The following is a 72089-nucleotide window of genomic DNA, read 5'->3' as shown; positions in this document are numbered from 1 at the left end:
GATTTGGTCTATGGGAAGAAGGCTCTGCTCTCCATTTAATTTGAGTACAACACATTAAGAATGGCAGTGCAAATGGATTTGGATGTTACAAGGGAACAAAAAGAGGGTCTTCCCTAGCTCAATGGATTAGATGAATTCAGGATGCAGGCCCTCCTGCACACAGAGGTGACTCAACTACAAAGAAAGGTTTGGCATGGAAAAAATATCAGAGACAAATTGTTTCAAGAGGGTGATTGGGCTCTAGTGTATGACTCTAGGTTCAAGGATTTCAAAGGAAAGTTGATGACTAAATGGCTAGGCCCATATGTGATAGAAAAGTTCCATGACAATGGGGTTGTTCAGATAAGAACCAGTGATGAAGAAGGTATCCCCTTTCTTGTCAATGGATATAGATTGAAAGCCTACAAAAATCCTCTGTCAAAGGACGAGTTTGTCAGTAGTATTAGTAGGGAAGTAAAGGTGATTGAAGGAGTCTCGACTTACACCTCATCAAGTTCTTGAAGATTGTTGAATTTTTGAAAAAAAATGGAAAGAAAAAAAATAATAAGGGACCTAGGTGAAAACCTCAATGAGGCAGCCCAAGAGTGAAAAAAATAAAAGAAAAATAAAAGATCCCTGGGTGAAAATCTCCCTTGAGGCACCTAAGGCAGGAAAACAAGTTGGAAATATCCTTGGAGGTGACCTAGTTGTCTTTCAAAAAAAAAAGAGAAATAAAAACACAAAAATTTAATTGCAGGGAGCTCAAACCTGCCCACTCATAACAGTTTCTGGTTTTTGCAGGTTTTCAAGAAAATAATGGGCACCAAGTTTAGAGTGCAGCAATCCATGCAAAATCCCATTATTCCTTTATTCATTTCATATCTTCCATGACCTCCATGCCTCATGCATCCATACTCATCTCCAACCATCAAAAACCCAATTTTCAGGAACTTTTCTGACTTCAACAATATTTCCTATTGTTACTACAGGAGTTTCCGATAGTACCACAAGAAGTGTTGAGAATCTACAAGAATGAAATCTTGGTTGATAAATCATAATGCAAGCATGTTTTGGGTTGAAAATAAGGCCATTGAACTCACAACATCTCAACCAACACCATTTCATGACCATGACACCCTATGTATAAATCCACTTAGAAAAAGGGTAAAATAAAGAAAAATATAAAAACAAAGGAGAAAAAAATAGAGGAAAGAAAAGAACATTCCAAGGGCCATCCCATCAGTAGCCTACCTCAACTACCACTCCATCTCCCCATTTTCAACCCTTCCACTCCTACTTCAACACCTATTCATCCTCCAAGCAAAAGATAGACAATTTTTTTTGAAAGAGGCAGCTACAGGATTTCCTGTAGTACTATAGGAAACCTTGTAGCAGCCTATATTGTAACAACTAAAGTCTCCAGGTTCATCCTTCAACACCCATGCAAAGGAAGAATAGTAGCACACCTACATGCACTATGGCACCTATCCAAAGCTTAGCAGCAACAAAAGAGGCCAGTACCTACACATCAGAATAAGAAGACAACCTATCAGAAGAATAAAATCAACCAAACAAGAGTAGAAGAGAAGATGTACCTGAACTCGAATCAGCATAGCAGAGCCACCCTCCAGAATGCATCAACAAAGAAAAGGAAGCCACATGTATGGAAGCTCATCTACACTCTCTCCTAAGTGTGAATATGATAAAAAATGTAGGTATATGAAAAAGCTGGTTTTATAAGCTGAAGGTAGCCAGTTAACTTGGCCATCCTCAACCTGATAACAAAAATTTAAGTTCTAGTCAACTAAACACATGGCAAGGTCACATCAGAGGAAATAAACCAGAAAAGTGGTCGAGTTACATTGTATAGGACTGGGTTATGATTATGAGAAGGGGTTGCATGATCACTAATAGTGGGCCAATGGTCCAAAAGGAGAAATTACGTACCCATCCAACTAGCACATTACTCAAAAGAATCGACCATAAATAGAAATATTCCCTAACTTTCATTCAATACATCGTTCATTTTGATATTTTGAGAGATGGGACCACCTGGGGGAGCCATCAAAGGAGAAAGATAGTCTTGGCCATCCTACAGTGAGAACCTACAATAAACATAGGAAAACTACAGGAAACAGTGATAATTGTCAAAAATTCTATGAGGGGGTGCCTAGGGCCCAACTATTCAAGAATTATCCTCAATCAAGGCATTACAGTGAAAGGTAGGTGACCCATATCCTCTGCATTTTCATTTTTAAAGAGGAAAGTAAAAGGAATTTCCATTTCTTTCTAGTAATTGCAGTGTGCATAGAGATAGATAGAATTGTGTGGAGGACTTGTGTGGAGATAAAGGGATAATTGTAGTCATCACCCTCCTAACTCTAAACCCTTAGTCACCTGGGAAATATCTTAAGCTAAAGTCACCACACTTCATACAATCAGATTGACATAGAGAGAAGATGACAAGAGGTTTCAATAGAAGAGAGCCCACTAGAACAACTAGAATACATCTCCATCCACTTGTGGTAGAGATATTTAGAAGGTATCAATGGTTGGAATTATTCAAGCTACTTAGAGGATATGATGGTGATATAGTTAGGGAATTTGTAATGTCACTCACACCTCAAGCTAGATTCATTTCCACTATTGTAGTGAGATGATTGTAAGTAACAATTATCCATGAAAGCATTAGCAGAATCACCACACTTCCTCTAGGTTTACAATGGAGAAAAGAGGATAAAGCTAGCAACACTTATGCCAAGAAGAAATTTTTCTTGGAAGATGAGGAACCAATTGAGGACAAAAATGGGATTAGAAGTGAGGGCATTCCATATCCTTGGGATGAAGTAAGATATCGCATTCTCAAGTATAGTTCATGTGATAGAAGGCTCAGTATAGTCTATGGTTACCAGTTAGACTCCTCCATGAGTTGGGATTTGGAGAAGAGTTACCTCCTCATGGAAGACTTAGTGTGCCCTACTTTTTGTTGCAACCAATGGTAGACATGAGCATCAAGGAATAGGAAGGAAAGCATCAGTAGTAGGCACTTCATGGACTGATCAAGATAATATTGGAAGATGCCCTAAGCCAATTAAGAATCACTATTATGTGGTCCACATTTGTAGACATGGATAGAGAATATGTAATTCAAGTAGTTGAGTATGAAATAGACCTAACCTATAGTAGTGAGGAAGAGGAAGAAGAACCAGAATAAGAGGAGGAAGAGACTGAAGAAGAGGAAGAAGATCTTGAAGAAGAGGAAGAAGAACCTGAGGAAGGAGAAGAGGAACATAGAGAAGAAGAAGAAGAACCAGAGGAAGAGGAGGAGGCAAAGATAAATGAAATAGAGGAAGAGAAGGACAGTAGGGAAGAAGCACAAAAGGATGAGTCAAGCCCTAAAATGCATAGCAAGGAAGGGGAGGAATCCGCAAGAGTGCCTCATGAACCCACAGAGAAGGAGGCAGTTGTTTCCTTGACTGCCCTAAGAATACCTCTAAATTCCACATGTAAAAGGTAGAGGTAGACTCTCCTATACTTCAAAACAAGGAGGAGCAAAAGGATAAAACAAGGCAGCCCACAAAAACATACCGAGACTCCTATCATCATTGAAGACTCATTAAGCGGATAAGAAAAGCTAGTCTCCCCAGGAATGGAAGGTGAAGAGGGCACATCAAAACAGGCTTCCCAAGGTCACCAATCACCTATGTTAGGAGGCTTGTCACCAGGTCAACCTCAGTAAAGAAAATTAAAGAACCTTTGACCCCCTTTGAAAAAGGGAAAATCCTCCTACAGGAAACACAGACAGTCCTATAGGAAACACAGACAATCCTACAAGAAACTCTGTCAGCACTACAAGAAACATAGAAAAAGGAGAAGGAAAGACAGTAGGGACAAAGGAAAAGAAAGGAAGAAGAAACACCAGTGTATGGGGAGACAGATACTTTAAAAAAAGTAAAAGGAGAATCCCAAGAGCTGCAGGAACCTAGCCCACAACCCAATCTCAGTTCCTATTATAGATTCATTGAGGGAGGCAAAGTCATACCACAAAATTTTTTCATCCCTCTATTCTTTGAACTTGAAAATGAGAGAGAAAGGACACATCATTGCATGAAAATTGCTAAATCAAAGAGTGTATAGGATGTGGACCATATGGAAGAGAAGCTGCTAAAGATGGGCAGAGAGTTGAGTGAGATAAGAGACAGGGAAAGAGTGATGAAATCTCAACTAGAGGTTGAGAACACATGGCTGAGGAGGAAAATATAGGAAAAAGAGAGCCAATTGGCCACTATTGAAACTCTCTCTATGGAGGCACTCTAGTGTAGGATGTGAGAAAAATCATATGCTTTATACCACAAAGAACAATGGTTGCAGTTTTAGATAAAGACCCTAGCACAATGAGGGACTATGCCTTTCCAAGAATATAGGAAATTCATTGATCTATGTGACCAAAGCACCCTAGAGGACAAGGCCAAGATATTTGAATTCTACTTACATAACTTGGCCTTAACAAACTTGAATGTGTGGGACCCCAATCCAAAGTTGGGAGACTTACAACTGATGGCCTTGGTGTCATGGATGAGTCATGAGGAGGCCAGGGCTAAGGAAGTAAAAAGAGTGTTGGAAAGAGAAGAAACAAAGCCCCTTTACATCAGAGCAGAATAGATGAATTTCATGGCTATCATTAGCACCCACAACCTCATCGTCGATGACCCCCATCTTGCACCAATATACCTAGCTACATAAGAGCAAGAAGTCACTCATTTTGAGGAAACTTTGGGATTTCTAGGGGATGAAAGCCAATAAGCATGCCAAAGGAGATGGGGTACCTTACCATAAAACCTAAAGATTGGGGAGTATCATTCCCATGAAAGAATGAGGGATGCACTAGAGAGGACCCCACTATATAAGAAGCCACTGCAAAGACTCAAAATCAACTTGATTGGCTTGAAAATTGATCCATCATTGCTCTTGGGTATGATAGAAGGAAGAAAGGAAGAAGAAGAAAGAAAGCAGCGAGAGGAAATATAGCAGCACGAAGGATTTTATCCATAAGAGGAGGATACAACAGTAGAAACCTGGAATGTTATAGAAGCGACCAGAGCAATGAAATACATGTACATAGATTGAGTTTCTCAGAGGATTAGAAACACTTTCAGTAGGGGGTGATGATGAGGCTCGTCAATGGGTAAATTATATGGACCTTAATGCCACTCTCCAGCTTATTAAAATCAACTTTTCTTCCATTTCTTTAGATGTTTTTTTATATTTTTCATAGTGAGAAGGGTAAAGATGAGATGTTATGCCTTGTGGTATAATGTACATTAATTGAAGGATTTGGAGAAATTTTGGCTAATTAAAGTGCAGGAAGTCAAAGTAGACAAGAAAGAGGTATTTTAGGAGGTTCCATCTCCCTCCTTAACTCCTCACTCACTCGAAGATTCCTCCACTAGATCTCATCAGCTCGGAGTTACAAGCAGCCAATCCATTGAGGTCATTAGCAGCTAAGCTAGTGATAGTTGAAGACAACTTGATCTTGAGTTGGGAACCAAGCCTCCCTAAATTGAACGAAGTTGTTTATAGCTTCAGTTGTATAAATAAGAAGGCTTAGAGCCTCATTAGGATTCAACTTCTTTTTGTTGTAGCCAAGAGGCATTTTCGAGCTAAGACATTGTGAATAATGACACTTATGTATTTTTTATATTTTAATGAAATGAGAAGCTTTCCCTTGATCCAGCATTGAGTTGACTCAGAGGGCTGAAGCTCTTGGGTTAGGGCCCAACCCTAGTAGCATAGGTTCCTCTTTTTGTAATTGTATGCTTAGATTACATTCATAGTTAGTTATTGAAGTGATTTTGGTTTTGTTAATCCGCGAGTATTTGGATGATTAATTAGTTTGCTTCCATTTGTGGATAGATAGATCAGTGGTATCATAGTGACAGTAAACACTTTAGAAAATCTTGTGATAGTGCCTTTCACCTCATCTCCCTTATGGGATCATGATTTGAGGGTTCCATTCACACAACCCAAAAATATATTTCTTGTTTGATTACTGCATAATCTAGGGTTTCTTGTTGAATAGATCACTGTCTCTAAATTTCTTATAAGTATTTGCAATTTTCATTTTGATCTCTTGAGTTTGCTATGGTTTAAAAGCATTTCCATTCATAAACATGGCCATTAGCTATTAATAACTATGTTTTCCTCCATTCAACTCATCTCTTCCATGTATAGATGAATTTGTGCATAAATGAAGAAAAGAGTGTATGTTGTTGCAGGATCTTCTAATTTGCAGGGATACCTCATCTCATTCGCCTCATCCAAGTCTTCTCCAATTATTCTGCCAAGGTCCACCAAACCCTAATCTGAATTCTTGTTTTGTAAGAAAAGTGGTCACTTCCATTGAGAAAATCCAACCATATCGAAGCATTTGATTAAGCCTTGGATAGTGTGCACCTCCTCCATGCCTTATTTCCCCATCAAACATCTTTCCCACACTTAATTATACCTTTCCTACCATCTTCTAATCTTTCGTCATGTTGTTGGAAATAATACTGAGAGGGGGGGTGAATCAGTATTATCAGATCAATAATTTAATTTTCAAAATTGATTTGTATATGCTACTTCAGTTCAGTGAACTAGCATGTATACGTGACTGTACTTAATGCAACCAGTGTATATGCAGAGATATTTTGATTTACCCAAATTATCATGTATTGAACTTTAATCAGTATATCAGGAATTCATTAGATAGTGTAGTAAAAACATATTAAAGCATCACACATAAGAAACACACATGAACACCGAGATATAAGGTGGAAACCCAATGTGGGTGAAAACCACCTGCAGCAATTGTCTTTGTCTTCTTTTAATAAGAAAATTCTATTTACAGTTTTTGTACTAGTGCAGTATTATACCAGTACATAGGCTTCTACCTGCAGAAGGCTACAACCTTCTCTCATTCTCTAGCTTCTACTGGAAGGGAGCTACAACCCCCTAGCTCTTCTACTAGCCAATGTGTTTACTAGTACGCTGGCGCTGACCTACAGAAGGCTATGACCTTCTCCTTTTTCTTCTAGGGACCACGTTTCATAAATTTTTAGACTGGATCCATCAACAACATCATATCAAATATATCTGCATCAATCAATCACCTTTTGAACCAACTGCAACTGAATCATTCAATCACGTTGACAACCCATCAATCTGATCATTCAGAATACTATCACTAGACTATAGTAACCAGAACCCAAGCCAGAACCCAGAACACTACAACCAGCAAACAGAAGCAACTAAAACATATGTTATAAGGTAGACACTACTTCCATGTGTTAAACCTGCGTGCATACGTGCTTTCCTCAAAGTGAACCAGCATACAGATATGAAAATCAAATTTATGATGTATACACTGCTTTGATATGCAAAACCAGCATGTATATGCTTCTTTTCTAAAACGAACTTGCGTACAGATCTATAAATGATGATTTAAACATTACAACTATTCTAGACTTTAGTCATACCTAGATCATCATATTTATAGGCTATAACATGCACTAGTTATTCAAATATATGATCAAATCACATAAACATAATTCACTTCAAGCCTTGAGATCTTGATACATCATTAGATCTTATCTTTTATCAAATGCTAAGGTTCCTCCTTGGTTCAGATCTAGCAATGCACCATAACCCAATAACCTGCATACTAGACCTCACACTTCATCAGATATTCAATGCTTATGTATTTTGGCCTAATGATCTTCTCCTCCTTTTATAGTTTTATGCCTTTCTCAATACCATGGACCAAAACCACTTAGGACCAATACCTTGGACCAAATACCTAGGGTCAATACCTCGAACCTGATTCCTTGAAGTTGCCTTGATTTTCATCACATCTGGAAACTCTACTGTCATGCAGTCTGTCACATCTGATATCTCTTCTGTAGATTCATCTAGTTACCATATACAAGTGAGATGTTCTGCTATGAGTGGGTTGCCATCAAGTACAACACATACATCATAATGCCAACAATCTCCCCCTTTGGACTTGATGACAACAACAACCACACCAAGTCACTCTCCCCCTTTGACATCAAGGGAAAAGGGTCATGCTCCCCCTAAGTGCATGTTGAAATCGCTAATATGCCGAAGTGTGTTGATTGAGCTCCCATGATCGAGTCCATGCTCCCCCTGAGCATAAGCAAAGTCTACAAAAAGATGTTCTAAAAGAAGAACATGACTCTATACATACATCACAAATGACCTTCCTATCACCAATGACTCATACATACATCCATCTCCCAACCAAGTGGGGATATACCAAATTTGACTCATCCACCCAACCAAGTGGGGATATACAATTGTTTATACATGTCAAAACACAAACATTACATCATCCATCCCATGCATATTGGGGTTACAAATTAGGTCTTTTCATGACCTTTACATTAAAAGATGTACATGACTTATATAACAGAGACCAAATATCTTAAACAAGACCATGATAGTCATCAGCAACTATCATATGATCTGCACCATCAGCATCATCTATCAATCAATATCCAGACCAACAACATATATATGTCCATCATTAGTTCCCAAACTATCATCATCCATGTTCTCCCTCTGAACCTATTTCACCTATTCACTGTTAGATCTGATCATTGCATATGTCAGTAAGAGATATCAAAGCATCATCATCACTCATATATACATCAAGTTATCAACAACTTTATGAGAACCAATATAATTCCACATGTGATCAACAGAGTGAAACCATCATCAAACAGAGCAGATAACTGACAGAACTATGGTAGACCCCCTTTTTCTTTTGTCTGGCCCACTTCTTTCCTTCAAACCAACATATATGTGACTATGCCCACAGAAACCCACGTATGTACGCAACTACGCTTTACGAAACTCGCATACAACCACCTTTCTTTGAAGAAAATAGGATTTAACAATAGGATGATGCAGCAACTACTCCGAGCTTTTGTTTGAGATATTCAAATGTCTCTTTGGGTAGTGGTTTAGTAAATATATTAGGAACCTATTCTTTGGAGGGAACATACTCCAGTTTGACCTTTTGTTCAAGCACTTGTTCACGTAGAAAATTATATTTGATAGGTAGTGTGCTTGGTCTTGGAGTGCATGTCTGGATTCTTTGAAATACTGATGGCACTTGTATTATCACATAGAATGGAGATGGGTGGAGTACATGTGATCTGAATGTCTTGCTAGGTTTGCATAATCTAAAGTAGTTGTGTATAGCAAGATGCAGCAACCACGTATTTTGCTTTAGCTGTAGATAATGCAATTGAACTTTGTTTCTTGTTGAACTAAGACACTAACCTGGAACCCATATAGAATGCACCACCACTAGTGCTTTTTCTGTCATCAACACTTCCTACCTAATCAGCATCTGTATATGCATGAAGTGTAAGATTTGTATCTCTAGGATACCATAAACCAAATTTCTGTGTTCCTTGAAGATATATGAAAATCCTTTTGACTGCCTGAAGATGTGTTTCCTAAGGTTTTGCTTGGAATCTTCCAACTATTCCCATTGCATGAATGATGTCCGGTCAAGTACCTATTAGATAAAGTAGACTGCCAATCATGGATCTATAAATTGGTTGATGTACTACTGCTAATTCATCATTTGAGCTAATACTGTATCCTGTTACCATTAGGGTACATATTGGTTTAGAATCTTCCATGTCGTACTTTTTCAGGATCTGTTTGAGATATTTGGTTTGTGAGAGAAAAACACCATCTTTATTCTGATAAAATTGTAGATCAAGAAAGTAGGTGAGCTCACCAAGCAAGGACATTTCAAATTCTTGCTACATTACTGAGGCAAAATTTTGACTCATGGATTCTTCATTGCTACCAAAAATGAAATCATCAACATACACAACAATTATTAACAATTTAGCAATTTCCATCTTTGTATATGGATTGCTATCTGTTGACCCCTTTGAAAAACCTTGTTAGTGGAGATATTTGTTAAGACAGTAATACCATGCTCTTGGAGCCTGTTTCAGACCATATAGAGATTTTCTGAGTTTGCATACAAGTTTTGCATCTTTTCCAAGAATGAATCCTTCTGGTTGTTCAATATAGAATTCTTCTTCTAAGTCTCCATTAAGAAAGGTAGATTTTACATCCATTTGGTATACTTTGAATTTTTGAAAACTAGAAAGAGCAAGAAACATTCTTATGGCTTCCAGTCTAGCAACAGGAGCAAAATTTTCTTCAAAATCTATACCTTCTTATTGAGCATATCCATTGCAAACAAGTCTGGCCTTGTTTCTAATAACTTCTCCATTTTCGTTCAGCTTTTTTAGAATATCCATTTAGTTCCTATGATATTCTTATGATGAGGTCTAGGAACTAATTCCCAAGTATTATTCTTTTCAATTTGCTCAAGTTATTCATTCATGGCCTTGACCCAACATTCATCTCTACATGATTCATTCACATTTTGAGGTTTAGTGGAAGATAGTGATGCTAGATAGCTTGAGGTTTCGGCAATAGTTCTTCTTGTTTGCACACCTGTCCCTTTTCCCTCCAAATTTTGATTTTCTGGATGATTTTTCTGAACATACTTGGATGGAGTCTTTTCTTCTATCCTTATCTCTTCTTCTAGTGCTGCATTGGTTTCTTCTTCAGAATCAGTGTGATTTGATGTGGGAAAATGATCCTCATCTTCCTCATTGTCATGATCTTTAGTTTTTATCTGTTTTGGATTTTTTCATGCTTCATCAACTACAACATCAATACTTTCAATCCTTTTCCCAAGTATTTTGTTATCACATTTATATCCTTTACTTCGGGAAGAGTAGCCAAGAAGAATACCTTTATCTGCTCTAGGTACAAACTTATCAAGTTTTTCATCAGTCCTTTTGATGTAACATTTGCTTCCTAAAACTTTGAAGTATTTTACCGTAGGAGTTTTACCATAGCAAATTTCATGCAGATTTTGAGTGTTGTTTACCCGAACATTTGCTTGGTTGAGAATAGTGACGACAGTGAATGCAACTTCACCCCAGAAGGTTGCAGGAGTTCCAGATTCATCTAGCATAGCATGAGCCATTTGTTGAATAGTTCTATTCATCCTTTCTACCACTCCATCTTTCTGAGGAGTCCTTGCGGTGGAGAACTACCTTTTTATTCCATGTTGTTCACAAAAGTCAAAAAATTGATCTGAGGTAAATTCCCCTCGTCGATCAGATTTGAGGCATTTGATTTTTCAATCTGATTCATTTTCAACCAAATCTTTGAAGGCTTTGAACTTTTCAAATGCTTAATCTTTATGCTTTATAATACCTATCCAACACATTCTGGAAAAATCATCAATGAACAATATAAAGTATTCTTCTCCACAAGGCAACTTTTTCATTGGTGGTCCACATAAATCAGTATGAACAAGTTCAAGAACCTTACTAGCTGATCCTTCCTTTTCGATGAATTGACATTTGGTTTTCTTACCAAATTGACATGATTTGCATATAGTATTTGCAGGAATGTTGATATCTGGAAGATCTCGAACAACCTAGAATCTGCATGCTTTTCTTATTTGAGAAAAGCTTAGATGTCCCAATCTTCTATGCCATAGTTAGTTTTCATCATTTTTGCTTAGATAACATTGTTGTTGTCCTACCTGAAGTATGTATAGGTTGTTTGGAGTTCTTGTTCCTTTAATCACGGTTTCTCCTGTATCAAGCTCATGAAAAACACATCCATTTGATTGAAACACTACATTTCGTTGATCACATATTTGACTCACACTCAACAGGTTATGTTTTAAGCCATCAACATATATAACACTTCCAGCTTTAAATTTTCTTTCAAGAAAATAGAGCCTTTACCTTTTATGACAGTAGGAGTGTCGTTTCCAAATGAGACACTCTTTTCCTTTTCTAAGGCATTATATGAGTGTAGTTTTTCTCTATCACATGTCATATGTTTTGAGCATCCACTATCGACGTACCACTAGTTTTCTTGTCCTTCTGCATACAGGGCTATACCACATATTTCTGTTTGTGGTTCTTTATTTCTCCATATTTTGGGTTTTAATGGAGTTTTCTCCTTTTGAGATATTTGTCAAAATTTTCTCCTGCATTTAGATTCTTCATGGCCAAAGTTGTTATAGATTGAGCATTCTATTTCATTTTCAAGCAGAGAAAAATTATTATAGGAACATTTCTTGATCCCTGTCACATTTCTTTGATTTCGTGCTTCCCTAGTCATGATGGTTTTGTAAGAAACACATTGAGTAGCTTTCTGTCCAAAATTATGACATGAGAAACATTGACCATTAAAGAAGTTCCTGCGATTATCGAATCTACTGACCTAGTTATTGTAGTTTCTATTGATATTCTTCTGTGAAGCAAATTGAGTACGATTTACCTGAGGTTGGTTGTGGCTTTTGTTCATCCTTGAAGTAAATTGTGACTAGTTTACCTGGTGATTTTCTTTGTGCCTTTGTTGACGATTGTTAAACTATTCACTGCTCTTTGTTGCATCAGGATAGATTTTAGTGGAGGTTGATGGCTTCTGTGATTGAGATGCTTCTTCAGTATATCCATGACCTATCTTTATCAGAGGAGAACGATGCACTTTGATAATTTCATTTAAGGTTTTTGTTCCTTTAGCAAATCTAAGATTGAGAGCTTTTGTTTTCTCAAGATCCTTTCTTAGACCCACAATTTCAAATTCTAGTTTTTCATTGTGTTTTTCTCTTTCAGCAAGTTGGTATGTCAAGGTATCTAAAATCATATTCTTTTCTTCTAAAGATTTAAAGTTTATACATTTCATCATAAAGGTCATCTTCATCATTATTTGATAAACCATGAATATCTTCATGAGTATAGTAGCTCTTTTTACTTACACTTTGTTTTCTATTCCATTTTTTAGATTCCTTCCCTTTATCATATTTATCTTTATGAGGACATTTGGTAGCATAATAACTGACTCTACCATAGGAAAAACATTTGAAAGGTAGTTTACCTCTGAATCTTTCGGAACCCCGTTGAAGGTTCTTGACAAATTTTGCTTCTTCTTATTCTTCTGAAATATGTCCTGATTAATTGAGTTCTTCTTTTCCTTTAGTGAAGTTTTAAATGCGGCTTCTCTCATATCCGATGGACCTCCTTTTCTCATCTCAAAGGTAGTTAAGATTCCGTGAAGCTGTGTCATAGTAATAGTTTGTAGATCCTGCTTTTCTTCTATGGCACATACTTTTGATTCAAATTTAGCAGACAAGGATCTTAAAAAAATTTCAACCAAGGTAACTTCCTTTATCTCTTCACCTAGATTATTCATGCAATTAACAACCTCATCTATATGTAAGAAGTAACTAACTATAATTTCATCATTGTGCATCTTGAGAGTTTCATATTGAATTCTGAGAGTTTGCAGTTTAGCACGTTTTACCTAAGAGTCTCCTTCATAGCTTAGAATGATTTTGTCCCATATTTCTTTGGCAGATTTGAGCTACATAACTTTGACAAACTTTGATTGTGACAAGCTTCCCAATAATGTATTGAAAACCTTGGCATTGGTTTCATATTTCTTTTTACCTGCCATATCTGTAGGAATTTCTGATGGAAATGTATATCCTCCTTCCACGATTTCCCAGACATCTGTTCCAAGTGATTGAAGATAGGTTGTGGTTCTTACCTTCCAATAAAAAAAGTTTCTCCCATCAAATATTGGTGGTCTGATGGATCCCCCGCTTTCTTGATTACTCATGATAATGGATCTTCCTTCAAGAGATCAAGCTTCTTCTGAAGGACCTACTATGATACCAATTGTTGGAAATAATACTGAGAGGGGGGGTGAATCAATATTATCAGATCAATAATTTATTTTTCAAAACTGATTTGTATATGCTACTTCAGTTCAGTGAACTAGTGTGTATACGCAACTGTACTTAATGAAACCAGCGTATATGCAAAGATCTTTTGATTTACCCAAATTATCAAATATTGAACTCTAATCAGTATATCAGGAATTCATTAGACAGTGCAATAAAAACAAATTAAAGCATCACACATAATCAACACACATGAACACTAAGATATAAGGTGGAAACCCAATGTGGGTGAAAACCACCTGCTGCAATCATCTCTGTCTTCTTATAATAAGAGAATTCTGTTTATAGTTTTTGTACTAGTGCAGTCTTGTACCAGTACATAGGCTTCCGCAAAAGGCTAAAACCTTCTCCTTTTCCTTCCAGTGACCACGTTTCATAAATTTTCAGACTGGATCCATCAACAACATCATATCAAATATATCTACATCAATTAATCACCTTTTGAACCAACCGCAACTGAATCATTCAATCACTTTGACAACTCATCAATCTTATCATTCAGAATACTTTCACCAAAATATAGTAAACAAAAACCAAGCCAAAGCCCAGAACACTGCAACAGCAAACAAAAGTAACTAAAACATACTTTATAAGGTATATGCTACTTCCATGTGTCAAACCTACGTGCATATGCGCTTTCCTCAAAGCGAACCAACGTACAGATCTACAAATAAAATTTATGATGTTTACACTGCTTTGATATGCAAAACCAGTGTGTATACAATTTTTTTCTAAAGTGAACCTACGTACAGATCTGTAAATGATGATTTAAACATTACAACTATTCTAGACTTCAGTCATATCTAGATCATCATATTTACATACTACAACATGCACCAGTTATTCAGATACATGATCAAATCACATAAAGATAATTCACTTCAAGCCTTGAGATCCTAATACATCATTAGATATTATCTTTCATCAAATGCTAAGATTCCTCCTTGGTTCGGATCCAACAATGAACCATAACCAAATAACCTACATACTAGATCTCACACTTCATCAGATATTCAATGCTTGTGTATTTTGGCCTAATGATCTTCTCCTCCTTTTATAGTTTTAGTCCTTTCTCAATACCATGGACCAAAACCACTTAGGACCAATACTTTGGACCAAATACCTAGGGTCAATACTTCGGACCAGATACCTTGGACCAATACCATGGATCAAATACTTCGGACCAAAAATTTAGTTTTCCAAGGTATACGCACTTTTCCTTCTGTGAAAGTGCATGTGTACGTATACGCGACTTGTATACAGTGAATCTGCGTGTATACGCAACTTGTCAATGGTGAACCTGTGTATACCTCTCTTTCTTCATTCTGTGAAGACTGATCTGTCATTCTTTGTTGTTTACCTACTATATTGTGATCTTTCATCTGAGTTAGTTGCCTTCTGAACTGATTCCTTGAAGTTTCCTTGCATTTCATCACATTTGTAAACTCTACTATCATGCATTTTTTCACCTCTAATATCTCTTCTGTAGATTCATATCGTTACCATATACAAGTGACATGTTCTACTATAAGTGGTTTTCCATCAAGTACAACACATACATCATAATGCCAACACTTGTTTCCTATAATAAAGAGGGAATCCTGTAGTAGAACTAGGACATCCTATAGTACTATAGGAAACCCTCTAGTAGCTTGTTTTAAGCCCAAATTGAGTAGAAATGGTCATCTGAGCTTAGGTTAGGCCTCTGCTTGGCTTCCATACCCTTGAAACTAGTCCATATCTTTTACTCCATACATGTCTCCCTTGCCAAAGAACAAGTTGGAAATTTACATTTGCATTCATAAAACTAAAACATCAAAAAGGTTTTTTCTACAATTTCTAAGTTAGCCCATGCAAGCAACATCCATAATAGTTCTTAGATAAAATTCAATGCTCAGTTAGTCTAGGTCACTAAATGTTATAAACAACGTTAAGTTAGGTTCATTTTGCAAACAAAATGTGCAGATGTTTAGCTAGATGATTTCATGTCACTTTATAGCACCTTCCAATTCAGTCTTTCATTTCGTATAATAGGCAAAATTCCCTTTTTGCATTAAGGATAATTTTCCCTTTTCCATTTTGTTATCTATGATAACCCTAGAAAAAAAAGTTAGTTTGATTGGTCATTATAGATAGGGTTTTTATGTTTAGGTTCATATGAGACCTATCATAAGGTCTATTTAATGTTTGATAGGGTCATCATAAAAAGAAAAGGTCATAATTCCATCTATATTGTTGGGATAAGGTCCCTAGGGTCAATTTTTGATAGTTTTGTAATAAATTTTGTAAAAGAATATAAAGTCTCTGCAAAATGAGGAAGAGGAGCGCAAAGCTAAGTAAGAGTCAAAGGGGCATTAGTCCCTTTATGGGTAGGTGATAGGTTAGTTTTGAGACTCACCCATGGGAAGTGGGCCATGGTATTGTAATGAAAAGGCTATATATAGTTGAGTCATTGTGAGTCTAAGCATTGAATTTTTGATAGAGAACCATTGTAAGGGAAAGGTGCTGAGGCAAGAAAAGTTGGTTCCCTGTACTTATGTAAAAGGGGAAGTCTCCTGTAGTTGCATCTGTGAAGACCTTTGTAAGTCTACAGTTGAGTGCGTGGGCCCCTGTAGCTGCATGTGTAGGGAGGAAAGAGTCTGTAATTGAATGCTAAATCTAATAAAGACTGTTCTGGATCGAATCTATTGCATTTGTGCCTTGTTCTTATTCTTGTTTAATTTTATGCATGTTCGCTCAATGATCTGATTTATATGATTTGATGCTTTATTTTTGCATGAAAAGGATAGATATGTAATGTTTATGCATGATAAGAGTAATTAACTACTTTCATGAAGTATTAGGTAGATATGTAGGATTTAACTGATCAGAAGTGTAGGTCTGCGCGAAGGTAGATCTAAGGTATAAAGGCTACAGAATACCCAGTTTATTGCATGAAAGTTATAAATATATCTCTTTTATGCCTGTTAAGTACAATTGAATACCTTCGTGGAGGTCTAAAGGTTGTCTCAATAGAGTTTCATAAGTTGGCAATTGGAAGGTGTTATCACAAAATCAGTACTAAGGGCTGCAACCAAGCAAGATTTTATGTAACTCTTTCAACCAGACTTTAGACTAAGGATTAGCCTCCTTAGTCAGAGAGGGCTCTCTCACAGAATTTTGATAAGAATCAATCACAACAACATATGGCTAACTCTTCACACTTTTATGAAAATAAAGCTGGTTGGAAACACAAAACAACACTTCTTCCATTGGGCTCATGGAGTCATTCACTTCTGCAGTAAACTATTGATCACTTAATCATAGAAGCCAAGGCATATAACGTTTAACACTCAAAACATTTCTCCAAAAAACTCAACTCATAAATAAGCATAGGAAGTCTGAGCACTAAGTGAATTCAGAGTGATTGCATATTTAGTGAGCTGTAAAATACATAAAAGATAATGACAAAACCACACATGTTCTGAGCCATAAACATATAATGAATCTTGGGAAGAAAAAGTAACTCTTGTATTACTGTCAAAGTCTTCTTACACAAGCTGATAAAAACTCTGTTTTTTTATAAAATCTCCCTTTTTTTACATCAGAGTCATTTCTATATATAGGAAAACCAAAAATACAACTACTTGAGACTCCTCAACAAGCCTGAAGGGAGCTCGAAATCCTATCATTAATTGCCTTATCCATATCTAAACAAACTAATTAATTACAAAGCTATTGCGCTGTGAAAACATAGAGTCCCATTCCCATTGAAACTCTAAGTCTATCTCCTCGTGTGCATTGATGCTTTCTTGAAATTTGACACCTGTATCACTTCAGTAATAGCCAAGACATGCTGGAGGAACATTCACTGAATGAGCAGCTTCGGATACTTGATATGTGGATGACTCATCAACCGATAAGGATCTGTGCCCTATTTTCACGGTCTCTGCCTCCCATTAGTCTTCATGCATTAAAAGACTATGCTCCAAGCCATTTAATTCTTCTAATAACCACGCATAATTCAATATGCCTTATGATCTGGACACTTTGTGAACTGAACAGGTGTACCACTCAAAATTTCGGTAACCCTACCAGAACCCTAATAATTCGGCTATAAAGTAACTTTAGGAAGACTTTAACAAAAGACAAAAATTTCACTTTTTCCTTAAATACTCACACCTGTCACCTTTTGAATATCTGAATAGCTTTGTATAATCTCCATGCTGGCCTCGAGTCATCCCTTTTAAGATTTGCTGACCTCAGCATCAATTTCATTTTTTCACATAAACAGTCATCTACAGCAGTTTCGTAGCGCGCTACGAAACTGCTGTGTAAATTAAAAAAAACACAGTCTTCCTTTCATTCAAACCAAACTCATAATTGTTTGCATTGAAGCATATACGTTTTCAGTGTGATTCTTACTAATGCAAGTAACAACAATGATCCTGACATCTTTGTCTTGGTGCCTTAAAAACTCTGGCTTTACCAACGCACTCATGGATGGAAACACTGCCACATTTGTCAACATTGACATCTTCAAGGATGTTCCCATCCTCAAACTGTGTTAAAGATTTTTCATTGCAAGACAGCTGGTCACCTTTAATTTCACCCATATCATCCGAATGAGGACTGAATCCTTTGTTTTCAATTCTAGTTTGAGATTGAATTATTTAGCTTCAGCTGCTACGAAACTGTTGTTCTGCCTGAAAAATAGCTCTTGGGTCAGAGCTCATAAATTCACACAGAAAACGTATTTGGAAAAACTGAAGGAGGCTTTTGTGAACCATTCCGTGCTGAACAAAAACATCTTTTAGTTTTAAGGAACCTTACTCCAGCTGCCCAGAATCGATCCTTGAAGAAGATGTGTAAAACAGGAAATTAAAAACTGCACCTACAGCAGTTTCGTAGCGCAACCTTTAGTCACTCGTTTCTCCCAGCTCATAATCAATTTGAAGAAACTGAAAGAGGTTTTTCTGGTTCCATATGTTAGGAATAAAAACCTCTTTCATTTTTCTAAAATATTCTTTCAGCTGCTCTAAATACCTCCTGGAAGTTGAATTCTTAAAACAGATAACTATGCCTGTAACAAACATCTCCTACAGCAGTTTCAAAAACACAATCTTCATCAAAAACATGTTCTTCAGATAAAAATGATTAATGGCTTCATTACTGTAGCTACTTGAAGTACATTCTGTGCTAACATTTGTTGGCCTTTCTGGAAAAACATTGCCATGACTACTGGAAGACTTGTTTGCAAATTTCACAAGATCCTTCCCACTGCTCGAAAGAGATGCAGCTGCACCTGAACAGCAACAGGGTTTTTTCCTTGTAGAACGTGTGACATTACTCTCTTCAGCATCCATGTCACCTTTATTCCATGTGATTTCTTCAAAACCTTCACTAGAAATAAGATGAGTTTTAAGAGGATAACTAAAAGCACCTTGAACTAACAGCTGCTTGGAAGAGCTCCCTGTATGAACAGTTTTTTGCCGATGTTCAGTTTATGCATATGCTTCTTGTTGCAAAGAATTAGTTTGTGAAACAGAACATGAATCAGAGATATTTGCAACATTGGGATAACCTATGCTTCCATTAGAATAATCCTTCAAGGTTGTGCTCTCCATCAGAGAATGCATAATGGAATCCTCACACAAGAGGTTTTCTTATTGTGTTTGCCCATTCCCTGTCAATATCTGTGCTTTGAGCGGGGCTGATGATACTTACTTCAGCAAAATCACTACAAAAATTCTCTCTCCAACTCATGCAGCCATTTCCCCCATTTCGTAGCGCAGCCAGTGCAAAATATGAATTATGCGTTACGAAATCACCTAAAACATGCCGCGCTGCGAAACTGTTAAAAAGGCTTTATGTGCATCAAACTAATGTGAGCGATTTTGAACTTTTGGCATTGGAATTTTCAGTGATAACAGTGGCTCCACTTGGGATAGTGTGCCCTTGTGGTACACTAAGAACCTAAAGTTCCAGTGCCTTATCCATTTTTGATGAACAAAAATTATTTGACAAACATTTTCTTCAAGTTTCTTGGGCCTTCACCTCGGGCTTAAACCTGATGATCACTGCAGGAGATAAAAGTCTATATCTACCACTACTAAAAAAAAATTGCTCAGTCAACCTTGAGCTTATTTGCATTTATCTTACCTACCTACCCTATCAGCTGCAAGCTCCACTTGTAGCTCAAGCAACATGATATTTCCAATAAAGCCAATCAATTGTCTTTTCTGATATGGGAGGCTCTTGACTGCATTCAACCTCAACATAACCATGGTAGTGGGATGACCAACTCAATTCATAATATACTTGATCTTCATAATGCAAATGAAAATGAAAGACCGGAGTGCAAAGCTTGTCCATATATTCACTTACAGGGTCCAAGAAGACATGGTTATGTTGATGATCATCATAATATTCCACATCTTTAGACAACTGATTCGCAACCACACAAGGTTCTTTTGATATGCTATCCAACTGCTTTTCTGAATGATTGTCATAAAAAATATAATTTTCCTCACTATTATGATCGTTATTTGAAGTAAGCTGCTGCAAGGAATTACAAAATTGAGCAAGTTTTTCCTCTGCCTGAGGGTCATAGGAAATTTCCTCCAATATTTCTTCTTTCTGGGTGCAATCAATTTCATCTTCATCATGATCTGAAGCCTGACCAATCTGCTGCATCTCTACATCAATATCAAAGGATGAAACATGGGTTTCACAACTAAACCCCTACTGATCTTCATGCTGTGTTTCATGGGATGTTATATCTTCTCCTTGGTGCTGGAATGCATTGTTATGAAGAGCCTCTAAAATTTCTTCATCCATAAATTCATCATCACCATAACAATCCTCCAAGTACTGAATAAGATTTAAAGAATGCCTACAGCAATCTTTGAGCAACAACAAAGAAGGATAACATTCTTTATACATTTCACAGAACACATCATGAAAACTAGCAAGCGAATAGATTGAACCATTTTCCAGACCTTTATACCAAGACCATGCTTTTCCTTCTAAAGTGGCCATAAACATCCTCATGAGACAATCCTCAGGGAAATGAACCTTAAGACTGCGTACATGCATATGAAACCTAACCAAATGAAGAGCAGCATCATCTTTCTTTTCATCTTTGAATATTGGAAGATCCTCTAACCAATCAACCTCCGGCATAGGATTTGGAAAACCAGGGATATGAGACCGATCCATAGGAGCATACCTGGCATTCATTCTTGCAGTAGAATCCATCTTGAAACTTCATCAAGCTTCTGATCTTCTAGCAGTGGAGTCACCTTCTAATTTGTTATTTGATGTGTGGAGTCGCCAAGGTAGTTTGCAGCCTCAAAAAGATGTCTGAGCTCCTGCTACCTTCAGAAGTTCAACCATTGATTTCGGGAATGAATAATCTTCAGACTCCCGGCAGACGCACCAAAATGTTATCACAAAATCAGTACTAAGGGCTGCAACCAAGCAAGATTTTATGTAACTCTTTCAACCAGACTTTAGACTAAGGATTAGCCTCCTTAGTCAGAGAGGGCTCTCTCACAGACTTTTGATAAGAATCAATCACAACAACAGATGGCTAAACCTTCACACTTTTATGAAAATAAAGCTGGTTGGAAACACAAAACAACACTTCTTCCATTGGGCTCATGGAGTCATTCACTTCTGCAGTAAACTATTGATCACTTAATCATAGAAGCCAAGGCATATAACGTTTAACACTCAAAACATTTCTCCAAAAAACTCAACTCATAAATAAGCATAGGAAGTCTGAGCACTAAGTGAATTCAGAGTGATTGCATATTTAGTGAGCTGTAAAATACATAAAAGATAATGACAAAACCACACATGTTCTGAGCCATAAACATATAATGAATCTTAGGAAGAAAAAGTAACTCTTGTATTACTGTCAAAGTCTTCTTACACAAGTTGATAAAAACTCTGTTTTTTTATAAAATCTCCCTTTTTTTACATCAGAGTCATTTCTATATATAGGAAAACCAAAAATACAACTACTTGAGACTCCTCAACAAGCCTGAAGGGAGCTCGAAATCCTATCATTAATTGCCTTATCCATATCTAAACAAACTAATTAATTACAAAGGTATTGCGCTGTGAAAACATAGAGTCCCATTCCCATTGAAACTCTAAGTCTATCTCCTCGTGTGCATTGATGCTTTCTTGAAATTTGACACCTGTATCACTTCAGTAATAGCCAAGACATGCTGGAGGAACATTCACTGAATGAGCAGCTTCGGATACTTGATATGTGGATGACTCATCAACCGATAAGGATCTGTGCCCTATTTTCACGGTCTCTGCCTCCCATTAGTCTTCATGCATTAAAAGACTATGCTCCAAGCCATTTAATTCTTCTAATAACCACGCATAATTCAATATGCCTTATGATCTGGACACTTTGTGAACTGAACAGGTGTACCACTCAAAATTTCGGTAACCCTACCAGAACCCTAATAATTCGGCTATAAAGTAACTTTAGGAAGACTTTAACAAAAGACAAAAATTTCACTTTTTCCTTAAATACTCACACCTGTCACCTTTTGAATATCTGAATAGCTTTGTATAATCTCCATGCTGGCCTCGAGTCATCCCTTTTAAGATTTGCTGACCTCAGCATCAATTTCATTTTTTCACATAAACAGTCATCTACAGCAGTTTCGTAGCGCGCTACGAAACTGCTGTGTAAATTAAAAAAAACACAGTCTTCCTTTCATTCAAACCAAACTCATAATTGTTTGCATTGAAGCATATACATTTTCAGTGTGATTCTTACTAATGCAAGTAACAACAATGATCCTGACATCTTTGTCTTGGTGCCTTAAAAACTCTGGCTTTACCAACGCACTCATGGATGGAAACACTGCCACATTTGTCAACATTGACATCTTCAAGGATGTTCCCATCCTCAAACTGTGTTAAAGATTTTTCATTGCAAGACAGCTGGTCACCTTTAATTTCACCCATATCATCCAAATGAGGACTGAATCCTTTGTTTTCAATTCTAGTTTGAGATTGAATTATTTAGCTTCAGCTGCTACGAAACTGTTGTTCTGCCTGAAAAATAGCTCTTGGGTCAGAGCTCATAACTTCACACAGAAAACGTATTTGGAAAAACTAAAGGAGGCTTTTGTGAACCATTCCGTGATGAACAAAAACCTCTTTTAGTTTTAAGGAACCTTACTCCAGCTGCCCAGAATCGATCCTTGAAGAAGATGTGTAAAACAGGAAATTAAAAACTGCACCTACAGCAGTTTCGTAGCGCAACCTTTAGTCACTCGTTTCTCCCAGCTCATAATCAATTTGAAGAAACTGAAAGAGGTTTTTCTAGTTCAGTATGTTAGGAATAAAAACCTCTTTCAGTTTTCTAAAATATTCTTTCAGCTGCTCTAAATACCTCCTGGAAGTTGAATTCATAAAACAGATAACTATGCCTGTAACAAACATCTCCTACAGCAGTTTCAAAAACACAATCTTCATCAAAAACATGTTCTTCAGATAAAAATGATTAATGGCTTCATTACTGTAGCTACTTGAAGTACATTCTGTGCTAACATTTGTTGGCCTTTCTGGAAAAACATTGCCATGACTGCTGGAAGACTTGTTTGCAAATTTCACAAGATCCTTCCCACTGCTCGAAAGAGATGCAGCTGCACCTGAACAGCAACAGGGTTTTTTCCTTGTAGAACGTGTGACATTACTCTCTTCAGCATCCATGTCACCTTTATTCCATGTGATTTATTCAAAACCTTCACTAGAAATAAGATGATTTTTAAGAGGATAACTAAAAGCACCTTGAACTAACAGCTGCTTGGAAGAGCTCCCTGTATGAACAGTTTTTTGCCGATGTTCAGTTTATGCATATGCTTCTTGTTGCAAAGAATTAGTTTGTGAAACAGAACATGAATCAGAGATATTTGCAACACTGGGATAACCTATGCTTCCATTAGAATAATCCTTCAAGGTTGTGCTCTCCATCGGAGAATGCATAGGGGAATCCTCACACAAGAGGTTTTCTTATTGTGTTTGCCCATTCCCTGTCAATATCTGTGCTTTGAGCGGGGCTGATGATACTTACTTCAGCAAAATCACTACAAAAATTCTCTCTCCAACTCATGCAGCCATTTCCCCCATTTCGTAGCGCAGCCAGTGCAAAATATGAATTATGCGCTACGAAATCACCTAAAACATGCCGCGCTGCGAAACTGTTAAAAAGGCTTTATGTGCATCAAACTAATGTGAGCGATTTTGAACTTTTGGCATTGGAATTTTCAGTGATAACAGAAGGGATAGATTTGCGGAGAGGCAGATCTAAGATATAGATCCTTAGGAAGACCATCACACAGGCCTCTAGATGTAAAGATGTGGTTCTAGCATCCCTCAATACTGCTTTGGGTGAGATTGCAGCCTGCGTTATGCAAGTTGCTACTGAAAAGGCCAACAATTATGGTTTTGTTGGTTGGCGCAAATAACTTTGAACCTGGGTCAGACCCCCATAAGGCAACAAATGGTTATGTTTCTAGGACTGGGATCAATTTGAGGAATGTGTGATGTCTAATAAGTTGTTCCCTACCAAAAAGGAAATTGATAAGTGGCTCTATCACAAGGAACACATGTTTTCACCTCAGGAGAACTGAAATCCACAGTTATCCAAGGAACAGTGGTTGAGTAGATACCTAAACTCAGACGAAAGTGGGAAATTTTTATGTTTCTTCCCTAACGAATTGCACGAGTGGTTGTCTAGATTGGTGGACAGTCAGGGTACATGGAGACTTGATGACCTTATTTTGTGGACTCCAGAGCTAGTGAGGTGCTTGGAAACTTCAGGAAACAACATCACGTGGGTCGTTGAGCACTGGATTGACCGAACACTTGGAGAATTTGTGATTGATTTCATGATTGACACAACTGTCAGTTACAGTGAAGCAAAATGCAATATCTTCAAGGGATCGTGAGCTAAGTACTTACGATCTCTGAAAACTTGGATTAGTATTTTTTTATGTGAAAAATGGATTATTTCATTACCTTGATGTTTGGAACTACATGAAGTGGAAAACCCTTCAGACAGAACGAAGAATCAGGCTCAGAGTATAGTCCATGGATCAGATCCCCATTGAGCGACGAAGAAGGAACAGTCCTAAGTACACCCTGGAGTGTAGTATAGTTGATTAGGTAGGATATCCCACAAATACCTCATCCATCCACTCTGCCTCTACCTCCACCTCCATCACATACACCTTCACCTCCAGCTCCACCTCCACCTCAACCATTCAACATGGCAAACTGAATGAAGATTTCAATTTTTAAAGGGGTGGAAAGCGAAGACCCCGAACAGTTCTAGCTTGTTGCAAGCACTATGTGGACAACACAACAGATTATAGATGATAACATCAAGAAAGAACAGCTGGTCATGTCCTTACAAGACCTAGGATTGACATGGTACATCAAGTAGTACACTGATAACACCAACGCGACATTGGTAGAAACCCAGTAGGCATTGAATAAAGAGTTTAGAAAGCCTAAGTCAGAGGCATATTTGGTAACTAAGTTCAAAGAAATTCGAAAAAATGTAACTGATTCATCCTAGGATTTCAATCAGAGGTTGAAATGCCTGATCAAGCAGGCCACTATGGTGATTACAGATTCCTGGCATTGGGACTGGTATATCACATCGCTCTTACGACACAAGATTTTCACTGTCACAGCAAAAGATAATAATGCAAGAAGAGGTGGTAGAGATCACGATGACATTGGAAGCCTCACCAATATAGGATACAAACATTAGAGTATAATAGATTCACTCGTAGTTGGAAAGCTTGCATTTGGAGTTACAGATCCTGAAGAAGGGAAAGGAATCCCAACCTAAGGTGTGCGCTGAAGTTTGGTTCTTGAAATTCAAGGGCCATGGTTGTGATAAGGACCATTGTCCAATTTATCATAATTATCTTATGGGAGGGGGGCCTGTCCCCGTGAAGCCAGAAAATATCGTTGGGTTGAGTGCAGGAGCATTGCCATGGTGTGATATATGTCAGGTTAAAGGATAGCATGTGATGGACAATTGCCATCTGCTCCAGAAGTTTGTACAAACCCCACAACAGTTGTTTTGTAATTTCTGCAAGTCTGTAGGCCATGATGAGCACCATTGTCAAAGTTATGAACTCATGATGGATAGGACCTGTTAGCGCTTGAAATTTCACCTCAGGCTGAGAAAGGTAAACCTCAAGACTACATCAAACCATTCAGCCTCGTAGCTAGCCCTACGGGGCAGGAGAAGGCTCTCTCCGGTCAATCTCGGTAGATCTTCAATTGATGAGATGACAAAATGGGTAACACTGATATTAGGCTAGTAAACTAATTAGAAAGATTGATTTGGGGTTTTTTGGGTTTTTGGTGGCAAATTGAGGAGCTGCAATTTAGGGTGCGGGGATTGGACACAGCTTCTGCAGGGGGGTCTTTGGGGCGAGGTAGGAGCCTGTATTGATGTCTTTAGCTGAAGTGGATGATTAGGAAAGAAAGATAAGAAGGCTAAAGAGAGCAAACAATGAATTTGAATTCTCTTTAGACAGTAGAAAACATAGAAATTAAACAAATTTAAAAGCAGAGCATGGCAAGCATGAATTCTTACTTTAACACTTCATTTGTTTAATATGCAGCAGTATAGAAAGGAAATGAATCACATAACAAAGCTTACAATAACATGGAGAAACACACCATCAACACATGAGTCCACAAGAATCCCAAAGATGACTGCAAAACCCTGGTCTTCCTTAGCCAAAAATTGCAGAGATACAAGTGAAATAATACAGTGATAGCTTCTCCCTCAAGAGTCCAACCATGAAAATGAGCAAGAAAGTACATAATATAGATTATCTAACCTCTTTCCCTGCCTCTATGGGTCGAACTCACTATCCTAGGAGCTATTTGAACCATTTATAAACTAAGCACTACAAAATAGGCAGTCAAAACAACTTGCCTCTATAAACTTGGAAAACAGTTCATACATTCAATTTTTACCCGTTACATGAATAAATCTTCTAGAAATGTTAAACAAGAGTAAAAGTATCCAAAAATTGTCACAATTACATCCATGAAGACCATCATTAACCTCAGAAAGTCGAAAAGAGTCAAATCTGCAATTTCTGGACTGAACTGGTCAAATCTGGCAAAATTTCCTCAACGGGTCGCGCCCCTTTTCTCAACGGGTCGCGCACTTTCGAGCTCTGTTTGGGGCACTTCCAGGTGTCAGAATTGGGTACAGGATATCTCGTTGGAAAGGTATGCGAGTTGACTTTCCAACTCAACTAGAATTTTCGAATTTGGAGTTCATTTGCCCAGTCAAAACTCAATTCTCCCAAGACTGCTTCTGCAACTCAAAAAAGGGGCAGAAAGTCAAATTTTGCATGTATTTTGACCTTCTGGAGGCCCAAAACCCCATAAAAACTCAAGTCCATTCATAGGCATATGTAACTTTGCATGAAAAATCTAGAAATGCTGAGTTTTTGCAAAAAGGAGCTACGATGACAAAGGGTCTCACCGGGGGTGAGACCCGTTGAGGAGCCAAAACCTGTAAATTTCCAAAAAATGCCAAAATTACCCAAAATTCTCAAAATTTTTTGGGATTTGTGTTGTGGCTGAGCTAGTGAGTGCCATGATCTTTGAGGGATTTCTCAGCCAAGATACGGAGTGGATTGGTCTTCTTTTTCCTTTTTTGTGCCTTGGCCAACCGCCTCGGATCCGGCGATTGTAATTTTGACATTTCTCTAAAACCATGACACCTGTGCAAAAAGTGAAGGAGGTTTTCCTTCTTTGGCATGTTGTGGACAAAAAACTCTCTCAGTTTTCTAAAATTCATCTTTTATTGCTCTGGAACATCATTTGAGTGCGACTTGTCCCGATGTGTGAAACAAGGAATTTTGTCGAAATGGAGCGAAATGAAGGGGATAGGGGGCTTCTAAATTCTTGGGGAAATTTTTGGAAGTAGGGAGGGATGTTAGGAAGTAGGGGAAAGTGGAATCTCAGAGATTGAGTGAGGGGAAGGGGTCCAAAAGGGCAAAACACAGGCCCAACCTAGAAAATTGCCAGGTTGTAGCTAGAAACTAGGGTTTGTGCAAAAATGAGGAATTTGGGGGATCTCAGTGATGGGAAGTGTTTGATAAGGTACTTTAAGGATAGGGGAAGGTGTATGAACATCGGGAAACAAGTTTTTCGGGTGATTTGACCATCCAAGAGAAATTGCCTTCAAAACCCTAGGAGAGGGAAATGACCTTGCCTAGGCACAACTGAAGCATGAACAAGGTGTACAATGACTCATTAGACACTGAGATGATAATGACAACCCTATGAATGATGATAGACTCAGCTGAATAATGACATGGAATGACATTTGGGCAAACCCTAGACCTAATGCCTAGTGACCAAATTTTGCTTGAAAACTCTTTGAAATGACAAAATTTGACCTTGACACTCTGAGATCACTTTGTAAGAGCATATTTGATCACTGGAGGAAGGCTGGAAAGACTGACGCTAACATTGGCTCCAATGGGGATGGTAGCTCCTTGGAGGTGCCAAGAACCTTAGACCTCTGGGAGAGCAGACCAGTGCCTTACAATCATTGGGCAATGGAGTCATTATTTGACAGACAATACAAGACTTTGACTCATTTATTGAATGAAAACTTGACTGAAAACTGACTGAAACTTAACTGAAGCTTGACTCAAACTGACTCGATGGAAAACTGAAATAACTTGAAAAAACTCACTCAATAGACCAAACACAAATGACTCATGACTGACTTAACTAAAACAAGAGAAGGGCAGCAGTCCATCAAGATGTGAAATCATGATGACAACCACCGGTGTTTCTTACAAGACTATATACATCAAACTATATCAAAATGACAATGCAACCAATCAAGCAGATGCCTTCTTGATTGATTCTCCTGATTAGATCTTCTGGTCAACAATACAAACCTATCACTGGGCATCCAAAAACATAGTTGACCATATTCTCCTTCATCACTGAATACTGCAATAAACACTATCACTGCTGGCTGCAGAAAGAACAAGGTATCCTTTGCTTCAAATTTTGATATGCCTTCATCATGTGCTTCGGAAAGAGTATGTTCCTGGTCCTCAAAAAATTCTGAACAAGTAGATGAGCAAATCTCCTCTTGAAATAACATTTCAAAACATGAGACATATGAGGAAGAATCTGAAATGGAATCCTGAATGATCTGATCTTTTGTAGTTTGAATACATGGTAAGTCATCCTCATATGATATGATAGCCAGATTCTCATTACATTCATCAATCATAAGAGAAGAAACTTCAGATGGTCCTTGAAGCACAAGATGATCATTTATATCGTCTACCACAAATTCATGCAGAAAAACTTTTTCACTTGCTTGAGCAAAGATCTCACCTTGTTGTTCATGAGCTGACTGAATGACCTCCTCATGAAGATCTAGTTCCGATGAGGTGGGAGCACTTAGATTTGTAACTTCGTTTTCTTCATGCCAGCTAATCTCAACAGTCGAGTTCTTCTTTATAGGATTCAACACAAGGTATCCTTGGTCACCATGATCTGAATTTTGATCTAAAATAGCTGAGTTGACTACATTACATTCTAAAATTGAATCTTGGCTACCCTGCACGCTGTCTTCTTCTGTGGGCAGATCTGAAACAAGCTCTTCTCTTTCATCAATTACAGCCATATGGCCATATTCAACCTGCTGATATTGACAAGTATCCTCTAAGATTTCTGTGTGCTGCTGAAACGGATTTTCATACAGAGCCTCCATGATCTCAACGTCCATAAAATTATCATCTTCATAAAACTTATCAAGGCTTTCAATAAAAGTTGAAGCATGTTGGCAACAGTCATGAACTAAATTTAATGATGGATAAGATGCTTGATATCTTTCAATGAACAAGGCATGAAAATCCTTTAAACAATAAATACAAGCAGGCGGCAAACTTTCATACCATGATTGGGCTTTACCTTCCAGAGTGGCCAGGAATATCTTCATCAAACAATCTTCAGGAAATTCCACCTTCAACTTGCGAATATGCATATGAAATCTAACTAGATGAAGAGCAGCATCCTTCTTACCATCATCATTGAATATAGGCAGATTCCTTGACCAATCTACCTTCGGAATTTTATTTGGAAAACCAGGGATGTGATCTCGACTCAAGGGAGCATATCTTCTTGCGATCCGATCCATCTTGAAAATCTCAAAGCTACTGATCTCTCTGCAGTGAAGTCACCATGAAGCACTGATCGCTGGATTTTTCAGTGAAAGGAGTCGCCAGTGAATGATTTCAGCCTTGTCAGTGTCTGATTGTTGTCCACTATCAACAATCAGATCTGAACTTAATACATGTACTGGGGTAAAATGCAAACGAAGTGCTGTATTCACAAGCTCACGGAGATTGACTGAAGCAGCGTTTATCTACTAACGCTGATGTAAAACAAGAGCGTTTTCGAAGGCTACCTGGCATAACTTCAGGCTCCATCTAAGACTTATGAAACAAACACATCAATCCACAAACAAGTTTTTTCTCCCCAGTATGGTCGCCAGTATGTTAGCGCTTGAAATTTCACCTCAGGCTGAGAAAGGTAAACCTCAAGACTACATCAAACCATTCAGCCTCGTAGCTAGCCCTACGAGGCAGGAGAAGGCTCTCTCCGGTCAATCTCGGTAGATATTCAATTGATGAGAATCAAGGAAAATTTTAAGGATGGAAAATTTTCTTGAAGTTTAAAAACATTGGCGAATCTCACTAATCCCTAATATGCAAACTATAAATTTTTTAATGATATATTTGCAAAATTATTCAAATTTATAATGATTTTATATATAGTCTCTATATAATGTTGGCGATTTTTAAGGTAAAATAATTTTATATTCTAAAATTTGGGCGAATCATCTTTTATAAAAATTGGAAATTGGCGAATCGTTTTTTGGAAAAATCATGGAAAATTAGCCCACTGGGCGAACATTAGCCCCTAAAATTTTCCATGGATGAGATGACCAAACGGGTAACACTGATATTAGGCTAGTAAACTGATTAGAAAGATTGATTTGGGGTTTTTTGGGTTTTTGGTGGCAAATTGAGGAGCTGCAATTTAGGGTGCGGGGATTGGACACAGTTTCTGCAGGGGGGTCTTTGGGGCGAGATAGGAGCCTGTATTGATGTCTTTAGCTGAAGTGGATGATTAGGAAAGAAATATAAGAAGGCTAAAGAGAGAAAACAATGAATTCGAATTCTCTTTAGACAGTAGAAAACATAGAAATTAAACAAATTTAAAAGCAGAGCATGGAAAGCATGAATTCTTACTTTAACACTTCATTTGTTTAATATGCAGCAGTATAGAAAGGAAATGAATCACATAAAAAAGCTTACAATAACATGGAGCAACACACCATCAACACATGAGTCCACAAGAATCCCAAAGATGACTGCAAAACCCTGGTCTTCCTTAGCCAAAAATTGAAGAGATACAAGTGAAATAATACAGTGATAACTTCTCCCTCAAGAGTCCAACCATGAAAATGAGCAAGAAAGTACATAATATAGATGATCTAACCTCTTTCCCTACCTCTATGGGTCGAGCTCACTATCCTAGGAGCTATTTGAACCACTTCTAAACTAAGCACTACAAAATAGGCAGTCAAAACAACTTGCCTCTATAAACTTGGAAAACAGTTCATACATTCAATTTTTACCCTTTACATGAATAAATCTTCTAGAAATGTTAAACAAGAGTAAAAGTATCCAAAAAGTGTCACAATTACATCCATGAAGACCATCATTAACCTCAGAAAGTAGAAAAGAGTCAAATCTGCAATTTCTGGGCTGAACTGGTCAAATCTGGCAAAATTTCCTCAACGGGTCGCGCCCCTTTTCTCAACGGGTCGCGCACTTTGGAGCTCTGTTTGGGGCACTTCCAGGTGTCAGAATTGGGTGCAGGATAGCTCGTTGGAAAGGTCTACGAGTCTACTTTCCAACCCAACTAGAACTTTTGAATTTGGAGTTCATTTACATAGTCAAAACTCAATGCTCCCAAGACTGCTTTGGCAACTCAAAAAAGGGGCAGAAAGTCAAATTTTGCATGTATTTTGACCTTCTGGAGGCCCAAAACCCCATAAAAACTCAAGTCCATTCATAGGCATATGTAAATTTGCATGAAAAATCTAGAAATGCTGAGTTTTTTCAAAAAGGAGCTACGATGACAAAGGGTCTCACCGGGGGTGAGACCCGTTGAGGAGCCAAAACCTGTAAATTTCCAAAAAATGCCAAAATTACCCAAAATTCTCAAAATTTTTTGGGATTTGTGCTGTGGCTGAGCTAGTGAGTGCCATGATCTTTGAGGGATTCCTCAGCCAAGATACGGAGTGGATTGGTCTTCTTTTTCCTTTTTTGTGCCTTGGCCAACCGCCTTGGATCTGACGATTGTAATTTTGACATTTCTCTAAAACCATGACACCTGTGAAAAAAGTGAAGGAGGTTTTTCTTCTTTGGCATGTTGTGGACAAAAAACTCTCTCAGTTTTCCAAAATTCATCTTTTATTGCTCTGGAACATCATTTGAGTGCGACTTGTCCTGATGTGTGAAACAAGGAATTTTTTCGAAATGGAGCGAAATGAAGGGGATAGGGGGCTTCTAAATTCTTGGGGAAATTTTTGGAAGTAGGGAGGGATGTTAGGAAGCAGGGGAAAGTGGAATCTCAGAGATTGAGTGAGGGGAAGGGGTCCAAAAGGGCAAAACACAGGCCCAACCTAGAAGATTGCCAGGTTGTAGCTAGAAACTAGGGTTTGTGCAAAAATGAGGAATTTGGGGGATCTCAGTGATGGGAAGTGTTTGATAAGGTAATTTAAGGATAGGAGAAGGTGTATGAATATCAGGAAACAAGTTTTGCCGGTGATTTGACCATCCAAGAGAAATTGCCTTCAAAACCCTAGGAGAGGGAAATGACCTTGCCTAGGCACAACTGAAGCATGAACAAGGTGTACAATGACTCATTAGACATTGAGATGATAATGACAACCCTATGAATGATGATAGACTCAGCTGAATAATGACATGGACTGACATTTGGGCAAACCCTAGACCTAATGCCTAGTGACCAAATTTTGCTTGAAAACTCTTTGAAATGACAAAATTTGACCTTAACACTCTGAGATCACTTTGTAAGAGCATATTTGATCATTGGAGGAAGGCTGGAAAGACTGACACTAACAGGACCCATGCCTACCAAATGCAACCAGAAAATCAACTACAGGATCAGGGTGTGGGTGCAACACACGGAGGATTTCAAATCTGTGGAAGAGGAAGAGGAGGAGGGGCTATCATAGGTCATGGAAAAGTGATATGTTATAACTGCAATGAAGCTAGACATTTCCCGCACGACTTTCCGAACCCTACGCGTCCATCATGTCAATATTGTAGACAGTTCAACCATGTGATAGAATATTGCCTAATCCTTATAGAAAAGTTGCAAGAAAATAAGATGCAGACCTAGCAGCCTACATAGAAGATGCATATGATAAGGGAGAAGCCTTGTGAAGAAGATCATAGTGTAAATATAGTGACAAGAAGTGGTATGGCCACAGGAGAAGACAAGGGCAAGTAGCCCAAGGCTGAAGGTTGGGTGCATAAGGGTACCGAGAAAGAAGTAGACTTTGACCTTAATCAAGCAAAAGAGACCTTAATGGAAGCAAAGAAGAGATTTGTTGAGGCCTCCACCTTAGGAAGTCTAGAGAAACCGACAGAAACTAGTATGACATAGGAGGTATATCCTTCATTGTTAGCCACTTCTCTAAAGACTTGTATGAATTTTTTACATGATAAGGAGGCAATAGAAGGACTATAAGAGCTAATAGACAACTGTGTGGGTAAGATTAAGCTTCCTTCAGGAAAACACACTATAAGGAAGCTAGGTAAGCATAAGAAGTGGATAGGGTGTGAGATGAGGTTGACTGCATAGATAGGAGAGTATGAAATCGACCAGGTAATATTGGATCTAGGGTCAGATGCAAATGTGATGCCTAAAGAAACAAGGGAAAGGATCGGGAGACCTACACTACAATGGTCTCCTCTAGAGCTATGCATGGCCAATCAATAGAAGATTATTCCGATGGGGCACTTTTATGGTGTGATAGTAGATATTGAAGGAGCAAGTGCTCTGGTGGATTTTGAATTAATACAGATAGTTGATGATAAAAATCCGTATCCTACGCTACTAGGAATTGATTGGGATTTTGACATGGATGCGGTAATCAATTTGAAGAAGCGGAAGAGGACTTTTTAAAGGAAGGCACTGAGGGTTATAGTGCCGCTAGAACTTGCTGAGGGAGAATGCTATACTGAACATGTTCACGACTTTGTGGAGGATGGTCATGATCTAGATCAGATATACAAAATCACAGTGCACAGAAAATATTAGATAAATCCTACGGTCGATGGACGAATTGTGTAGGATAGGCATAGTTCTTATACCTCAGACTCAGATGAAGGGCTCGAGCACTAGCAGAATTAGTTGCACGAAGTATCTACACTCTGATGCAATATGATGACCAAATCACTGCGGCACGTCTCAACTAAAGTAAGAAAGATTCCACATTATGATGGTTTGACTGATGTTGATCTATTTTTAGACGAATTTGAAAGGGAAGTGGCTGAAGAACATCGCTTCCAAGCGCTTCAATTGGCACTGCATGCTACGTCTGCCCATGGTCGGGGTACGCACAAGGAGAACCTTGCTAGTTGGAAGGAATATAGAAGGATGATGAAATTAAGTTTTGGATATGCTAATACTAGGATGACTGGGAAGGATGATCTTTGTGAGCATTTGGCGCAGTGTACTGGAGCTTGGGGAACAGAGCAACAACCGGAATGGGTGCACATCTTCTATCATACCTTAGAGACAATCCAAATGAACTAGTAGTTGGAACAGAGCTTCGCCATGGGACAGATGAATGGGACATCTTAAGAGAAATTTTTTTACTAATGTTCAACTTTAACGATGGGTTCTAATGTAGTTATGACATGCTTTAGGAGATAAATTCCTCTATCTTCAAGACGCCTAAGGAACTGGTAGAATGGAATCAGCCAGATTGGAGTACATAGTTGCATCATGCACTGGAATGTTATAATGTGACTGTTGAGGAGGAAGAAAAAGATCCATAGAATATTGACATTCCATAATCAGAGGGATGGCATGAAGTTGAGGGACCTCAGGCAAAGAACCCTGATGTAACAAAACCATTGAAAAATCAGCAAGTAAATATTGGGTCTAATGCAGAGCCTAAGTTCTCGAAGATAGGGGACTATTGGGATGAAGATACAGTCAATAAGGTAGCTAAATTGTTGGGTGAATACCAGGATCTATTCCCAACCAAGTTTTTAGATCTAAAGGGTATTGTAGGAGATTTGGGCATTATGAAAATTACTTTGAAATCTAATGTGAAGCTCATCAAGCAGAGACCTTATCATCTCAATTTGAAGTATAAAGAAAAGTTGCACAAAGAGCTTGATAATATGCCGGGGGCTAGAATTATTGAACCAGTAGAAGAATATGATTGGGAGAGACCAATGGTGGTCAAGAGAAAAGAAACAACAGGGTGAAATTATAATATGCATAGCTCTAATAAATTTGAATGACGCATGTGTGCATGATCCGTTCTCAACGCCGTTTACAGATGAAGAATTATAGAATGTTGGTGGACATGAGACTTATTCATTCACTGATGGGTTCTCAGGCTACCATCATATTAATATCACATCATAGGATCGCAGTAAGACTCCATTCGTGACTGAGTGGGGTTGATTTCAGTATATAGTAATTCCATTCAGATTGAAGAAAGCCCCCAAAATATTCTCCAGGGTAGTAATTGCAGCATTCAAGGAATTTATTCATAAATTGTTGGAGGCATATTTTGATGATTAGGCTGTCTTTGGATTGGTAAAGTGCCATGTTGTAGGTTTGTGCCTTATGCTAGAAACATGTCATAGATACCAGATTGCGTTGAACCTGAAGAAACGTATATTCTATGTGCCTTTTGGGATTTTTCTTAGCCATGTCGTATGTAAGCAGGGATTGATGGTGAATCCTATGAAGATAGCAGTAATCGTGAGTTTAGAAGCTCCTACGAATGTTAAGCAGTTGCGTGCAACGTTTGGCCACACATGATACTATAGGAAGTGTATCAAGTCTTATGCCCAGATAATTGCGCCGATGGAGAAATTGTTAAAGAAGGATGTGACTTTTCGTTAGGATGAGCAGTGTAAATAGAGTCTCGATGTGTTAAAGGACAAGGTGATGATAGTGTCCATCTTAGTATTTCTAGATTGGAAGAAAGAATTCCATGTGCATGTAGATGCCTCATGTATTGTGTTGGGTGCAGTATTTACCCAACCGGGCAAGGGTGATATTGATCATCCAATAGCCTTTGCAAGTAGGAAACTGTTGAAATACGAAAATAAATATTCCATTATAAAGCGCGAAGGGCTAGAGATGGTCTACGCGCTGTAAAATTTTCGACCTTACTTGTTGAGTGCACAATTTAAAATGTATACAGATAATTCCGCACTGAAATACCTGGTCAATAAGCCTATGTTGGGGGGAATATTTGTAGGTGGTTGTTTCTATTTCAGGAATATGATTTTGAAGTGATTGTAAAACTGGGATGATTGAATGTCAGACTGAATCATCTATCTAGAATTGAGACAGACGAAGAACAAACCAATTTAGAAGAAGGGTTGTCGAATGCGTAGCTCTTTGTTGTGCACGTTGTGGATGATCATTTTTCAGATATCATTCAGTTTTCGACTATTGGAAAAACTCCAAAAGGATATTATACTCAACAAAAGAAGGAACTGGTGGTCTGTGCTGTTGATTTTTCTATTATAGTGGGACACTTGTATAAAATGGGAACTGATGAAATATTGCGCAGATATGTTCTAGAGTTCGAGTGCACTAGTATCCTTACCAAGGCACATGGAGGAGTGGTAGGAGGACACTATGCAGGTAGAGCAACCACGCAGAATATTCTGCATGCGAGATTATGGTGGCTGACAATGCATAAAGACTCCAAGGAATTTTTTAAATCATGTGATGCTTGTCAAAGGACAGGGAAGCCTTTGCGAAGAGATGAGCTGCCCTTAAACCCTCAGGTTTCATTACAAGTATTTTGTAAATGGCCAATTGACTTTGTAGGTCCAATAAAACCACCAAGAAGGAAGACAGGAGCATGGTGCATTATTACTGCGACAAAATACGTAACCAGATGGGTAGAAGCACAGCTGGTAAAGGATTGTACTGCTACTACCGCTGCAAAGTTCCTGTTTGAATATGTCTTAACATGGTTTGGGTGCCTTAAAGTATTGATGAGTGATAGGGATATGCATTTCCTAAACGAAACAATTAGCATGATGCTCAAAGAGTTCTAGGTATACCATCACAAGAGTATGCCCTATCATCCTCAAGCCAATGGTACAGTAGAAGCGTTCAATAAGATTCTAGAGAATCTATTGACAAAGGTTTGTAACGCGAAGAGGAACGACTGGGATGTATGCATCCCAATGGTTCTATGGGCATACAGGATGATGTGCAAGAAGTTGACAAGCCAAAATCCATTTAGATTGGTCTATGACATCGAGGCGATGATGCCTATGGAATATATTTTTCCAAGCTTGTGCATTATGGCTTTGACAGAGATTACAAATCACAAGACCTTAGAGGAATGGCTCACACAGTTCATGGAATTGGAAGAAGACTAATTTCTTGTGGGATTTCACCACCAAGTACAAAAGGAACATAAGAAGGCCTGACACGATAGGCATATTAAGTTGTGAACATTTAAGGTGAACGATTTCATTCTTCTCTATGATAGTAAGTTCACAAAATTTCCAAGTAAATTTCAAATGCACTAGTTGGGACCCTATGTTGTCAAGGAAATCACAGAAGGTGGCGCAGTTTAGCTCGCGAAGATGAATGGTGAATTGTTCATGGGAAGGTTAAATGGAAGTTAGTTGAAGTTGTATACAAGGGATCCTATCCCTCCGCGATGACTATATGGTAGCAGGACAGTCTTAACACTCTGGGTAGTTGAGAGGGAGAGCGGGACTATAAACTACACTGCCCAAAGAAGAGGAAAATGTAGTAAGGAGGTTCCACGATGGGTGAAAAAGGTACGACAGAAGAAACTCTAATGGGTGAGTTGTGCCATGGGGATAGGTGCGACATAGCTAAGTCCGAAACTAGAAGTTGCAGTCACTGTTCATGATTGGATAGCAAAAATCCCTTTAGGAGGAGTGGGTAGGTGACATTTAGGGAAAAAAATATTTGGAGACTTGCGGCCAAAGATGCATTTATGGTCAGAAAGTGGAGGGAATAGTCAAATTTGAATTCAAAGTCGCCTATAAATCTTGCATGTTGGGCTACTGAAGAACACTATGCTTTTTGAGAGATTCATATAAGCCCTCTTGTTTTCTCTCTATGAATTGACAAACTAGGGAGGAATTTGTTGCAAGCCCGTCCTTTGTGAAACTACTTGAGTATAGCCAAAAGATTATCCTTGAATAAATGTCTGCTCCAGTAAATTCTAGAGCCACGGTCTCTCAAGTAGAGACCCCTGAAGTTGTGTCGATGGAAGCTACACCATTTGTGCCTACGGTGCCAAGGTCGCTTAGGCCAAAACAATTGGGTCCTAAGGAGAAACATTATAAACCACAAGTTGTACCGGTGAGGCAGTCATCGAGGAATAACCCAGAGGTTCGACAAAAAGAAAGGAACGACAAGGCAAAGCAGCTGGAGGAACTTGTGGCTTTGGAAGCAGAATAACTCCACGATGGAGTTGAGGAATTGGATGCAGAGGTGGGCAATCCTATCATGAGGCTCCTGATGTATATCCCTTTGTGGAAAGGGAAATCAAAGATAATCAAGGACATGGATTTGGGAAAATTCATGATCTCTACGCCAATATCACTATAAGAAGTAGTTTTTGAAGGTGTGCTCTTAACGTGTATCTCAGTGTTGAAGATGGAGGATTAGTTTATCACTGACCACAAACAGTTCCCTCACTTGGACACCAATAAATACTTGACCAAGATTACTATGAAGAAATTGGGGTCAAAAGGTTGGAACCCATGAAATGGGTTAAAGGTGTCGAGCAGGCCGGATTACTGCATATGTTGTGTGTGCCATACTTCCATAGATCAATTATAAATATTGTTTGTGTGCGCCAGTTTCTTGTGTTGGTACATTATGGGTGTTTGTGGTTAGGCAAGTCCATCCTCGTAATGGATATGTTGATCCATCGAATTACGAAGTTTCCCTATAAAGGGGCAGACCCCGCAAAGGAGTTTGGAGGCAAGAGAAAAGAGAAGGAGCTCTCAGATAAAATGAAAATTGAGTTTGGGTTAATCAAGAAGTCGCATGAATATTCTGTCCGCTCAATTTAAGGCTAGGAGGTGCAGTTTTCCGCTCAAATTTTAGCCAGGAAGATCATGAGAAAATGTCGTGCGGACGAGGTTCTGGTGCTAGTAATTTAATTGGCTACAAAGTGCGTGAAGTGGGTGTAGTACAAATACGCATAGTACCTTTGCAAAAAGTTCTTAGCAAACTACCACGAAGTGTAGGAGCGAGCAAGGCATTTAACTATTCCTGAATCCTATTGCTAATTGTATTAGTTGCATGGTGACTAATGGAGGATAGTTAGTTCCCTCCTCAGGAAGAAGATTTACTGGAGGCAGAAAATTTTGCTTAGTTTTGCAGAGTCCAATGTTTTTTGGATATTGGTCGAAATGGACCTCTACACAGTGATAAGTCAGTGACCAAGGTTGTCTCCGACCTTGTTCTAGTAGTTGAGGTCCTTTGTGGAATTTAAGGCAGACTTTCACAATGTCTTTATCTGGGCAAGGTGAGACCCTAAGAAGATCTGGCATAAGTTTCCATATTTAGTTATGGAGGCCGATGTGTAGGAAATCATTGGACTATGGCCAGTGGAGTGGCAGGATCCCACAAACTTTAGCACAAGAACCAGTAGAGGAGGAGAGAGCTCCTCTGCGCAGATAGCAACTGAGCAAAAGAAGAAAGAAGCAGAGCAAGCAGCAGCACGTGAGAAGGTCACTCAAAAGAAGGACGTTTCTACTAAGGTAGCTACTGAAAAAGAGCGTGCTAAAAAAGAACATGCTAAGAAAGAGCGTGCTGAGAAAGAGCAGATTGAAAAAAAGGACACAATGGAAGTTGAAGCATTGGCTTCCTTGCATACTGAAGAATAGGAATTGTTCGAGCAGGAAGGAGGCAGGGGTGACGCGAAGAGCACTCCCTTCAAGTTGTCGAAGCGACAAAAGGAGACAACTATCAAAATAAGGAGAAAAAACAAGTCAGACAAGAAAGAACACATTGACGTAATGGTCCTCAAATAAGGGGACCTTGATGAAATCGGGGACAAGGTCCAAGATACCACAATGGAACTGTGGCAATAGTTAGAGCAGCAATACATGCAGATGCTAGGAAGCGTCTAGAAAGATCTACGTGAGTTTCATATTCATAAATGTAGAATTCAGGAAAGCCTTGGACAAGTGAGCGGGGTTTAAGCGAGCTTGCAGCAAGCGAGCATGAGCAGCATGGAACCAGAATGGACTCTAGACCTCAGAGTCATTTCCTTGCCAGAAGGAACATTACGTGTGGAGTCAGAGGAAGACAACGCCCAACTGGGAAAAATCAAAGGAGTTGGTATGAATTTAATCATGCTGCCACTTCAGACCCTCCACGCGCTTCATTAGGGGGTCTCAGATGAGCTTCGGATGAGAGAAAAGTACACGCTATCGGTGATAAGCGAATTTAAAATGAATAATGAAGAGATATTTACTGAGAAGGTTCAGGCTCTGAAGGAAAAAGAAGATCTCACAGTGCCAAGGCAGAGCCTGGAAGCAACAATTACACAAGTGTCTAACTCAGTACCAGAGCTCCACATTCTAGAGGATGTAGCCCCGTCAGTAAAGGTTCGTAAATTGGTCGTTTTAGTGCGATAGTCAAAAGAAGAAGTAGGCCAAGTTATGTTAAATTTTCAGATGAAGATCTCGGAACTACAATTAAAACTGTAGCTGACTACTCCGCTGGAGGTTAGAGAGCAATGAAACACAGCCATTAGGGAACATATGGCTACCTTGGATAGTGTAGTATCAAGCTACAATTCTATCTTTGAACATGCAATGGAGTTATGGACCACTTTGTAGGAGGACTCAAATTTTCATAGATTGGGTATAGAGGTTAGAGAGGCACAGCAGAAGGTCGACGAGATCAGGGCGACTACACGTATGTTGGCACCAATCCAGCGCTTTCTGCGCTTACAGGAAATGAAGGTACTACAAGCACATGTTGAGGAGTTGCATCACAAGGAATAAGTTTTGAAGGCTCAGCTTCAACCTTGGATAGAGGAAGCAAGCCAGGTTACTCTCTCTATCTAAGAGAAGCTAAATACATTCCAGTAGACAAAGAGGACCATGCGCCTCATGATGGAGGAGCCAACTATAGAGAAGCTGGTCAAAGAAGTGAAGGAGGTTTATGTATAGAGCATAGCAGACCTTTGTTATAGACATATTTGGGCACTACAACCCCAAACTCATATGTCCATAAACTAAGGGCTCTTTAGTCCCTAAAAGTGTTGTTTCATACCCTAAAGGATCATGGTCAATTGATTACATCATTTCCCAGAAGTTCCACCTGAAAAACTACTCAAAACTAGACCATACATACTGCCCCATGGTCAAGGTGTGATGCATACTGGTTGCCAAACTAGCCAGGTGTGATGCATACTGAAATGGCCTTTTGTGGGGTGTGATGACTGAGAATAGACAAATGGCAGAGACAATTTGCTAAGTGGATGATCATGGAATCTTCCAGAAACTTCTCTTGTGGTACTTGCCTCTCTGAATTTTCCTAGGGATGAGTAAGAGATCAATGAAATCTCCAAGTGGAACCAAGAACTGTTAGTGGAATGAAATTAATCAAAAACCCAAAGCTGACTCACACCCTTACAAGACATATATAAATGGATCCCTCATCTGAGAGATCTAGAGGCTGGAATTTTGTATTTTGTAAGGAAGTGTTGTTGGTTTATCTTTGAGAAGAAACATTGCATTGTTGAGTGATTCGCATGTTCATCAGGTGAAGAGGAATTCTACACTAGTAGGATGATGTTGGATCAGACAGCCAGGTTGTAATCCTCTCTTTCATTACTATTAATAAAGTTCTTTGAGTTTTCCTCCATATAATCATGTGCTTATGAATGCAATTGTATGGTCAATGTGTTTCATATTCTGCATTGTTTATGATGTTTTAGATGGAGATGCTTTGATGGTTTGCTATTATTTTGAATCTACAGGTACTCTTTGAAGTGGGACAAGTAGGAAAGGAGTGGCAAATACTATCAAGGGAAAAGGAAATAAAGCTAGGATCAAAGAGAGAGATCCAGGTTGGTCCTCTTTTCTTCCCTCTAATCTATCACACTTAAAGGAACTCTCGAAAAGCTTTCACTCCTAGTCCATAAACCCACCAGTCCAGCAATGACTGTTTCCATCCCAGCTAGGAATCGAGATGCGTGGGGAATATATAGGGGGCCGTTTTCTTGCTTGCTCTTCCCGTTCCGTCAAGCGCTTGTTTGTTTCTAAGATAGCTACCCATCTTAGTGGGACTAGCAGTTTGAATCGACACTAGTTTTCCCTAAAACAAAATGGTGACTCCGCTGGGGAATGAATAGTTTGTTTTGTTTGTTTATTGTTTGCTTTATCAACTATAGATGGAGCCTGAAGTTAGCCATCTAACCTTTGAAACGCCTTTTCTATGCAATTGCAAAGTAGATGAATGCTTCTTCAGTCAATCTCTGGGTTGTTTTATAAACTGAACATCTGACTTACAAAGCATTCTAAGTGCCCTTGTGGTAGCTCAGAACCTCGTAAGATCTTACCCCTATGCTTTGTTTTTATTGTCCATCATTACTCAGCCTAAATAATTGAACTTAGCTGCAAATTTTGAGCAAAAACCAAGCTCAGTTTTGCTCCCTGGCTCATTGAACTGTCTGTAATTGTGCAACCTGGATGCATCGCACCTCTTGTGTGTTGCAGGTAAGATGTATCCCTGTTTCCCTATGTTACAGGTGTGATGATTGAGTGATACTGTTTTCTTCTCTGAAAGTTGGTTTTTTCCTCTTTGTTTTCAGCTTTATTCAGTAGTTTTGTTGTTCGTGATTAGTACCTTCTTGCTGGAACCTTCTTCCTTCACATATTTTAGCCTCCATCAGTTAGGAATTGTAAATGTTTTTTTGTATTTTTGAATCATTTACAGTCTTCCCTTGTCGAAAGTAGCTTAATCGAACTATCATTTTTGATGCAAGAGTCGTAATTGTCATTTTGAATCAAAAGAAGAGTGTTGTAAAGTCTTCCTCTTCTAGATAGTTGATTGTACTTTTGTCATTGTACTTGATTTGAGTTATTAGTATTTGAAGTGTCAGAAAATAGTTTTCAATTCGAAATCGAAAAGTTTCATCTTAGTCTTCCTTTTATTTTGAAAAGAAACTGTTAGAAATGTCGCTTTAAAATAAAATAGTTCAGATTTGTACTTAGCTTTCCTTTTTGGCATTCAAACATTAAGGAAGTTGAAAACAAATACATGCATGTGAATTTGCATTTTGACTGCATGCGAAATTTGATTTAGGAAAGTGCATTTAGTGTGTGCTCTATGCTCTCTGCTAAAAGAAAAAAATCATAATCTTCTTTCCTTTGTAGCTGGGATTTTGATTGCTAAAAGAACACAAACAACTATTTATCATTTTATATTGCATATTTAGGAATTTTACATCTACATCACGCGGTGAACCTTGAAAGACAAAATTCTAAGCAAGATCAACTCTAAAATAAATCTCAATGAACATAAAAACTCTTTGGAACCTAATGCAACACATCTATAAGTCTTGGCTAGAGACGTGTTCCGGCGTCGTAAAACCTGGTAGCTATCGTTTTCATCGAAGGTTAGGTGATTCCTCCTCTTTGATACGACAAGTTCCAGTATAGACTTGTGCTCCCTGTACCATCGAGTATAAATTGGAAGACCACAATAGGCTGATATCCTTTATCCTTAGGAAGTCGTGTCTGTCGCCCTATCGATCGCAATGCACTGAACAAAGTATTCAAGAAGATCGACTGTCGTACATAAGTCCTTTGTAATTTCTCTATCATTTATCACCAAGTTCTATTTTGCAGTTTTACGATCGGTTTGGTAATCCCTTTGTCTAGATTTCCAGAGTAGTCACTTTCGTTCCTTTTCAACTCCTTAAAAGAAAAGGTCCATCTGAGCACTTGTCACTTCAGGCTCATTAAAAAACGAAGGCGACTAGAGTCACCTTTAGCTTTTTCTCGACTCTTAAAAATTGAGAAAGCAAGTTGTGTGAAAGTGTCTTTAAAATTTATTTAAATCGGAATAACGTCCCTATTCTTTCGTTGATTTGAGGTTAAGATAATGGAGTCCACCAATCAAGGAATCCCTCCTGAAGGGAATCCTAGTCCTTTCTCCTCATGGGGAGATATTGGTTCTCCATATATGGCTACATTGTCCCTTCAAGGAATCATAATCAGCCTACCAATATGGCTTTTCTCGACCTCTGTCGTTCAAAACATCGTAATTCCTCAATAATCTAATCAGCAACCAGATGATACTGAAGTTACCCCTTCACCTTCTACTTTGCTTGTTTCTCCTTCGGTAAAACTAGTGACACTAAAAACCAAGTAGCTGAGAAGAAAAAGAAAGGGAAGGAGAAGAAGAAGAAGCCAACTAAACAAGGGAACAACCATGCATCATCTGGCGAAAATCTACACACTAAACTTTACAAACCAAAAACTCCATGCACAATTTGCAAGGGGAGCCATTACCATCGAGATTACCCTTGCATCCCATGGATATTGAGAGAATGGTCTCCTCGTTTGCACCATTCAGTGTCATCAACCTCTGACAGTCAAGTTGACAGTGCACCATCAACTAGTGAAAATGAAGTCAATAGACAGAAAGGAAAAGTCAAAGTTCCATGTAGGTTATGTGAAGGTGATCATACTCTTCACCGTTTTCCTTTTCTGGATGAAGCCAAAATCATTTTGGATAACCATCCTGCTTCACCGCAGAAACTTCCGCCTGGATACAGGATACTCTTGCCAAGTCCTTCGCTAGTTGAAAACTCGATTGACATATCTCAATTGTCGATTGAATCACCTATCATTGAAAGTGAACCTTCTGAGTCCACACCAAACCAAAGTCAATTGGTCGAGATGGAACTCAACCTAGTCTTGCCTTCAGAAGGCCCACCTTCGGATGATACAATTTCCAAAGAGAATGAGAACAACACCGCTCAAATTCTTTTTGTTGATACAGAGTCTAATGAACTTGGAGGAAATCCACCTATTCCTTTACAACAGGAAGAGGCCCCCTAGTTCGTGAGATTTATCCAGACATTTATCCAATGCCGCCTCCGAGCAATCTAGTCGTTTTCTTTGATTGAAATCAACTAGTAAAACCCTGCCTTCCATCTAATGTACCATTTCGAATCATAGTACAAGTTTACAAAATGATCGTGTTTGGCACTATCATAGATGAAGGGGCTTTAGTGAGTATCCTTTCCTCAACTACTTGGAAAGCGCTTGGTTCGCCATCGCTTTTTCCTGAAAAATAAAATTTTTCAGGCTTCAACAAAGGAACCAGTCGACCATTAAGGATCCTTCCAAAGTTACCGATAACTTTGAGAAATAAAACTATTCATTTGAACGTGATGGTATTCCAACGTCCACTAGATTACAACCTACTCCTTGGACATGACTATATATATAGCATGGAAGCTATAGTTTCCACATTCTTTAAAGTGATGTGTTTTCCACATGAAGGTAGACTAGTGCAACTTGTCAACCAACTTTCATTTCCTGGTTCAAAAACAGCTATGAATCAACCATCATCCCTAAATGGTCTCTTCGTGTCAACACTGTCTCTTCAACCTTCATTCCATCCACCTAATTACAACAAGTAGTTCAGTGAGTGTGATGAAGTTTAGGGGGCATGCACCCTAGTCTGCTTCGGCAGGCGAAGCTAGAGGAAAAGAGAGATTTTCTTGAAAGATCTTAATGCTTGGACTGAAGAAACATTCCCGTCTAGGTTATGTGAACAGTCTGATATACTTATTTCCTTTATACGATTGTGATTGGAATCTCACACCATTCACCTTCGTACATTATGTGATTGGAATCTCACACCAGTCACCTTCGCCTATTTCGATAGACAAAGCAAAGGAAGAGTTTTTGTCTGCCAACAAAAACAATCCTACCTAACCGCAAGAACTTCCATTTGGTAACCTAGAAACTCTCCTTTTACTGAAACACCTGGGGGCATGAAAACCTTTGTATGCAATTGAAAAACGGCCTTTGATTTTCTTAGTTTGTAGTTTCTCAACCCTTTAGCCTCGTAGCTTAGTTGTTCCTAGCCTGCATAAAAAGGCAATGAGCACATGTTATAGTAGTGTTCAAGCTCATTAAAAATTAAATCTACCAAGAGAAATTATCAAAAGACTCGTAAGAGAAATTTTCCTGCAAGGTTCAAGCTCATTAAAAAATCAACCTGCACTGAGCATAGTTTTCTTTTTGATTCAAGCTCATTAAAAAATGAAACCACTTTTGGTAAATAACCTTTGTGATGGCTTTGCTATCAGCCCTTTTGAACCTTAGTTGTGTTCCTACCATTACCTCCATTCATTTGGCCGACCATACGCTTCCACTTGATTGTTTACCCTTTTGAGGAATAGCTGCGATGAGTGATTCTGATTGCCACCCTCTTCACACTGCCATGTTTTGAGAAGTTACAAACTTACATGGAACCGGTTGCTATCCAAAAATACCACTCGTTCCTAAAAAACGAGTCCCTTTTAAACTCTTTTTAGACTCATTAAATATAAAAATATCGTCGATCCATTGACCTTTCCAGCTCGTTAAAGTAAAAGGAACGCCATCCCTCTCATATATTTTAATCTTTTTGGACCTGAGGGATTATTAAACAAAAATATTGAGCGCTTGTCTTTGTCAGATCGTTAAGGCTATTGAAAAGTCATCCCTTTCGTATTATTTTGTACTTTTTCAGACTTAAGGGATTATTCCATGAAAAAGGACTGTTTGAGTCTCCTTTTCGTCCCTTTTCAAACTCTCTAAACATGAAAAGGACCGAGTTATCTTTGTTGTTAAACTCGTTAAAACAATAGTGACAAACTTGTTTGCCTAGACAAGAACGAGTCTCACTGACGCCAGGCTTGCTAAACATAAAGCGATAGGTTTTCCCGAAGGGCAAATTATAGAACAAGCATATGTCATCCTCCTCAAGCTTGTCAAAAATAAAGAGGTATTGGTCGCAATGACTGGGGAAAAATGGGAAGAAAACTTGAAGAATTTTATTGGTAGCTGGTTGCTCTTGAACATGACACTTTCACTCCATCACCATGATTTAGTTGGGTTTGGTTTTTCCATTAACCATCACCATTAGTCATCTGTAACATCCATGGGCTTAACGCTACTAGTCCATATCAATGTTGCCAACATGTTCAAGAGAAGTCATTCAGAGAATTCACCATCCAGCAAACACCTCATCCACTGCAATATCTCCACCCTTCATTTTTCATGACCGCCATTCCTGAACCTTATATCATCAAATCATTTTCACCTCCACAAAAATCATTTGCTCCATTTCACATCGTAGATGTGGGATACATCAAGGCCCTCCTACGATAGGTCACTTCTTGTCAACATCAGCTCATTATCCAAGAAGTTGACTTAGAAACAACCCTTTCAGTACTTTGAAGCTTGCATGCCTCAATGGCAAGTTTCTCACTTCTGGCGAAAGGTTTACATCAATGACCTTCGACCAAAAGATTTTGCATGGTGTTCGACATCGACTCATATATTCACACTACGTGAATTGTACTATAGTACCTTGAGGGTCATCATCATTATCAGTGACTCCTCTCGTGTCTGTTAACAGGATACGTTATTGGCTGGTAATCAGGTGATGTCTTTCCATGTTCGACTTCAGAACAACTTTTCACATGGATCAACTTGTACATCAGGCGAAGATTGAATGAGTTTTGAAGACCCCAAATCTAGTTTCATCCATCCGGGCTGCGATATATTCAGGAAAATAAAGACATCAATTGTACACAGAAGCTGCATAGATAGTCATCTAAGCGAGGGAAGATGACTCTTCATGCGAAGAATCACCAGTCTGCAACAACAGATGATTGTCTGTCCTATGTACATGAAAATAAATTTATAAATCTGAGCTTGGGAATGCCTGCCTCAGCTAGATCATGAAAATAATATGATGATGATGTATTGTATTGTATCTTATACAGGTCACCTTCTGGTACGAATACCTTAGATCCTCATGATAAAGCATTTCACCCGACATCAGAAGATTTACGACCTCATGCTTTAGGGGGTAGCTGTTATAGACATATTTGGGCACTGCAAACCCAAACTCATACGTCCATAAACTAAGGGCTCTTTAGTCCCTAAAAGTGTTGTTTCATACCCTAAAGGATCATGGTCAACTGATTACATCATTTCCCAGAAGTTCCGCTTGAAAAAATACTCAGAACTGGCCAAAACTGGACCATACAGACTACCCCATGGTCAAGGTGTGATGCATACTGGCTGCCAAACTAGCTAGGTGCGATGCATACTGAAATGGCCTTCTATGGGGTGTGATGAGTGAGAATAGACAAATGGTAGATACAGTTTGCTAAGTGGATGTTCATGGAATCTTCCAGAAACTTCTCCTATGACACTTGCCTCTCTAAATTTGCCCAAGGATGAGTAAGAGATCAATGAAATCTCCAAGTGGAACCAAGAATTGTCAGTGGAATGACACTAATAAAAAACCCATCGCTGACTCACACCCTTGCAAGACATCTATAAATGGATCCCTGATTTGAGAGATCTAGAGGCTGGAATTTTGTATTTTGTAAGGAAGTGTTGTTGGTTTATCTGTGAGAAGAAACATTGCATTGTTGGGTGATTTGCTTGTTCATGAAGTGAAGAGGGCTTCTACACTGGGAGGATGATGCTGGATCAGACAGCTGGTTGTAATCCTCTCTTTCATTACTATTAGTAAAGTTCTTTGAGTTTTCCTCCATATAATCGTGTGTTTATGAATGCAATTGTATGGTCAATGTGTTTTTGATTCCACATTGTTTATGATGTTTTAGATGGAGATGCTTTGATGTTTTGCTGTTAATTTGACTCTATAGGTACTCTTTGAAGCAGGACAAGTAGGAGAGGAGTGGAAAATTCTATCAAGGGAAAGGGAAATCAAGCTAGGATCAAAGTGAGAGATCCAGGTTGGTCCTCTTTTCTTCCCTCTAATCTATCACACTTAAAGGAACTCTCGAAAAGCTTTCATTGTTTATTTCTAAGATAGCTACCCATCTTAGTGGGACAAGCAGTTTGAATCGACACTAGTTTTCCCTGAAACAAACTTGAAGTACTAAATATGGAGTTCAACAAATGCCTCCACAAAGTGGAGAAGCCAGCCAAGTGACTCGAGGGTGAGTCACCATATTTTTGTTGGGGGCTGTTAGGATAAGGTCCCTAGGGTCAATTTTTGATAGTTTTGTAATAATTTTTGTAACAGAATGTAAAGACTCCGAGAAATGAGGAAGCGGAGCGTGAAGCTAGGTAAGATTCAAAGGGGCATTAGTCCCTTGTATGGGTAGGTGAAATTTCAGTTGTGAGACTCACCCATCAGCCACAGGCTGTGGTATTGTAATGAAAAGGCTATTTATAGTTGATTCATAGTGAATCTAAACATCGAATTTTTGATAGATAATAATTGTAAGGCCAAGGTGTTGAGGTAGGAAAAGTTTGTTTCTTGTACTTAGGCAAAAGGGGAAGGCTCATGCAGCTAAGTTTGCAGACACATTAGTAAGCCTGCATCTGAGTGCACGGGCCCATGCAACTGAGTGCATAGGGCAAAAAGAGTCTGTAACTGAATGCTAAATCTAATAAAGATTGTTTTGGATCAAATCTATTGCATTTGTGCCTTGTTCCCATTCTTGTTTAAGTTTATGCATCTTTGCTCAATGATCTGATTTATATGACTTGATGTTTTATTTATGCGTGAAAAGGATAGATTTGTAATGTTTATGCATGATAAGAGTAATTAACTACCTGAACGAAGTATTAGATAGATCGGTAGGAGTTAGCTGATCGGAAGTGTAGGTCTGCGCAAAGGCAACTATAATGTATAAAGGCTACAAAATACCTAGTTGATTGTGCAAAAGTAGTAGTCTGTGTTTTTTATTCCTGTTAAGTATAATCGAATACCTTCACAAAGGTTTGAAGGTCATCTCAATAGAGTTGCATAAGTTGACAATCAGAAGGGATAGATCTACGTGGAGGCAGATCTAATCCATAGATCTCGGGAATACCATCACACAAGCCTATAGATGCAGAAACCTGGTTCTATCATCCCCCAATACTACTTCGGGTGAGACTACAGCCTGTACTATGAAGGTTGTTGCCGAAAGGGCTAGAAGTTAAGGTTTTGTTGGTTGGCGTGAATAACTCTGAACCCGGGTCAAGCCCGCTTAAGCCAAAATATCTTGAGGTTATCATTTAATATTAGAATTCTCTAATGATTTTACAAACTTTTGCAGAAAATACAGTGAAGCAAACCCAGAATTCACTACGAAAGTCCTGACAGTTCTGTAGCAAAATGGTCCATTCCGACACTTTTCTCACTATGAAATTTTTCTGTTGTGCAACGGTTTTATTATAAATGATTGTTAGTGATGTCAAATGTACTGAGTTGTTATACACCTTGATTCTCGTGTCGTCCACTCCTTTTCATTCACCCTTACCTCTCCCTTTCCCCTTTATATCATCTACTCCTATCAAAAAGTTCATAAGTGTTGTTGTGGAATGGGGTTTTTGTTGTCAAAACAAGTTTAATCGTGGTTTGAGTGAGGTCTAGGTGTTCTATATTTGGTTTGCAGGTAAAGAGGAAGAAACTCACAAGACACTCTTGATTTGTGGACAAGCATGATAGGAGAAAACAATACAAACAAGAGCTGTAGTACGTTATGAGCCCACATATATGAAACTGCTTGAAGAAGAACCAGCTTTTGCACAGTCATTTTCCTTTTTGGGAGGTCTTCGATTTTGCCAAAAATTGCAGGGTTTTCATGCGCAAATCACTAAGTATTTAGCCCTCAATTTCAGAGGGATTATCATGTAGGTTGGCATCTTAAGTCTGAATGTCTCCCTAGACATCATTGCTCATGCTACTGAAATCCCAAGGTCAGGGGAAACATGGTTTGAATTTCAGAAGTTTCAGCTGCATAATTGTGATGAATTCTTGAAGGAAGAACATCAAGGGATTGATATGATAGTGGGCATCCCCAAAATTTTCCTTAAGGAGCATTATTCCAAGTTGTTGATGGTTATTCAAAAGTATTTTACATGTGAAGGAAGGTTCCATATGGTCTACCAATACCACTTCAGGTTGTTGCTCCACTTCACAGGTAAACAACCCTTATATATCCCTTTCTATCTCTTCAAAAGTTTAGGAAAGATGGCTGACAAGGTTCAAGCTAAACCAGATACAAGTAGTACCTCTATTTTTCATCATGGTATTATCAAATTGTTAGTAGTTGAAGAGTTAAATAGATTGAAAAGAGATTGGCTTACCTTTTGTTCCTAAGTGGATATGAACTAGATGTTACTACCCCTTCTAGAAAATATCCAAAAATATAAATCTACAACCCCTATAGTAGAGCAGCAACCTAGAGTAGAGCAACAACCTAGAGCAGAGCAGCAACCACTGATAGATGACCCTATAATTGAAGCTTCTACAAGTACTAAGAGGAGAATGACCAGAAGATAGAAGAAATAACAAAGTACAAAGAAGGGAAAATTAACAAGCATTATGGAAGCTATAGACATTGAAGAAAGTCCAATTGAGCAACCTGTATAAGTGACCCCAATTGAAAACAAGAAGAAAAGCAAGAGAGAAAAGAAATTATATTTTACTGAACAATAACATGGTTTCATTTTTAGGCCAAGGAAACTTGTCACGAAATCAATGCAGCAAGTTGAAGACATACCTGAAGTACCATTGGATAAAATAGAACCATCAAAGAAAAAGAAAGGAAAGGAGGTTTTTCAAGAAAAAAGTGAAATAGAGATATTACAAGAATAGTTAAGGGAGGCCAAACAAGAAGTGATAAAGACCAAGCTTGAGTTTGATGAATACCAAAATGAAGTGTTAAGAAAGATATATTTTTATGATGAAATTGCAGACAAATAAAAAAATATGATAAGGAGGACTCTACCTTTACACAGAATGCTGGAACATATGTATAAAAGGAATAGCTGGTTACAGGAAGATAGAAAAAGCCTACAGGGACAAGTCACAACACTGGAAACTCAAACTGAAATGATTTAGGCTAAGCTCAAAAGGAGAAACCTCAAGATTGTTGCTAAAGTAAATGTTACTCCATAATATGGTAAAGTTTTCAATTTTGTCTTCACTATACCTAAATCAGTCAACTCAGCCATATATATAGTCAACATGATATTAGGAGTCATAAGGAGGCATTAAGAATCATGAAAACTAGAAAAAATCATAATTTTCGAACTTTCATAGCAACTACCCATAATGAAGACGAGAATTTTCTACGAAACTATTGTAGCTTTCCATGGAGGTTAAGATTGATCTAAAGTTCATCAAAGAAAATTCTAAAGGCCTATGTTTATCTTATAAACATCAAAGAAGGCCTCAGAAATTAGCAGGGAGAGAAAAAAGGTAGCGTAAGAATGTTTTTTGATGTTGCTACCAAAGTTTGCTACGAAACTGCTGAAAATGTTGTTTTTGCTATGAAATCATAAAAAACTCTGTTTTTTTTTTTCCTTTTTGAAGATTTTGAATATCAGACATCCAAGATCCAGATGGATTAAAGATGATAAAGGGTGTCCACTTCATCAGTTTGATCTCCTATTTTTCAGCATGCCAAGTCAGCACATAGCCACATCAACATAACAACCAGCTCATTAAGACAGTCAACAAAAAGGGAAATTTAATTAATGTCTATCAATAGGTTGAAGATGTAATGCCACTCCAATAAATCTAGCATGCAGTTGGGTTCGGTTATCTACATCATTAGAAAGTGGTTATAGTTTTAAAGTTAGTAGAGTCCTAGTTGAATTCCAACTATTGTAGAATAGAAAATCCCTATGAGGACTCTGATAGTTAGAAGAAAAGTAGGAATAAGTCTTTGGAATAGTGGATCAAATTTGGCCCAGGTGGAAAGATAATGCAAACAGATCTTTTTTCTATAAATAAGTAGGTTTTCGACTTTGAGAGGGGTTGATGGAGAATGTGAAGAATTGACCTTTTGTAATATTTTGATCCTTTAATAGAAAATTTGCAACAACTCTATTTTTGTACCTGAGATTCATGTCAAGGATTTCATGTTTTTATCATGTTTTTTCCATTTTTATGTAGTATCTTGATTACTTGGAAATCTTGTCAAACTGCTCCAATTTTCTTCAGTTACTATGTATGACCGTGGATGCTAATTTGATATCAGTTTCAAAGCTATAGATGCCTCATCTTCCATCAAACATTGTTCTTGGCCATAATTTGTTTAATTTGACTCCATGCCCAATGGTGGCATTCATCACATTTTTCTTCACCTACAAAACCACAAAAATAGATCAGAGTTATTCATCTATTGTTTGAATTGTTTCAGGTAAATATGATAATTGTTTTTGAGAAAGCCCTCTCATATTGGAAGTGATAACTTCCAATCCAAGTGGTTTGAAATAGTTACATTAGGTTAAAGGTTGAGATAGCCCAATTCTTTCTAGCCCAATGATAACACATTTGGTAGTCAGACTCATAGTCAATAGAATATTGGTTTGAAAAACCCTAGTGGTCTATCACCCCAGTTGAAAAGTGACAAGAGTAGACCAATGCATCTACTATGTATACATCACTGTCACCTCCAAGTTTGTACAAAACCTGGGTTGATGAAGTAAAGTTGGTAGCCCCAAGAATTGGAACATTCTTGCTGCAATACCGGTGCTCATCACAAGGTAAGGTAACTAGTGTATTGTTATGTTTATTTAAGCACTGAGAGTTATGTGTTGATGGAAGTATGATGCAAGGGATTGCATGGAAAAGGAATTTCCATGGAATCTTGAGCAAGGCTCGGATTCAGCTTTCACTTGGAAGCACTGGGAACCATGGGGATTAAGTCATGGTGTTTTTTGTTAGTCTTGTGATTTTGGTATTTTGATGATTTTTTGTGCTTTATTGCAAGTCTTTTGTTTGTGTCTTGTGCATGTACATTCCACTTTGGATATAGTTTCGTATTGTTGTTGGTTTTCAATGGTTTTCTTCTTGGTTGTTTCTTGTCTTTGCTTTTATGTTTGGGGTATGGGGAATTAGTTGGGAAAGAGGAAAGTTAATGGAGCCCAGGGAGAGTTGAATGAAACCCAACAGGTGATGTAAGGCATGGATGAAGCTCAATGCATGTATAAGGGAAGCTAAAGGCAAGCATATAATAACTAGTTGGATTGGTTGGGTCCATTGGTGTAAATGGACGATGGTGGGACAATCATGAGAAAAGTAATCAGGAAAGGTAAAGTAATTAGATTTGAGGTATCAGATGCCTTAGCAACATTGGGAATCGTTGTTCTTATTTTTGTACATGTGTTGCACAGATAAAGTTAGCTTAACCTTGACCTTATGATATCTGGTAATTATGTTGTGATCATGATTGTGTCGATGTATATATATGTTTACATGTATGTATGTAGGTATTTCATTTTCTGAGGAGATCATGATTTTTTTGTGCTAATGTTATATATATGTATGTATGTGTGTATGTATGTATGTCACTGTCTGACAGGATCATCAGGAATAATTCTTGTGGAGGAATGGTTGCTTATGTAGGTGCATGACATGAAGAGATTCTTGGTTCATGAGGAATCAAGTGGGAAGAGTAGCCTGACAGATATTTGAGGTCGGCATCATGTGGATATGAATTGATATTTTGTGACCATACTATGTCTATGTTTATGTTATGGACATGCTAATGATGATAGATACATTAGCGAAACAAAAACAACGTGATGCACAACATGCTAGGATAAGCACTGATGGTAGGGAGACACTGGAAGCAAGGTTTCTTGGTAGAGACAATGTGGTTTTGGATGTGTGGTACTACTATTGTGCATATATAGTATATGTTGTACATGTTGCATATTTGATGCTGTGCACATGTGGTGTTGCGTATATATAGTGTGTGTACATGTTGTTATGCAATGTTATGTACATGGTGGTGTAGATAGTGTTGTGCCAATGTTGCATATGCAGTGTTGGGTATAGATGGTGCTATGTACATGTTGGATATGCGGTGTTATTGTACAATGCACATGATGGATATGCGGTGTTGTATGCATATGGTGCTATGTGCATGTTGTGTATGCAGTGCTATGTATATATGGTGTTGTGTGCATGTTGTACATATGGTGCTATGTGCATGTTATATATGCAGTGCTATGTACATATGGTGTTGTGTGAAAGTGGTGTTTTGTACATGTCGTGCATATAGTGTTGTGTACATGTCATTTCGTTTACATGCCATACATGTGGTGATGTATACGTCTGGCATTGTGTACATGTTGTACAGGTGGTGCAGTGTACATGTGGCGTTAGATACATGTTGTGCAGGTGGAGATATGTACATGTGAAGTTGTGCACACGTAGTGCAGGTGGTGTTGTGTACATGAGCTACTGTGTACAAGAGGTACTATGTACATGTTGTACATATGGTACTAGTGTACATGTGGTATTAAGTGCATGTCGTACATGTTGTGTTGTGTACATGCAGTACTATGTATGTGCATTGTGTAGTTGTGACATCGTGACATGTGTACTCATTGTGTTGTACGCAGTGTACGTACATGTATTGTGTTGTACATCGGGTGTAAGTGTATGTATTGTTTGGTGGTGTACATCAAATGTAGGCATATGTATTGTGTTTTGTTGTATGTTGGGTATAGGTACATATATTGTGTGGAATTGTACATCAGCTATAGATGTATGTGTTGTGTTGTATATCAGGTGTAGGTGAATGCACTCTGTGGTCTTGTACATTATGTGTGGATGTATGTGCGTGATTCATAGTATGTGTATGTGCACATGGTTGAGGAGAAGGCACTGGGTGTGTTTTGGGCATGGAAACCAATCCAGTGTGTGTAGAAAGAACAAGGGAAAAAGTAAGGGCTGATTGAAGGATAAGTATCAGTATGCCATTGAGTTTATTATGCATGTGATTTATGATTTTGGTCTATGATGATTACATATGATCTATGATTTTGGTTTATGATGGTTACATGTGATTTATGATTTTGATTTATGATGGTTGTGTTTTGAACTAACCTGATGTGATATGGTTATACATGATGATTTGGTCAAATATGCTAGTTTCACTTGTTGTGACAGATTGCGAAGAGAATTGCAAATGTACCTTATTAACAGGCCACCAATGAGGCATGATTTGAATTTATTTCAATTTATTTTGAATCTAATGGAAATTATGTGCTTGGTATAGGAAACCACGAAATATCTGGTTGGATCATCGAAACTGACAACAAACATTAGCAGCAATAGAAAAAGGAATTGGAACATGAAGCAGTATGTTGGCAAAGCATTCAAGAGAAAGGCCATTATGGGACACTGGTACCCAATAGTATCCATTGATTTCCATGAGCATGTTATGATCGGTATGATGGTTTTAAGGCAGGGATATGCCTTGATTTTTGGACCTTCGGATGCGAGGAAACCCTGTTGAGGGTTAGACTGCCTGGGATGGGCCTGCCAACAGAATTTGAAAGGTGTGTGAATGCATGGAATGGGGTGACCAAGTTGCTTGAGGGAATGTGTAGCAAAGAAGGGAAGGTTGGGGATATATGTGTTTTGGTCATTAGCATTGCTAGACGGAATCAAATGCACATTGGGAGCGCACCCTGGAACAATGAGCCATTAAATATTCACTGAGAGGACAAGTGGCATAGGATTATAGCGCTGGACATTGGATGCACATTTGACTTTGAACATGGATTCTAGACTTCCTGGGAAGGAGGTGAATCCTGGTATTATTTTGAGGGTGGAGGTGTGAGCCTCTGGATTCCCTTGTTGATCGATACATGCATTGTGTCCTTTTATTTATTGGTTGAGAAGATGTATATATGTGTATATTATTGTAAATACTAAATCGAGCTAGTTTATAAAGCTCTACAGACAGTATGGTTATTTTCTAGATGAAGGAAATGTGTATGTGTATATCATTATAAATATCATAATGAGCTATGTTATAAACGTATGATTGTCATGTTTTAGCAGTGGTCATTGTAAATATTGCAATGAGGTATGTTATAAAGCTCCATGGGCAGTATGTTTTGTTTTCAGTAGTCTTGTTGGTTAAAGGTTTCATTGAACACCGAGGATGGTGTTCCCCTAATGGGGAGGGTTCTGTAACATCCCGGGTAAAAATTCTATGTAAATATAAAATATAAGACCATGGTCATGGGACACGTATTCCAAGCTGAATGGTGGGAAAAACATCCTAGTGGGTGTTCATTCTGATTATCATGGCTAAGGAAATTGGAAAAGGCAATGGAAAAGGCTTTGGAAAGGCATGAGGCATTTATTGGCATTTTATTTATGAAAATAATGGAAATTAGGATAAAAGGGAGGTGAAAGGTCACATGTGAGGAGGAAAATGAAGGAAAATAATGGAAAATGAAGAAAATAGAGGCCTCATTGATATTAAGGCTTCTAAGGATTAGTGGGAAAGCTTGGTATGTTCAGTTTTGGTGAAGCACTTTTCTATTCTCTCTCTCTCATACTCTTGGACACATAGATTTTTCTTGGAGCACTCTAGCCTAGGAGAAAGGAAGGAAAAGAAAACAAAGGAAATGAAGGAAAGAAAGGATCAAGCAAGGAAAAGAAGGATCAAGTAGCTTCAACAAGAATACTTGTAGGTAACATATTCCATGTGTGATTTCCTATCTATTTTTGACATGCACGGCTTTGCATGTGGGTGTATGGTTCTCTTGCTTTCATTGGCATGGTTTTACCGGGTTATGACAGTGGTTTTCAACATAGCATTGATTTTTTCCAGATGCCATGGTGTGTTGGGATGTTGATCTCGGTTTTGAGCTTTGGAATTACTAGATGGATTTCAGAATCTAGGGTGGAGGTGGTCTCAAGGTTCATTCCCAAAGGCCTAGCAATCCCTTGACTGGTTTTGTTGGGATACACATTAAATATTGAGGGAGGTGTCTCGGTTTAGGGCCTAGTAATCTAGGATTGGATTGAGGTAAATACTAAGAGACAAGGAGATGGAAAATTCCTCAAGGATAGTTATGGATTCTGGATGGTATTCCAAGTTCGGTTCAGTTCTGTGATCAAAGTACTGGTTTTGGAGTGATCACGGTTTGGTGAGGGTGGAAGTGGTTTAACCTATAGATTCCATTAGTTTTTTTTGGATTGGTTTATCCATGAGATCCCACATTCATGTTTGGAATGTGGAAGAGGGGTGACTGGCTGAAAGAAATATTTGGTTCAGCCATGTCTACGGTCGGGTGGTACATGGAAATCTCGAACCTGGTCGAATTTCCCTGTCTAATAAAAGCTAAGTTCTCTTTATTGTGTACTTATTTATATGTGGATTTAATGGTTGTTATCTCACTATTATTTTAATGGTTTTATGTTGGCTATAAGCATGGTTAATTGACTGGTTCATGTCATGTTTATTTCGTTTATTTACTTGTAATTGTTAAAATGATGGATGCAAGACTTAATTGATTTCATTAAAGTTCAAGGGAGAAGGTTTTGATCCTTCTTGTCATGTCCCATAAGAGTTTTCAGTCATTCATGCTCTGTCTTGTATCCTAGACCTTTATATTGCATTGATGCCAAGTGTTTGACAGCATGTCAGCCCCAGTTGGGGATGGTCAGGCCTAGTCCTAGAGTTATTTTTTGTTTTATTATTCTTTTCAACAGGTGTTTAATGGATTCCATCAGTTACAACAAGTTATGTGTAGTGGCCAAAATTCTTGTCTTGAAAAGTGCCTTAAATCCCACCAACTCTAGCACAGGTCTATTGGAAATAGTCCCTGGACACAAGCATGCAGGCTTGTGGGAGCGTCCAGAGCTCTCTGGACACTGACATCCCCATAGCATGGGAGCATCCAAAGGTTTAATAACTCAAAATATCAGTGGGGCCCAGGGGAATGGTACTTGAGCAGTTGGGATGTCTCTTGGGAGTGTTGTTGCTGATGTGGAAGGTATGTTTGATGTGTTTCTATCGATTCCACTTCTTTAAGGTCACCTAAGAAGTTGAATCATATCATAGTAGCCTCTCATTACATGTTTACCTTGGTTGGCCAGTTACTTGGGTAGATGTGGGAGGAGGGTGTTATAGTCGTTATGTATGTGTGGCATCCAGTTGGATTCATAAAAAGCAATGTGTTGAGATAACCGAACCCTTAAATGGATTGTCATGTTGGTTTATGAAAAGAATGTGTCATGTTGGTTTATGAGAAGAATGTGTGGCAGGTCTTTCGAAAGGCCTTAATTTTTTTTTTGCTTTGGTCCCACACGCGTTGGGAAACAAAAATGAATGGAGTTTAAAGCGTCAAAGGTTGTATTCCAACGTTGAGGAGAAAAGGGTTATGTCCCTCGACTGATTGCTAAGTTTCAAACATTGTAAGGGAGGCTGGTTAGATGGGCCAAATAATTTTTTTTATTTTTTTCGTTAGTTTTTTTTGTAACTTATATCTTGCGCCATGAGAATTATCCCACATGCACTGCACCACAATGTTTTCAAGGTTTACTTTCATGATAGTTGTTGGCATATGTCAAGGAACGTGGACTGGAAGGTTTGATGGTTTTCGGTTATATCACATTGGAGTGTGTATTGTGTTGGATATTTTGCTGGTCACGAGGTTGTGCATTAAATATTTAGGCTAGTGATGAATGCCCTTAGTGTTAACAAAACGACATGACATATAATAATATTATATATAGGAATTATCTACAATAATATATTACAATATACAATATATTATAATAATATACACAATAATCAAATTATTATATATGTACAAGAGAAGATGGCAAAACAAATATTGAAATCTAATACTGACAAAAACAAAACCAAGGTGAGATTATTTTTCAAACTATGGAGAGACCAAAATGAAGAAAAGCAAGGTGATATAGGAGGCTCCCCATTTATTATTAAAAATATAAGATCAACAATTTGGGGGGTTTTATTACTACAACAAGTCCTTTACTACCATTTTTTTTTATTATGGTCTCATTTCTCTCTTCATCATGTCTGCAGATATATTCAATATTTCTAACTTAGATATGGGCTCATTCATATGGTTCCAACCAATTTCCATAAAATAACTTGTGAGTGTTTTTACAAGTTTCTTAGGTAGTGATGAGTTAGAGTTGACTCTGCAATCCACATTTAAAGAGGTTAATACTACTACTTTTGTTTTGTTTTTTTTTCTTGCTATTGTAGTACCAAGATATTTAAACAGGGTTAGACCCTAGTATATATATTTTTTGTAAGTGTCTTTAAGTGTTTATAGCTTTCATCCTAAAAATTATTTACATTATTCCTCCAAATAATTTTCTCTTCCAAACACCATCAACCCTCTTGAAGAATATATTATCTTTATGCAGGTAAATGCATTGCTACATGAATGTTCTTCTACTTCCAAGATTATTTTCCTTCATTTTATTGAGTAATTTAATTTTTGGGCTTACAGTTAAACCTTACCCCTTTTATTTTTTCTAAATTATGGGGGTTCCTTTCTACGAATCCAATCCCATATTTAGGTTTTTATCTTCACCCTAAAGTAGGATTTGTTTAAATAAGATCTTTGAGCTCTGATGTATTTCAACTTGTAGTTCAATTATATTTTTTTTATTATGAATATTCCAACTTTAAATTGAGAATATAAGTAAATTTGTTTACTAAAGCACTCTTAACTTGTGTTTAAGATAATTTAATAGAGTACTGTAATTAGAAATATTTTATTCGGGTAATTTATTTGTATCCTTTATTTCTCTTTTCTTCCATCTACAATCAATATTACATGTGTTATTTTTAGTTAATAGTAATTGATATAATTTTATTATTTTCTATTTATGTTCACAGGTGACACTACCATGTGTCCTTTTGGAAACTTTTTCCTTCAAGGTTGGAAATTGGGCTCATCAACAACTTATAGGGCAATTCGGCTTCCTCTTCCTAGTCAGATGTTCCTGAAAAACTTTAGATTCCCTTCTATACTTAAGCATGACCTCTGTGTTCAAGGACAAAATACCAAGGATTTTTGTTGGTTTTATATGGTTGTTAAGTTATTTTTCCATAGTTACTTCCTATCAAAAAATTTATACTTCCATGGCTCAAAGCCTATTATGTACTTAACTATTGTGAAATCGTATTCTTAATCTCTAGAAACATCTGTAAAATTTTACTGTTTACCTTTATCATGGTCATCTTTGACCAATTGTGTAATGTACCCTTTTATCAATGGCTCTTAGGATAATGATACAATGAATTTATTTAAATATTTTCAAATTTTGCATACTCCAACCCATATGTTAATATTTGGGAAATGTTTGATGTTCATGATTAAGAATTATCTTAATACATTTATATGATTTGTTATCACTTAGTATTTTCTCAAGGTTAAAGAAAGAAATGAACAAGGTAACCACAAACCAACTTTTAGGCTTAGGTTCTAGCGAACCTAAGTCCAAAGAGGGCTCTATCTTTATAAGTTAGCTTTGTTTTTATGGGATTTTAGGCTAGTTCTCAATGCTCATGGGATTTTGATTTTGAAATTGAAGTTGGGTGGTGGAATTATGGGAACAGATGGATAGAGCTAGCTTCTTCAAGCCATTGGGCTATGGAGTCAAGAAAATTATAGCTTAACTGGGCCAGATCACTAAAGGGAGTGTTCACAAGGCAAGCTAGCAAAGCAAAAGGAAAATCTTTAGGTTCAATCGATGAGATAGTCCTAACCAAGGTGAAAGGGAAATGAAGAATCCTTAGACCAGGATCAAGAGGAAGAGCAGGAGGTGATCATGAGCAAAGGGCAACTAAGAATCCTTTACTATAGACCGAGGGGGACACAAAAGTAAGGGAGCATTTAAGAATTCCCTAAGTAAGATAGTTTAGCAGAAAACATTAAGAATGTAAACAGTCAAGATAGAGAGCATTAAAGCCAGTTTTGAAATATCATTCCTAGTTTGCCATTCAGATTTTATAGAAACACATATGATGATTAATAAACATAAGGAAAAACAATAATACACATGAGAGAAAATACTTATTTGATTTCCGCTTTACACAAGAATCCTATGAAACGTCTTTACTTTATTTCTTGATCCAGCAAGCCAATCCAATCTTGATACAATAGCACTTTAACTTGATAGGAAAATGTCTATAGAAATGTCTTTGAATCCACACAAAATACTTCAAATGAAGAAGTATTTATACAAATTCTACACTGAAATATCTTGAAAAAATATCAAGATTGGTTTTACAAATATCTCAAACTGTTTTACACTAATAGAACCTAAATAAAGGACATTCAAAACTAATGAATCTATTTGTAACTATTTTTATGGATTTATGGTGACAAAGAAGAGAAAGTCGAATTTGATAGCAACTCTTAATTGATGATGAGGCATCCCAGTCACTAACTTCATCCTTTCTTTGTGCATTCTGCTCCACCAATTCTGCAAGATTAGGGTCCATTGATACCTTTGTATATCTCAATCTATGATATATATGTAAAAAGTGAAAGAGGTTATTGTACAGAAGTATGTTTTTAAGAAAAAAAATTCTCAGTTTCCAAAAATTCAACACCCATTGTTCACAATAGTCTCTGCAAAAATATGTCAAAAACAGGACTTTGCACAGTCCGAAAAATAGGCTGTGAAGACATGCACTTATCTCACTTTTGGTAATACCTATTTAAAATGTGATATAGTTTTTTGTATATTGGCCTGTTAGGAACACAAACGTCCTTCAATTTTTCCAAATACATCTTGTATTGGCCAAAATAGTTTCTTCAAAACTATGACTTAAAGAAGAAATTTCTGAAGAATGTACCATTTCTGCTCTGATTTCATCTTTTATCCTTAAATTTATTTTAACTGTTTTTCACTTTTACTTTGGATAAACTTCATCATTGCTAGTGAAAGTGTTTTCATCTCTTTTTAACCCTTACTGCCTCCATGTTTACTTTTACTGTTTAGTTTTACTGCTCTGTTTTTTCATCTATCTTCACTTTGACATGAATCTGTATGCTTTGTAACTGCCTTCCATGTTGTTTGTCTTCATGTTAGATGCTTTACTTGAATTTTTCTTCAATCTAATACTCTTTAACCCTGATACACTTTGACTATTCTTTATTGTGTCCTATTACCTTCACTGTATATTTTAGGTTTTTACTGTCTATTTCAACAGTAAATAATTTAATTTCATGTTTTTCCTACTTGTCTTTTAAATGTATGTTTTATTTTGAATCTCTTTTTGAATAGATTTGATAAAAATCTTGGAGTAAATAGGTCTTATGACTAGTATTAAGACTATTTATCTAAGTCTGCGATCTTTTGATTGCCTGTAAAACAAAACAAACTGTTAGGAAAATGTTGGGTTGACAAGGAGGGTCATTAATGGATTTATCAAGCTTTATAGGTCTATCGAGTGAGTCCAAAGTGATTTCGGGAGGTAAACCATGTTTTAATTGGTTAGCAGAGGCTTCAGGTGACGCAGAAGGGTTACACAGGGTTTTACTGCACAAATAGGTGAAAACGAGTAACATTGGGTTTTTTGTGTTTAAACAGGTAAATGTTTGATTTGTTTGAATTTTGGTGCAAAGTGAATAGTAGATAGTTTGTCGTGTAGTGAGTGGTGGTATGCGGTTTTCTTCGCACCGCTTTTGGGTGCTAGGTGTTTCTAGGGGGAGGCCGCCCGATTCCACTCATCGAGTGCCACATTGCCTTGGGGGACTGGCAGAAAACAACCCATTCCGGGCGGGTATTGTTCAGATTTCGGGCCCTTCCAAAATCAACGTGGGTCGTCGGATGGGGAGGTGGGAGACTGTGTGGCGATCGGGCACAGGAGTTGTACGAAGGGTAATGGAGGGTCTCGACGGTAATTTAAAAGAGGCGGTTTGATTTTAATGAGGGGTTAAGGCGAGGATTAATTCATCGAGCGTGATTTGATTGGTTTGACTTTATTTAATCAAAGATTGATTAACTATGTCTTTGTCGGGGTTCAAATATAATATAAATTTTATGTTTCAAACTTCGGGATAGGGGTATTAATATTAAGGGGGTTTAATAAAATATACGAGAAAGGGGTTTTTTCGGGAATTACCATATAAATAATGTTAATAGTTAATATGAAAATTGTGTGGGATAAATGAAGTGGCACTAAGCATAATTTATTTTTGTGATTTCATTTGCTTTTTACATAGAGACATTACAACTTAGGCTAAGTTCATTTTGTGGGTTTTTCATAAAAGGGGTATCCATGGAGGTGCCTGTTTTGCCATAGGAAAATGGTGTTTTAATCTTAGGAAAAGGGAATTATTAGGGAAAATGAACGAATTGAAGGAGGTGGATGTTTATGAAGGGTTTTTAGTACTTAAAATCTGTAAGTCATTGGGCCATTGGGCCGAGGGTCCGATCCCTCCAAAAGTCAGAGAAATGCTCTGAGCCCCTTTGACTTAATATTTTGGGTACTTAAAACTTATTGTGGGAAATTATTTAAGTAAAAAGTGAAGTGAATGGAGGAAGTTAATTAATTGCCTTTGTAATTTTTACACATGCTCAATTGCCCATTTACATTTCGAACTTTCATGATGAGAATGATTAATATACATTTTTGTGTAACAATGATCATAATTTCTACAACCTTTCTTCTACTTACCCATCTACTCACCCTATCATTTTTACTTCTCTTCATTAGGGTGCACTAAGCTGGCAAACCCTTATCAAGACATTTTTCTTTTCTTTTACAATAGTAATCTAACTAAGTCTAACCTTATTACATCTAAGGGCTCAGATTAAACAGTTGAGCTCCTTTTATTCACTCTACCTAATCTAATCATCTGCCAAGATTACAATGTTTGGTCAGATCTTTATTTTTTATTTATAGGCATGAAATTGAAAACATGAAATAGCGAAGCTTAAACATTTTGACTATCATGGATTTTTGCAAAGATTACAAGCTGCACACAATCATTTATTCTGCATAAAAGTAACTAGGAGTGGCATTTTGACTTTCTCACTTTCATGGTCTTTTCTTTTCTTGGGGTTCATATTTTTTTTTATCTTTTTTGACCTTTTTATTCTTTTTGTCCTTCGATTTTTCTTTTAGGACATACCCTCTTTATATTTTTTAATTTTTTGAATATGGAAAACATTTGCAAAAAAGTAAAGGTATGTACCTATTACAAGTTTAATCTCAGCCATTCCAAAATTATGACTCCTATTAGTATAGGAACCTAACAGTGGCTCCACTTCTGAGATGGCATTTCCTTGTGAAATGTCAAGAACATGGTTGACTAGTAGCCCGATCCATTGGGCCAATCCCATGCATGTATATGCTCTGTTGTATAATCTTTGTGACTAAAACTTTTGAACTGAAAATACACCCTTTTCTACAAACTGAAATCTAACACATGCTCAGAGTATTGAGCTTATTTGCTCTTGTCTACCTACTCTAGTCTAACAAAAGGACTGCCATATCAAATAATAACAAATTTCCAATGCAACGAGTCAAGTAAATGGATACTTAACAGAAGTTTGCATTCCACTTTTCTAGGTAGAAAAATAAATTCAAAAAATGGCATTTTAACTTTTCCACTAGATTTAATAGCTCTATTGATGAACTTGGAAAAATCTTCTTCTATTGATGACTGCAATATATTTACCAAAGGATAATGGTAATCCTACCATATAAGATCTTTTGGATGATTTTTAATAGGAAAACAAACCTCATTCCAAATTATTGCTTGATTTAAATGATTAGCCAATTGTTTCTCCTCCTTGTTGTCCACTGTAACCAAGTGTTCGGAATGCTCTTGATCTTCATCAAATATAAAAACCATATCATATACAATAGGGAAGTCCTTATCATTATCTTTGTCATATAGAAGCTTGCAAGGGAGTTGCAAACTCTCATTAATTTCAGATGAAAGATCATGATCTATCAAAGTATGTTGTCTTATTTTATTTACATCCAAGGAGAGAAAATTTGAGAGATGGTTTTCATTAAATAAATTTGACTGGTCTTTAATTTCTAGAGAAACCACTACATGCTAAAGATTCTCTTATGGATCAATACTTTTAAGCTCTACTGCCTCTATCTCCAAATCACCAGACTGTTGTTGAGTTTCACTGTTGTCCTCTACTTGAGCAAGTTCAGGGAACTGAATTTCTTCTTTATGCTGATTAGTTTGTTGTGCTACAAGAATTGTTTCCTGTGGGGAAACTTCATGGACCTCCAAACAACATACATCATCTTTTTCTTCCAGAGGATAAGATAATTCAAGCAAGGCTTCTACTTTTTGAAAAGACTTTTCTTCTAAAGCTTCTAATATTCCATGAACTGATCATCATCATAGTAATCTTCCAGATATTGAATAAAACTTTCAAAATTGTCACAACAATTTTGAATTACAAGCGGAGATGAATAAATTTCTTTGTATTTGTCATGAAATACAGTATGAAAATGCTTTAAAGAACATATGCTAGGGCCTGGTAAATTTTCATACAAAGATCTAGGCTTTTCCTCTAATGTTGCCATAAATATTTTCATAAGACAATCTTCATAGAAGATGTAAACCATGTTTGAATTGGTTAGAAGAAGCTTCAGGAGACACAGAAGGGTTACACAAGGTTTTACTACACAAACAGGCGAAAACGAGCAACACTGGGGTTTTTATGTTTAAACAAGTAAACATTTGATTTGTTTGAATTTTGGCGCAAAGTGAACAGTAGATGGTTTGTCGTGTAGAAAGCGGCGGTATGCAGTTTTTTTCGCACAAATTTTGGGTGCTGAGTGGTTTTGGGGGGAGGCCACCCAAATCCACTCATCGAGCGCCATGTCGCCTCGGGGGCTCGGTGGAAAACAACCGATTTCAGGCGGGTATTGTTCAGATTTCGGGCCCTTCCAAAATCAACGTGGGTCATCAGATGGGGAGGTGGGAGATTGTGCTATGATCGGGCATGGGAGTTGCACGGAGGGTAATGGAGGGGCCCGATGGTCATTTAAATGAGATGGTTTGACTTTAATGAGGCATTAAGGTGGGGATTAATGCATCAGGCGTGATTTGATTGGTTTGACTTTAATTAATCACGGATTGATTAATTATGTCCTTTGTAGTGGTTCAAATATGATATACAGTTTATTTTTCAAACTTCGGAATAGGGGTATTAATATTAAGGGGGTTTAATAAAATATATGGGAAAGGGTTTTTTTTTCAAGAATTACCATACAAATAATGTTAATAGTTAATATCAAAATTGTGGGGGATAAATGAGGTGGCGCTAAGAATAATGTATTTTTGTGATTTCATTCGCTTTTTACATAGAGACATTAAAACTTAGGCTAAGTGCATTTTGTGGGTTTTTTCATAAAAGGGGTATCCATGGGGGTGCTTGATTTTCCTTGGGAAAATGGTGTTTCAACCTTAGGAAAAGGGATTTATTAAGGAAAATGAATGAATTGAAGGGGGTGAATGTTTATGAGGGGTTTTTAGTACTTAAGGTCTATAAATCATTAGGCCGATGGTCCGGTTCCTCCAAAAGTCATAGAAATACTCTAAGCCCCTTTGACTTAAGATTTTGGGTACTTAAGACTTATTGTGGGAAATTAATTAAGTAAAAAGTGAAGTGAATGAGGGAAGTTAATTAAATGCCTTTGTAAGTTTTACACATGTTCAATTGCCCATTTACATTTGGAAATTTCATGATGAGAATGATTAATATGTTTTTTTATGTAGCAGTCATCATAATTGTTGCAACCTTTCTTCTACTTACCCATCTACTCACCCTACCATTTTTACTTCTCTTTATTAGGGTGCACTTAAGCTGGCAAACCCTTATCAAAGAATTTTTATTTTCTTTTACAATAGTAATCTAACTAAGTCTAACCTTATTACATCCATGGGCTCATATTAAACAATTGAGCTCCTTTTGTTCACTCTACCTAATCTAATCATCTACCAAGATTACACTGTTTGGTCAGATCTTTATTTTCTATTTATATACATGAAATTGAAAACATGAAATAGCCAGGCTTAAACATTTTGACTATCATGGATTGTGGCAAAGATTACAAATTGCACACAATCATTTATTCTGCATAAAAGTAACTGGGAGTGGAATTTTGACTTGCTCACTTTCATGGTCTTTTCTTTTCTTGGGGTTCATATTTTAATCTTTTTTTACCTTTTTATTATTTTTGTCCTTTGATTTTTATTTTAGGACATACCCTCTTTACATTTTTAATTTTTTAAATATGGAAAACATTTGCAAAAAACAAAGGTCTGTACCTATTACAGGTTTAATCTCAGCCATTCAAAAATTATGACTCCTATTGGTATAGGAACCTAACATGATTATTCCATGCATTTCTATCTAGGTTAAATATAATTTTTATTTATTTTATCATAAGAATTCTATTATCCTGCATTCCCATCCTGAGATTGAATTTTGGACAACCTCTTGTCCCATGCCCTTTTCTATTAAATTTGTACCACCATGATCCAGGAGGATCCAATATGGCATAAAATTCAAAGTCTCTAAAGTTTGATGGAAATAATGTCAAGTCGAAGATCTTGATGAGACTATTCCAATGCAATTTGAATTGCATCAAACTGAGTTCATATTAGGAAGTTACTATAGTTTGAAGTTTTGCGAAAATTGGTAAAAAATAACCTACCATGACACGTGGTAGCCTCTCAGGGTGACACTTGGAAGATGTGAATAATGTGGAAGTGATGCAGGTGATGTGGCAGTACAACACGTGGAACAAGGTAGGTTGATTAGGGAGATGCTATGAAACTATGAAATCTGCTATGAAATCGGATGGTACAAAACTATACAATATGCTACAAAAACAGATGCTACGAAACTGCGAAATTTGCTACAAAATCAGATGCCACATATTATATTTTAAATATGTTAACAACTGACAATGATCACATGGGTGGTCATATGTTTTTTATATACGTCATATGGTTGATGTTATGATTTAAAGCACCACCATATGGTTAATACAAAAACCATAAAGCACGGGGGCCGAGATTTAATATCTACCATATATAACATGCACGTGGTTGAAGTTTGATTTGTCCTTGGAACCATATGCCACAATTATAATATATAGTTACTTTAGTTATGGAGTATACCATATATAACATATGGTATGGTTATATGTTAATGCGCCAAGGCTTTAATATGTCACATGGATAATTTGATTGTTAAATGTTCTACCATGTATAATAACAACATGCAAAATATATGTATCTGGTTGTAACAAAATTTTAATGGGTTTGTTAATATTATTTTTAATATATTATTACAACAAAGTGATACAACCTCCACGGGTTTGACCCTAGGCCTACGGACCCTTAAGTCTTTACACACACAAACATTTTTCCATTGAACCACAACTTTGTGGTTGTGAGAAATAGGCCTTATGCTTTCTTTTATGACCTAGTTTTACACTGTGTGTGTATATTGTCTGAAACAGAATTTCTATCCTTTTGAGGTGCATAAAAAAGAATAGATATGCTGACAAGGTTTTGTGAAGGTCATTGTGCAACTACAAAAGAGATAAAATGTTGATATTTTTAAAGAGGCTAAGCCCTATCATTTTGCAGCATGATTATCACTGTTTTTGTGATAACTGATAAAGTTTTTTCCCTTCTGGAGAATTTCGAAAGGAGAGTTGTTGTGAAGGTTTTTAGAGTCTTTTGAGACCTAGAACATGTCCAAAATTCTTAGCCATTTCTGAGCTTTCATATTTTTCCATGTTGATTCCAAAAATATAAACTTTTTTGAAAGAAAATGTCCCCAACAAAAGCACAGTGTCGGTGGCACTGCACACCTATTGGAAAAGCTTGTTTTTCACATTAAAAATTTCAAAATTAACAAAAATTTCTCCAAATTTCTTGAAATTTGGCATGATTGACCCTTGTTAAGTGCTTTGGGCCAATGATGCCTCAGCCAAGATCTTGAGTTTATCATGTTCTTTCTTGGCCCTCAAAGCTCTACTTAGTTTGGCTTTTAGCTGCTTAACTCTTATTTTTCAAATCTTGTTCCAAGTTAAGTAATGGTAGGCCATATGGTGCAGCATTGTCTTCTCTTTGTTGGCTTTCTCAAGAAAATTCTCAAGGTGAATGTTCACCCTCTCCAACCATGATTCTTATTTATCCTCAATTTCTTGCTCAAGGGAGGTCATCTTGATCTTTCTCGTTTTTGCCTATTGCCTATTTTCCCTAATCATTTGTAGCTCCATAATAGCTTACTTATCTGTTAGTTGCTTGTTTTCCTGCTCAAGGAAGTTGATGATCCATTTATCCCTCTCAAGGTTCAGTGATAAGGCTTGAATTTTAGCCTCCTTCTCTTTGATAATCATGTCCTTGAGTCATGAGCTTTGAGAGCCCAAATCAGTGACATCCTCCTCAATCAAAATAAAATCTCTATCTTGCCATTCAGGAAGGACCTCCTCATGCATCTTTTGTTTCCCTTTGTCTCTTCTCTTTGATTGTTGGCCAACCTGTATAGCTGGAGATGAAGGCAAAGCCCTTTTCACCCTCGGTGAAGATAACATTTTCATGTGGGCTGGTGAAGAAAACGAGACCCCTTCCACCCCTGGTGGAGATAGTACTCACTTGGCAGTAGCAAAAAGCCTCCTTGTGCCTCTCTCATAAGTGACAAACACCATCACACCTGTAGTTTCAATCTCATGAACACCTAGCTGTCCTAATGGCCCTCCTTCCTCTTGAGGCACTGATGGAATCACCTGAAGGCCTTTGAAAATCTCATGGGCAATAAAGGTATCCCATGGTATGTTCAGCAAGCTTAGCTGATGCAAGACAACAATTTTAATAAGTGAGAAGTGGTAAATGTTGTTGAGTTGTTGAGGAAAAAGTTTACTTTGCACATAGTGATCCATCTTCTCAATATTCCTACATATAAAGTATGGGAGGTACATCATCCTTACTCTTGTGAAATGCGTCAACAACCTGATATGATATGTATATAGGTGGGAAAACCTCCCTTCACAGGTGAAATATTTGATGATGAGTTTCATGAGAGGAGCATAAGTGTTCTGCAAGTATTTGAAAGGAAAAACCCTGCCGATTTGCCTGTGATATCCATCCTTAATGTAAGGCTCATAATGTTCTTTGCCCACATACTGCCCCTTATTCCACTGTTCACCTACACTAGTGATGCTTGTTGCTGTTGAAATGGTGGCAGGTTTCAAGGTGAAAGAGAAGCCAGCAAGGTTCACCTCGCCATTGTGAAGATGAATAACAAACAACCTAGTGAGCTCATGATGAAATTTCACCCTCTCTACCATTTCACAAAATTGATAACAAGGCTGGTGTTTAAAGCTAGTTACAGCAAGAGGGCAAGAAAGTAATTCTGTAAGAGTGGTGGGCTCCTCTCGGAATGATCTTTCCCCCTTTCTGTGGCTTTCTTGGCACATGAGGTTCTGTGGAAGAATCACTGAGAGTTTCCTCTTCCCTCTCATATTCTGAACTTCTCTCCATATTTATGAAATTTGAAGTGAAAGAAAATGAGTATGAAGAGATTTTGAAATATGAAGTAAGAAATGTGTATGAGACAATGAATGCTTGGGAATAGGAATTTGGGTTTCTTTTAGGAAATGAGGGAAGTGAATGGTAATATGAATGTGGAATAAGGGTTAGATAGTGAAGTGGATGTAGTGAAAGTGTAGGATGTGGGAGTTAGGGTTTGGGAATAGGGTATAGGGCTAGGG

Source organism: Pinus tabuliformis, chromosome 9 (genome assembly GCF_031772625.1).
Source record: "Pinus tabuliformis cultivar Carrire ecotype Pingquan chromosome 9, CPIR1, whole genome shotgun sequence".
NCBI classification, from domain to species: domain Eukaryota; kingdom Viridiplantae; phylum Streptophyta; class Pinopsida; order Pinales; family Pinaceae; genus Pinus; species Pinus tabuliformis.
Note: the sequence above shows the minus strand (reverse complement) of the source record.